We start from the raw sequence: 72089 nt of genomic DNA on the forward strand, positions 1-72089 counted from the left end.
TTCTCTCCTGCCAGTTTGTTGTTTCCAACCCCCAGCTGTCTGCTTGAGTAGCCTTCTGAAAGCTATTGTTGAGGATATCTTCATCCATCCATCTCAGCCAGCATGAGGGAGGCAGCAAAGTGGATCTACACCGCCTGTCACTATGTTATAAGATGATTCTGCATGACAACTAATTGGGTTGTCTGAGGTATCATGTCGATTTGTTGCCACCATCCCCTTTCCTGGTAGGGAGCTCGAAGGCCTGCCTGGTCTAGTGTTGTGAGGAAACACCTTTGGTCGTACAGCAAGCTCCCATCTTCAAAGAAGTGTAGCTGTTGTTTGAAAGTGACTAAAAACAAGTTATAATTATAGGATACAGAATATGAGAAAGACTGGATGATAGGTCTTGTTCTAGACTGTGAGCTGAACCCCCAGCAAGCCTGTATGATATTATCATAGTGAATGTTACTTAAATTAGATCGGATTTATTTTTGGCATACGTACAAGATACAGTGAAAAGTGTTATTTTCTGTATGCTATACAGGCAGATCGGGCCATACAAAGTGCATCAGCGTAGCAGAACAGAATGTTTTGTTTCAGTGTTACAGCTGTAAAGAAGATGCAGAGAGAGATCAGAAATAACATTTGAGAGGTTCATTCAAAAGTCTGATAGCAGTTGGGAAGAAGCTGATCTTGAATTTGTTCATACATTTATTCAAACTTCAATATTTTCTGCCCCATGGAAGAGGGTGGAAGAGCGGAAACTGTGATGGGAAGGGTCTTCGATAATGGTGTTCGCTATCCTGAGGCTGCAGGAAGTATAGACGGAGTCATTGGATGAAAGGTTGTTTTGCATGATGAACTGGGCCATGTTCACAACCTTCCGTAGATTCTTGCAGTCTTGGGAAGTGCAGTTGCCATAACAAGCTGTGATTCATCCAGATAGGATGTTTTCTATGGTGCATTTATGAAAATTGCTCAAAGTCCTCGTGGACAAGCCAAATATCTTTAGCTTCCTGAGGAAGTAGAGGCATTAATGTTCTTTCTTGACCATTGCATTGACATGGGTGGATGAGATTTTAATGGCAATCATCAGCCCCAGGAAATTGATGCTATTGATTATCTTCATCTTAAAACCTATTAAATATTAACACTTTCAGACCCAAACGCCCATGGTCAACAGACACTATTCCCTGAAAGTAGAACAGTTTACTGATAGATTGCAAAATTTGTGAAGATATAAGTCCAGGTTTTCTGCTTCAGAATAATTTCAGTTTTTTCGGCCATTGTGACATTATACTTCTTCCATCGTTCTTTTCAAACCTTACCCTGTACAAAACAAGAGGAATTATGTGTGGAAGGTGTTTTTAGCATGAAGGCTTTTTGTGTGCAGCAGTGTGGGTTAGCTAGTTTGCGAAAATGTTTGCTAATTTATAGCTACTTTCAAGTGCCAATTTAAGTGTTTCAATAAGTGGGAAGTTAATGTTTTCCTTCAGTGTTGTGATATTAAATTATATTAAGGGTTGGTTGGTGAGTTCTTCTATGCTTAACTTGCTGTGCATATGTCAACAGAAATACATAAGCTTTTATTACCTCATGACTGCATCACCTAATACACGAGTTAGTAACAGAGTTTAGAGCTGGATGAACACAGCAGGCCAAACAGCATCTTAGGAGCACCTGTTCATCCAGCTCTACACTTTATCTCGGATTCTCCAGCATCTGCAGTTCCTATTATCTCTGACACGAGTTAGTAAGACTGGTAAAAGAGCCCTCAAAAATCAAACAGTGGCCCTTAAGATCATCTCAAGCTGATTAAAATGTTAGAAATCATGAGCTACAAATTTAAGGTGATAAAAACCAAAAAACTGAGCTGATGTGAGGAAATAGTTGTTTTAAAATAGTGGTTTTAAAATGTTTATCTTTATTTTCAGTTCTATCCATTGCTTCATATCTTCCTATCTCTGTAATTCATAAGGCCCTATAAACCGTTGAAATATCTGCAATCCAATTCTGGCCTCTTACTCATTGAATTTTTAATTACTTCAACTTTGGTCTCCCTGCCTTCAACTGCAAAGGCTCTGGGTCCTGGAATTCCCTCATTAAATCACCCCACTTCTTCCTCTCTTAATTCATTTGAGAATCCTCTTACTGCCTTTGTCTTTGACCAAGCAGTTGTCCCTTCTCATATCTGCATATGTGGATTAGTGACATGTCAAATTTTGTCTAATGATGTTTCTGTGAAGCTTTGGAGCATAACACTTCAATGAATCACTTACAAATACAAATTGATGTTTTTGTTGCGGTGGTCTAGATTGCATGGCCAGGAAAGGTGGTGGACGAGCCTCAAAAGTAACATTCAAAAAGATAATGGGATAAATACTTTGAGAAATTATTTGGAGCTATGAGGAGTGGACTGGGGTTGACACTAATTGGATGGCTCTGCAAAGGATTGAAAAAGGCACAAAGGGCTACACTGTATCATTATGTGATTCTATGATTGTCTCAAATTTGTTCATGGCTAGTTTTACAGTTAATGTAGCAATGGATAAACAGAGCAAATTTGGTTTAATTCAACTGGAATTCACTTTCCTACAGCAGACATTAATACAGATCTAAGACCACTGAAAACACTCACTTCCTCCAAAGCAGACATTGAAGAATGTCAATACCGAAGGTTCTTCATTTATTTAAATGAAAAATAAGATACATCAGTGTTTCTTCTCAAACTTGGTTTCTACTTCCAATCATTTCATCTTTTCATTCCCCACCAACCCACCATCCCCTCATCCCTACTGATTCATTCACTTCCAGATCTCCTAAAATTGCAAAATCCTAAAAACAAAGTCTAACTATTTTTTAATTTCATTTGACTAACTGCCCTATTTTGTATGCTTGTTCTCTGTCCCTTATGATTATTTTTAATCTGTCACTTCTGTCTCCAATATCATGCCTATCTGTTAATTCATGATTGTTTCTTTTTCTCTGGTTCCTTTCCTTTGAGTTTTTTTAGGACTTTGGAAAAACAGCCAAGCAAACATGTTAGAGAGAGAAGATTCATCGCCCTAAAAATTGCTGGAAAACCTGGCTTTGGAAGAGACAATGGGACTCTCCATTCATGGTTGCTGAGAAAGCTTTTCTGGTTTTAGATTCTGTATCAAAAACCTAGGGAGTCAGAAGGAAGACAGCCTTAACAACTTGCTTTACATCTGCAAGCACCCCCCCCCCCCCGCCTTAACTCGCTTGGTTGAAATATTTGAAAACCACACTTTTTTATTTTAATTACCTTGTTAACCTAAGATGCTGACCTCTGACTTCCCAAAGAGTTGAAACCAAACAAATCTCAAACCTTACTTGGAAGGCCTTCCTTTAGTCTGATGTTTCAGCAATTTAATTTTATCAACCAGAAACCCAGTGAATTATGGAAATTCAGAGGATTCTATGTTTTGTTTCTTAGAGTTTGGCCAGAAAAGGTGTTTTTTCTTTTGCACATTTCAAAAGATCATCTCTGCAGAATTATTGTTGTCCTTCGCTTCCATTATGTCAGTACATTTGAGTTAGAAATGAAAAAGGAATACTGTTCTAATTTTTAATTGCAGCTTAACATTAACAATTTTTTTCTAGAAATTGGTTTGCTTTGTAATAAATGGATTATCTTTGTGTTTATTCTAGAAGTCTGGTCAAAGTCTATTTTGTTCTGGATAACGACACAAAAGGGAACAATTGATCATTTTTACGATTGAATCAAAACTTTTATGCTGTGTTGCGACTCATGGAGAAGTGAGATTCAATTACAAGTCACAGTCATAGCAATTTCTATCACATATTCCATCTTCAAGCTATTCTGCTCCTTTTATATGGCACAGAAATTTATGTTTTTCATGTCCTGTTAAACATCAGGATACTGGCATTCAATCATTCAATGTTACCTCACAACAGCATCAAATGATTTGGCCCTTAATATTTACCATATAACCATAAATGATTAAACATGAGATGAGGTAAAGGAAAAGATCCTAATATATGTAAGATAAGAAATAACTGAGTGAAATTAATCCAGTTTCATGATTGTAATAATGGCATGAACAACTTGATCTTTGCCCCAATAGTTTGTGTTGTTATCTGAAGCTTTATATGAGATAAGTATCATGTAAACTTTTGTAGGTGCCAAAACTACTTCCTAACATAAAAGCAATTCTATAAGATCAATGTTTAGATTGATAGAAGTAAATGTTTTGGATTTTTTAAAAGTGGGTGTTATATTTGATTGTGAATTTTCCTACTGACTGACGATCAGTTTTCTGCAATACAGCATTGTACACACAAGTTAGCAATAAAGTGCATAATCTTCTCCTCTTGCAAATAATATTTCAAGACTCAATAAAGCCATTGTACGTTTTATCTTTTGCTGATAGAATCATGGCAGGAGCAAGGCAATTAAGAATAGGCCATCTAGCCCCTCAAACCTATTTCACAATCTATTTTTTAATTCATTCGCAGGATGAGAGCGTCGCTGGCTAGGCAGCATTAATTGTCCATCCCTTATTGTCTACAGGGCAGTTGAGAGTCATTCACATTGCTGTAGGGCTGGAGTTACATGTAGGCCAGACCAGGTAAGGATGGCAATTTCCTTCCTTAAAGAACATTAGTGGACGAGGTGGATTTTTTCAACAATCAACAATGGATTCATAGTCATCATTAGACTCTTAATTCCAGATGTTTATTGGATTCAAATTCCACCATCTGCTACAGCGGATTCAAACCTGGGTCCCCAGAATGTGGTCTGGGTCTCTGGATTAACAGCCCAGTGATAATACCACTAGGCCATCGCCTCCCCCTGATCTATTTAATTCATAGCTGATCTGTACATCATCTTTATTCACTCACCTTTGATCAATATTATTTGATATCCTGCCTAACCAAAATTTACTGATCACAGTAGCGGAAATATCAGTTGACCCAGGATCCACAGCTTTATGAGGGAAGGAGGTCCAGATTTCCCACAATCACTGTGTGAAAAAATGTTTCCCTAATTTTATTCCAAATTAACTGGTCTCTAATTTTAGGTTTATGCTTTTCTTGTTCTCATTTCCTCTATCAGAAGAAATTATTCCTCCACTTTAAATTTAAATTACAAAAATGGTGATCATGATCAGCTGAGATATAAGAATTTTAAAATTTCAAGCACGTCCTCAGCCTGTCTCCAATTCTCCCACTTCCAGGTTTAAAAAAGAAAATAGTCAGGAAAGCTGGTCCACTGTAAAGTGAGAATAGGGAGATAAGAGTAAATAATAAGGACACAGTGGAAGAATTGAACAAATATTTTAGTTTTGTCTTCACTACCGAGAACACAAAAAAAATTACGGTAACAGCTGTAAAATAGAAATCGGAAGGGAGAGGGGAATTTAGTGAACTTTTATTCAGGAGAAAAGAACTGCGAAACAAACTGATGGAGATGCCAGCTGACAAGACTCAAGGTCCAGATGGATTTCATCTTAGGGCCTTAAAAGAGGTGGCCAATGAGGTAGTATGTGCATTAGTTTTATTTTAATTTTCCAAAATTAAATTGGCACAAGAAAAATTCCATTGGACTGGAAAGTAGCAAAAATAACTCTTCCATCCCTGAACGGAATATGTTAGGAAACTACAGGCCAGTTAGCTAGACACCTGTCATATGAAAGGTGATCATGAAGGAGCTTCAAGCTGTGAACTTAGAAAACCCTAGATAATTGGGAAGAAAGGATGTCAAAGCATTGAAATGGTTCAGAGAAGGTTTACTAGATTGGTTTACCTCAGAGCTCTGAGGATGGGTCAGTGGACCCAAAAAGTTAACTGTGTTTTTGCCTTCACAGATGCTGCCAGACCTGCTGAGCTTTTCCAGCAATTTTGTTTTTGTTCCTGATTTACAGCATCCACAGTTCTTTCAGTTTTTATTTAGAAGCAGGTGCAGCGTCATGAATATGCTAATAGAGACACCAAGGTGTAACTAAGGCACCAACACTGCGTTTAGGCAAAATTACAGACATTCCACCCAACGTGCACTCACCCCTCAGGTAAACCAAGTGGAACTATCCTCCAAGCTGCTGCAGCAACAGTATTTAAAAGGGCAACTAATCTGCAGTAACTCCATAAGAAGATCTTTCTTTCTTTTTCTTTACTCATGGGACATGAGTATTGCTGGATGACCAGAATTTATTGCCTATCCCTAGTAGTCCTTCAGAAGGCGGTGGTAACCTGCCTTCTTGAACCATTGCAATCCAATAAGTAGACTTGCAATACCATTAGGGATGGAGCTCAAGGAATTCAGCACAGAGACATTGAAAGAATGCTGATATATTTCCAAATCAAGATGGTGAGTAGCTTGAAAGTGTCAATTAGGCAAACTGTTTTGTCCAGAATTGTGTCAAGCTTGTTGAGTGTTGTTGGAGCTGCGCTCTTCCAGGCAAGTGAGGAGTATTCCATCACACTCCTGGCATGTACCTTATAGATGGTGGGGAGGCTTTGGGGAATCGGAAGGTGACTTACTCATTGCATGATTCTGAGCCACTGACCCGCTCTTGTAGCCATTATATTTGTAATGGTTTGTCCAGTTCAGCTTCTGGTCAATACTAAACCCCATGATGTTAAAAATGGGGAATTCAGCAATAGTAAAGCAACTAGATGTCAAGGGGTGATGTTTAGATTCTCTTTTGAGGGAGTTGGTTATTAACCAAAATGTGTGTGGCATGACTTTATTCGCTACTTGTCAACCAAAGCCCAGATGTTGTCCAGTCTTGCTGCATTTGGACTCAGACTGCCTCAGTACATGAAGAGTCATGAATGATGAGAAACATTTTGCAATTGTCTGTGGACATCCCACTTCTGATCTTATGATGCAGGGAAGGTCATTGATGAAGTAGTTGAAGATAGTTAGGCCTATTACAGTATCCTGAGGAACTCCTACGTAGATATTCTGGAGCTGAGATGACTGACTTCCAACAACTTTAACCAACTCAAATAAAAACAAAAAGAACTGTGGATGCTGTAAATCAGGAACAAAAACAAAGTTCCTGGAAAAGCTCAGTAGGTCTGACAGCATCTGTGAAGAAGAAAGCAAAGGTAACGTTTCGGGTCTGGTGACCCTTCCTCACAACTGATGGTGGCTGGGAAAACGTCAGTGTATATGCAGAAAATAGGGAGGTGGGTGGGGAAGGGAGTAAACAATAGGATAGAGCCTGAAGAGAGAGAAAGACAGTTGGACAGACAAAGGAGTTGCTAACGATTTGGCTGGGAGGGTGAATAGTTGTTAATGGGGACTGTTAGTGACTAACAACAGGGGGTGTGTACTGGCAGGCTATGTGGTAACAAGGCTTGGTGTGTGGGGTGGGGGGCTGGAACATGGGGGAGTTTAGGCCCTAAAATTATTGAACTCATTATTGACTCCGGAGGGCTGTAGGGTCCCCAAGTGGAAAATGAGGTGTTGTTCCTCCAGCTTGTGTTGGGGTTCACTCGAACACTGCAGCAAGCCGGAGACAGAGATGTTGGCCAGGGAGCAGAGTGGTGCATTGAAGTGGCAGGCAGCAGGTAGTTCAGGGTCTTTTTTGTGAGCAGAACGTAGATGTTCTGCAAAGCAGTTGCCAAGTGTTGCTTCACCTGGAAGGTATGTTTGGACCCTTGGATACTGGGGAGGGAGGAGGTAAATGGGCAGGTGTTATGCCTGCCATCTGGATTAGCACAACCATCTCTTTTGCAGCAGATGTCTTTTCCTGATTTACTTTAGTTGTGCTAAGACTCTCTTGTGCTACACTTGGTCAAATTCATCCTTGCCTCTGAAATTCGGAATTTTTTATACGTTTGCACAAAGGTTGTAATGAGGTCAGGAGCTGACCCTCCCTATCAGGACCCAAATTGGAACTCAGTGAGCAGGTTAAGTGTATGCTGCTTGATATCTCTGTTGATGACACAGTCAATCACCGATGATCGAGAGTAAACTGATGCGGTGTTAATTGCCCAGTTGTCCTGCTTATTTTGTACAGAACGTGCTTGGGCAATTTTTCACAGTGCTGGGCAGATGCCAGTGCTGTAGTTGTACTTTTACAGCTTGGCTAGGGGAGCGGCAAGTTCCAGAGCTCAAATCTTCAGTACTATTGAGGGATTTTTGTCAGGGAACTACACTTGCAGTATCCAGAGCCTTTAGCCATTTCTGATATCACATGGATTGAATTACATTGGCTGAAGACTGGTTTTTGTGATGCTGGGGATCTCCAGGAAAGTCTGAAAATGGGTCATTCACTGAGTACTTGTAGCTGAAGATTGTTGCAAATACATCAACCTTAACATTATCACTGTGCTGGACTCAAGAGTGATCAAGAATGGGGATATTTGTGGAGCCTCCGCTTCCAGTGAGTTAATTATCTACTATCATTCATGACTGGATATGACAGCAGTGCAGAGCTCAGATGATTTAACTCTGCCTATTGTTTCCTGCTTATGTCATGTTGTATGCAAGTAGTCCCATGTTGTAGGTTCACGAGGTCGACGTTTCATTTTTAGGTACCTGATGTTGCAACTGGCATGCCCTCCTCCATTCTTCATTTGGCCAGAGTTAGTTGCTTGATTTGATGGTAATTGCAAACTAAGGAGTATGCATGATTATGAAGATACACATTTTGTTGAAGTACAATTCTGTTGCTGCTGAGATGGTCCACTGTGGCATATGTACACAGCCTTGAGTCGGTAGATCAGTTCAAAATCTATTGCAATTGCCACCGGGGTAGAGCTGCACTGCTATTTTGATTGCCAGCAGCATTTCTGGATAATTTGTTACTCACTTTTTTGACTCATTCTCAGCAAGCTTAAGTTCCAATTCTGATTCAGAGCCCTGGCAATCATACAGAGGTCATTGGCATCAGTCTTGACTCAGTGGTAACATTCTTGCCACTAAATCAGAAAGTCATGGGTTGAAGTTCCATTGCTGAAATTTGAGCACAACATCTGAGATGACAGCTCTGTCAGTACGGGCAATGTGTTGCACTTTCAGAGACACTGTCTTCTGTGCAGGGCCTGAAACTAAGACCCACCTGCCTTCTCAGGGGAACATTAAAGATTCCGGGGCACTATTTGAAGCTGAATTCTCCCAATATCCTGCCCAATTGTGATCACTCAATCAACATATTTAAAAGATTATCTTATCCTTTACTTCATTACTGTTTTTGGGAGCTTGCTCTGTATAAATTGACAATCTAATTCACTGTACTACAAAAGTAATTACACTAAACTATAACACTGTCAAAAATTTTAGGATATACTAAAGCTGTGACAAGTTGTATAAATACACATCTATTTTCTCTTAAATATAAATCCTATTATTTGCTGTATTCTTGCCCAACATTGTGAGGTTTTTACACATTCTTTATCTCTCTCTTCATGTTGATACTCTTCCAGTCTCTTCCCTGTACTGCATATCATTTCAGTATTCCTGTCTATTTGACTTAAGCTGGCTTTGAGTGATTATAACTGACCTGAGTTTCTTACCAGACATTGAAGGTGGAGGTCCAAGTCCCACATGCCCAAAAGCTATATCATAACATATCTAACGAGTTGATTAATGATTGTATGTAGATAAGTTAAAGGAGGAAAACTGCAATAATTTTGAAATGGAAGAATGGGGAAATGACACTGATTGGCAGTTTTCTTTTTCAGGAGAGTCAGGACGGACCCAATGGGCTGAATGGCCTCCTCCTATATTGCAAGATTCTGCGAGTATTCAAGTACACTTAGTGTATAGACTTGATGCTGTACTGCTTTCATAAAATTGGCATTCTAAATAAAATGTAAAAAAAATTAGGAAAACAAATTGGTCAATGTAAATGTTATAAGGGTAAACGTTTGTTTCCAAAATAGATGATGTGCATGTTGCATTCTGCAGCGGGTAAACCTTTATGTTTCACTTTTTGAAACTGCCCGATCGCAGGCCACCGGTGCAGTGTTAGTTTATGTTTGAAGCACTGGGGATGTGCCCGGGGCGCGGTTTTGCCCAGACAGGTGAGGAGGTTTATGTTGATGGATGTCACGGATCTCCGGTTCCCTCTATGTTACAGCTGGCGGCTCTTTCTCACGTTTCAGCTGTCCTGGGGATTGCACAAGCTGCCAACCAGGTAACAGGGACAGGTGAAAGGGTGTTTGCTCCCAGCCAAAGTGTCGTTTGGAAATTTATCGGGAATTAAGTCCCTCCCAAAAAGAAAAAGGTGGTACGGTGGAGATACAGCAAAAGAAACGACGAAAGGAGAAAATCTATCACCAGCAGGGGAATAGAAAGTGAACGAGGCCATTACTAAAGACAGGGTCAGAACAGGGACTGGTGCCAAGCAGACAAGGCGCTGAGAGTCTGGGAGCGAGCCAGGGCGACTCGGTCAGAAAGAGAGGGGGGAAGAAAAGCATCAAAGAGACCACATGAGAGAGCTTCAGCCACAGGAAGAGCCTCCCCGGGAAAGAAAAACAGCAATCTGCAAACAAACTCAAATCATCTTTTCTCGAACTGAGAACGGCAGAAACACACAGACCGGCTCACAGAGTGGACAGAAGCTTTAAACCAGGGACATCCCATTGGCAGTTTGAGCCCAGGACACATCGCCAAGGTTAAAGGGGTGGGGGTGATAAAACGGGAACTGTTGCCGATCCACAGTCACCATCCAGAGAAAACAACACCAACATTCAGAGAAGCTTCAGCGCCGGGTGAAGTGCCGCCAGAAATATAGACACTGTCTGCAGGAGATTATTAATTTGTCCCCTCGAGATTCAGAAACAGCCTTGACTCCTGAGGGTGGGGGTTTTTCACGTTGCTCCCCCCAGTGTTTAGAATATATATATTTCTTTAACTAAGACAGGATGAAGCGGCTATATGATGAAAGCTCCACCGACAGTGAGCTGGAGGAGATGATCGATGTTGGCAAAGAGGAACATTACTGGTAAGTAACTTCAGTTTCTGTCTCTGCACCCAGTACTCGGGCTTTCACAATCTCTCCAGGTCAAATTCAATCTCTCTCTTTTCACCTGTTTGGTGTTCACTGATACAGAACTTTACAAATCTGCGGTTTTAAAACAGTTTGCTTTTTCCAAGGGGATACGAATGGAGCTAGCCTTTCGGAGGGTTTAAATCAGCAGGCACCCAGCAACTTTTGTTATTGTCAAGATCACGAGGAACCATAGCCTCTATAAACTGATTCTGGTAAATGGAGGAGGATGAATTGGAACTACGTGCACATCACTTTTTTTGTTTTCTTGAATTACATCCCATGCAATAATCTGTTTTGAACCAACAAAAACTCAGCAACACATTTTTTTAGAAGTAGCTATAAATGTGTTTTTCAAACCTTATGGCTATGCCCTAGGAAAGACTTTTTTGACATCTGGACTTCTGTTATTGCAAAGTATTCATTGAAATTTCCACTGTTAATAACGTGACAGATAAGTGTCTCCAGGAACAAACATTAAATGCTGTTTCTGTTTACAGTCCTGTAACTCAATCAACTTCGCCCACTACAACTTCTCACATTCTAGCACGGAAGAAGAGGCGCGGGGTAAGTGGCGAAATGATCATTTTTGACAGACAAATGAGTGACGAGATTTTATTTTAAAAGGTATTTCCACATTCTTCTTATAGATTATTGAAAAAAGAAGACGGGACAGAATTAATAACAGTTTGTCTGAGCTGCGTCGTTTGGTTCCAACAGCTTTTGAAAAACAGGTACTTAATGAATTCAAATTGGTCAGAGTTTCGGTCACAGATGAAGTTGCTTATCCCTGCACAGTGTTATATGAGTGCTGTGAAAGCTGATAGGTGCATCAAACTACTTTATTATTTCTTCCAGGACCCTTGATAATTATAACTGCTTCATATCATGTACAAGGTGCTAAACCTGGTTGTTATGGGACAGCTCTTTACCATTAAAAAAAATCATTTGTCTCTCATCACCAGAACCTGTCAGCAAAGACTAGTGACAGGTATCAAAACTAATTGAGTCATGTTCAACAATATTTGTACCAACTGACTGTACATCCGTTCACCCCTGCCCCTTCCTTCAATCATCCCACCAGGAAAGATAGTTGAAAGTAAAAACTCTCTTCACTTCAACACAATATCCAGCAGACAGCATATTGTGTTACTGGGATAAATATAACGCCGTTTCACAATTACATCAGTTCAGCTTTCGGTTTCAGTGTGAGACATATTGGGGAGATAGTTTCGTATATGCAACAATATAACTGAATCAATTCAAAGTGAACTTGCCAAACTTTTGAAGTTAAAAGGTTCTAAGCAATCTGTGTTGGTAAACAGCAGCCATATTCCAGGAAGAATGTGATTGCACTGAGATTCACCAGGATGCTGCCTGGGGATGGAAAATTAAAGTTATGAGGAAAGGATAGATAGATTTGTGGTGTTTTTAGTGGGAGTAGAGAAGATTGAAGGGCGATCTAACTGAATTGTATGAGGTTACGAGGGGCATGGACAGATTGCATAAGGAGCAGCTGTTCCCTTTAGCTGAAGGGTCAGATACAAGAGGACACGGGATCAAGTTGAGGAGCAGGAGGTTTGGGGGGTGGCGGGGGTGTGGTGCTGTAGTGAGGAAAACCTTTTTACCCGGAAAGTGCTGACAGTCAGGAATATGCTGCCAGGGAGGGTGGGAGAGGCAAGTTGCCTCACATCCTTTTAAAAGTACCTGGAACAGACTTGGCAAGTTATAACATTCAGGGCTATGGGCCAAGTGCTGGTAAATGGGATTAGGTTGAAGGTCAAGTGTTTCTCATGCATCAGTGCAGACTGGATGGGCTGAGGGGCCTTTTCTTCACTGTATGATTCTACAGCTCTATGCTAACTTGTCATTTATGGATAATAATGTTTGTTAATTTAGATTCCTGGTTATCTTTCTAGAATTAACTATGTAGCATTGTGCTCTCTCCCGGCTAGAGAATGACAGTATCGCTTGGGACTGCCATTTCACAATGTTCTAAAAGTAGTCAGACAGATCATTGCAAACTGTCAGATGGAACTTGTAAGAAAGCTGTATCTCTAAGAGTCTGACAAGTACAACTTGAGTTTTGATCTTCTAGTTTTTAGTTGACCAGACCAGCTCAAGTGTACTGAAGCCCTACAAGAACAAATGCAAGAACACAGTGTAACAGCAATGAAAGTGTCTCTGAACTGAGTTTCTTTATTCAGTCATTCAGGTCCTGTTTCTGAAAACCAATCACACCATTTTACAGTCTATTTCCTTCCACGCAGACATCCTACTGCCTACAGAATCGGGAACCACAATCAGTTACCTTTCAAATGCTTTCACTCAGTCTTTAAGGTTATTGTACAATCTATAAATCCTTAATTTAAAGCTTGAAGGTGTAAACTTTTTATGTCGAGTTCAGCCTTTGGCTCCATAGTTTGCAGCGGTCTTTGTTTCTTGTATCTTACTTTCTCCAAAAGAATTCCCCAAATCTGTCTTCAATTTTTACTATTATCTTATAAATTGGCAGTGAACATTCATTTGTTCCTCCTGAAGGACCAGGTAAAATGTTGGTTTGCAATCAATGCTGTGACAAGAAAAGTTTGAAAACACAAAAACATAGGGCCAAATCTTATTTTTCCTCGGTTGTCAGTTGCATCAAGATTTTTGGTGGGTTTCTCACCAACAAACCTAGAGATATCGTTCACCATATCCTTGTCAGTAATGACCTACCTTGCCCCCATGACACCTTCTTCTCTGGTTCTAGCTTCATCTTAACACCTCCCCAACGACCCCCCGCCCCCGCAACCGTTCCTGAAACAACTCACCATACGGCAGATTTCCATTTATCCCTGATGTCCACACCATCGTTAAAAGGCAGTTGCGCACCCAGCAATGTGTTGCACCTCAACAGCAATGTAATGGCGCAACAGCCATAAAGCCACATTGTCCATTGCACGCAGCCAGCATTGCTGACACTCCCTCACCCTTACAATTCTATTCTCTCACCCTGTTTGCTGTTTAATCAACAGGCCATACAGTTTACCTGTCGTAAGCTACATCCCATCTAAGCACCCTCACTAAGTCACTGCTACTCTATTCTCAATGCCCACTGGAGATCCACTGCTTGTCACTGTCCAGTAAGGGAATATCACCTACAGGCAAACAATCTGATAATTCAAAAGATGGAGCCAACAAAGTGAGCACAAACAAAATGAATAGAGGCTGCAGTTTCCCCCTGGTCTTGGTGTGCCATATAGCAACATGTCCCCGCACCCCTGGACAAATCCCTGCTGACAAGCAACTTTTCTGTGTGTCTGTGCTTTAAAAAGCACATCAATGTGGCAGTGACAGTAACCTTTAAGCTCTGGCTGATACACCAATATGCCAACAGGAATAGCATAGTATCGTAAGGATGCTGCAAGCACACATTCAGACACTAAGTATGCAGGCACTAATAGAGGAAATGAGCAGCCCTGAAATACAGTCTGCTCCATTCCACGAGCTGGGTGCCTGTTCCCTGCTCACAAGATATTCTTGTAGCCGCCTTTCATTGTCAGTTGTTGGTGCACCCAGCAATGCAGGTGAATTGAAGAGGTGCTGTGAGCAGTCGGCAAAAATCGGATGCCAATGTACAGGTACAATGGGTGTATGCGCTGGTGCCCATGGATCATACCCCAAGAAGATTTTCATGCTGAGCAACATGGAGGCTCTTCACAGCCGGTAGTGAGCTGAAGTTGCTCTGACTTCCATGTTTAGAAATCTCAGCAACATGTTCATTTGGTGGATTTTGTAAAATAGGATGTTGTACATTAAAAAGATGAGATGTGTTGTTGATTCAAGCAAGTATCCTCTGAATATAGGCAACTTGACACTACCCAGAGAGAATCTTGCCTTGCACCTGGCAATTGTATGAAAAATTCAGCAGGCCACGCCTTACTGTTAACAGAGACCTCACAGCACTTTCTTACACAATTTGTCCCATAGCCCATCTTATTCAGATCTTGATAAGATTCCACCCATAGTTTCGACATGTATCTCACCATTACCTTCCAATTTGTTTGGGCTTTAAACTGTCGGGCATCTAGTACTGGATAAGCAGGAATTTCCTCCAGTTTAATATTACAACACCTGAAGCCACTGCCTTCAGCTTCCATCACAAACTCCATTGCCTATCTGTTAACTCTTGTCCCTAGTCTTTGTAACAGTCTGAGACTGAACCAAACCGTTCACAATCTCAGTCACATTTGCAATGCACTAAACATTCAGTTATGTATTTGTATCTTGACTAAGACCACCATTTACACCCCATAGCATTGGCTAAATCCAAACTTGCCTCAGGTCGCCCTCTTCCTAAACCATGCAATCTGTTTGTTACCTCAGATTTGGAAGATTTCAACACCATCCTGACTGACCTCCCACTTTCTATCCTCTGTAAATATGAGGTCATCTAAAACTCTACAGCCTGTGTCCTTCTTTGGACTATTCACCCTCTGTTCTTTGATTTACACTGTCTCCCTCTTAAGCAATATCTTGATATAAAAATTCTCAACCTTGTTTTCAAAGCCTTCCATGGTCTTGGTCCTCCTTACTGATTCATGTAAATATTTAATTCAGTGATTCATTCATTTGTTCACATTTTATAGCATTGACTCATTCATTCGGTAATTCAGTGTAGTCAAACATGTTCCTCATTAATTACTTTGTGCATGCTAGTTATTATTCATTTTAAAAGAAGTTTTATTATTCTGCTTTTTAGGGATCATCCAAGCTTGAAAAGGCTGAAATCCTACAAATGACTGTGGATCATCTGAAGTTGCTGCATGCAACAGGGGGTAAAGGTAAGAACGAGATGGTTGGTGCTCTATATTCTGTTCATCTTAAATGACCATTCCTTTAATATATCAGCACTATCAAGGTGTTTGAATCAGTTTACAGCATTATGTAGAAAGTGTTTTTATGTGTTAAAGTTAACATCAAAGCTCTGAGGAACTTTCTCAACAGTTTAAGCCTTGTAAATCCATTTTTGGAGATTTTAAAATGGGTTGTAATACCTGTCCGTACTAATGTTAATTAAGAAATGGACATGAGTGAAATATTTATTTCATCACTTTGTTCTCATACCAAATTTTAATTGATATGTGCTACCAATTTGAGCAAGGAGACTCCTCAAGCTGCAGTCAGGATCCAGCCTAGTAAATAACACACTCACAGAATATAAAATCTGGTTTGAAAACTAACAATAAAGCTAACTAACATACAAGATTATTTGAAACAGTATGGCAGACTTCAGTTAATTGTTTTGTGTAACTCAGTGCTTTCAAGAGCATGAACTATGTATCCTTGATAAAGAGCTTTGAATGTAAGAAATAAATTGCACAGACTCCCTTCTCAGTCTTTCTCTGCATAATGGTTTATTGAAACCTAAATAAACATGACCACCTCAGCTGTATCTTGCACCTTCATACGAAAGAAACAAGGAACTTGCATATATCTAATATATGTCATGATCATATCTTCTTCATCTTTCTTTTCTGTGCCTAGTGGTACATAAGCAGACAAAGCAAGTGCTTTTGTCAGTTCCCATGGCTATTTTGGCACCTTCCACAGCTGTCAAGTCTGTGACTGAGACTGGAACATGGGGTTTCTGGCTCAGAAGCAGCAATATGACCCACCGCACCACAAGATCTCTATTCTTGACCATAGGACATTTCCAAACATTTCATAATCTGTGAATTACTTTTGAAGTGTACTCATTACTGTTACCCAGGCAAACACAGCAACCAATTTACATAATACAAGCTGTTGCAAAATAAATCATTCACAATGAATGAAATTAACCAATTGGAGAAACCCTCCTTACAGTGGCAGATGCATTTTGAGCATATCTTGTAGAAACCAAGGAAACAACTAATGTACCTTCAGTGTTCATTAAATTATGAGAGTCTCCTAAGAGAAGTCACTAATGGGACCATTGCTCAAGCTATAGAATTACACCCTTGGACATTGCAATGGCTTTCAAATTGATACCCATCTTTCCCTGAATTCTAAGTTCAATTCCTTTCATGCAGATTTCCATCCCCTATCAAGAGTACCAAATCCTTTAAAGTCATAAATGCTATTTATGTTGGTGTCACAAAGAGAATTTCAAATTATCCCCGTCGTCGTCTTGACAAATCTGCAGCCTTTAATGAGGTTGACCACAGCATTCTTTTCTCACGCCACTCTTCTACAAAATGCAATGGTGATTGATACCCAAGTGATTAATTATTTCTATTCACCTTGGTGAATCTTAAACCTCCCAATTCCTTTCAGCAATTCACATAGATACCTGCTACCAGCCAAGGATGCTCCCCTCTCTTGATCCCCTGACAGAAACTCCATTGCACATTTGAACCAGATTTCCACCAAACTTCTGGCAAAATAACCTGGAGTAAAGCATAAGGTGATCTGAGAATTTCGTGGCCACCATGATAAGTTAGGCTGACCTGCTGTCTTCAGTTTGGCAATGGAAGTGAGGTCCAAGATGACCAACCACCTGCATCACATCTAGAATATGTCTTTGGTCCAGTCATTTGGGTGCAGCCTGAAGTAATAAATCACTGAAGGTAAAATCGAAACATTTTTGTCCATCACTGGGAATCTAGGAGTGCAAATTCTACTCATAATTCACGTTTCATGTTCAGATGATGTTAAACAAACAGGTGAATTCTCGAAGAGCAAAAGAAACTTGTCATTAAAATCATTTTAGAGACCAAAGTAAGCTTTTAAAGGAGAACCATTTGTCAATTTATTCTGAACAGCACACAATTCATGAGAACTTTAAAGCAAGGACAATAAAGAATAATTCACAGTTCTGCGGAACACTGGGAAGGCTTTTGAAGCAGATTTGGAGTGAAGGACAGGACTAATTGTTATTCGTGTATGTCTCATTAGCAGCAGCTGCAGAGGTACAGACCAGAAGGTTGACAACCTTAGGAATAAAACACACTTAAATTGCACATTAGGAAAAAAAATACATGCAAGTTGGAGCTGTTTGCAGGAATGCGGAGGCTTTTGGCAAGAGCTGAGAATTGGTCAGAGGCGAGGCTAGTGTTACAGCACCACAAGTGGGCAAATTGTATATTGCAAGCATCACCTATTGGAGTTAGAATTGGCGATCTCGTCGTAACCCTTAAAGCTTTCTAGCCTCCTCAAGCACTCCCCACCTCCTCATAACCTAGCCACTACCTCTTGCCAAGGAAACTCAGCTATAAATATTTCATATGCGTGTCACAAAGATATTGTTGCCATGACATAATCACAATAATTTAATGTCCATTTCAGTTTTGTTATCTTGTTTCAAATCTATGTCAAGGTTCCATAATAATTTGAAAGAAATCTATAAATAAACAATCTCAAACTAAGGATTAAAATACAATGAAATGATTTAGCAAAAAGGTATTCTAATTTGATAGAATTTCTAAAGATTTCAAAATATTTTCCATGCCTTTGAATGCAGTTATAGTACTTTAAAATCCAAAATTTTGACCTAAAATTGTTAACGTTAAAAATTAAAAACATTAACTAATTAAAACTCAAAATAATAATTAATTGTCAGAAAACATACACATGATGTTGGTGATATTTTACGTAAAAATATACTTTTTCAATAAATTATTTAAAGAATCTTAAGTGTGACTGAAGTCTGAACCCCATCCTCAACTCATGCTATAAGTTAATATTGACCTTTAATCTTTCCCATTGTATCAGAGGATGAGTTCTACGTTTTTTAAAAAAATTGTTGAATTTTGATACTCTGATTATCCATAATTAAAGTGAAGTTTTGGGTATTAATTAGATTAATTGAAAAGCTTCACTGTCCAATTCTGACAAGAAAAGTCGTGTTAATGTACTTTTAAAATCCAGTTCCATTCTACTGTGCATGGCCGCATAGTGACAGAACCAGAGCAGAATTTAGAAGAATGAGGGAGGAGTCTCGCAGTAACATGTAAAATTCTAACAGCATTAGACAGGGTAGATGCAAGAAGGAAGTTCTCAATGGCAGGGGAGTTCAGAACCAAGGGTCACAGTCTAAGGATTTTGGATACACTTTTTTAGGACCGAGCTGTGGAGAAATCTCTTCACCCAGAAAATGGGGAGCCTGTGAAATTTGCTGGTACAGAAAACATTGAATGTTTTCCTGATGAAGGGTCTAGGCCCGAAACGTCAGATTTTGTGCTCCTGAGATGCTGCTTGGCCTGCTGTGTTCATCCAGCTTCACACTTTGTTATCTCGGATTCTCCAGCATCTGCAGTTCCCACTACCTCTGTTTTTAACAAGGGGTCAAGTTTCATTTTCTAACTGAAGGAACCAAAGGAGAAAGTAGGATCCACCCATGGCCATATTGAATGGCAGTGCAGGTTCAAAGAGCTAAATGGCCTAGTTTTACACACATATTCAATGTTTTAATGTTTTTAGAGCCCTAAAATTAGACCAGCTAGTAACATTTACTATTAGAATACAAAATATGTGCTCATTTTCCATTCAACTTTATAAATTCTTTCAAGTTTTGAAAGGCAATGCAGTAAATATCTTATAAAATGGTGCATCTTGTCAACAATTTGTAAACTGCTGCAGAACATACGAAGCAAGTGGGGACACTCCCTCAGTGAGCTGTCACAGTTGGAGTTCATCTCTCTACTTGAACTGCCAATGAAATAAAAACTGTTGCTATAATCAATGATTCATAGAATGCACTGAACTTGAACATTCTCAATTTCCATGTGACAATAATACCTCAAACAAATCAGATAATAAATGATTGGAAAGTAGGAGACAGAGAGTGGAGAGAGGCTATAGGGCTTATTCTCTTCTTGTCGAGTTGTGACATGTATCTTGTGGGTCAGTATTGGTTTTCTGCTTTTCAGCATGTATATTAATGATTTAGAGGAAGGTATAGAGAGTTGTAGATCCAAGTTTGTAGGTGACATAGTTATGAAGCACAAGTTGTGTAGATAAACAAGAAGTTACAAAGAAACATAGAATGAGTAGGCAAAACAAAGGCAGATGGAGTTCAAAGTGGCGATCTGAAAAAAGGTTAGTGTATTTTCCTAATGACAGATTAGAAACTGTGGAAAAGGAAAATATGTCTTCATGTATACATCTCTACATTGTTTGCAAAATGTAAGCAATATGTCAAATGGAATGCCTGTCTTTTTGTCAAGGGTGTTGATATCCAAAAGTGAATAAGTAATGCTTCAATTACACAGAATCCATCTCAGATATTGTGTTTAGCTTTGGATACCAAACCACAGCTAAAAATATTGACCTTGGAGAGGGCACACCACAGATTTACCAGATTAATATCACATTTTCAATTGTTAAGTTATGAAGAAGTGTCGTGTAAATTAACAACAAAGAATAGGTAATTGAACTCTTTTATTCAAAAAGGAAAATCTTCCACCAGTTCCTGATGATTATGTATTCAGGGCAAACCAATCTATCATTTAGCAATAAGGCTACTACTTACATTACCTCCATGATGTTCATGCAATGTTGTTTTCCTTTGCAGTAATGCAAAGCTTGCAGTGCAAATCCACACTTGAAATTTCACCTAACAGTTGAACAACCTGGCAAGATGCTCATGCTTAACTCCTCTTTTTTTGGAATCAGTTGGGTGCTGAATGGATTTGAACCAAAACTCTTAAGCTTTTACATCAGTGTTACGGCTGTAGTACAAATCCAACTTCAGTGGCAAATCTGATTTGGACAGACTGTAAAGATAGGCATTTGCTATCAGTGTTAACATATCATATTTGTGCAATAGGAAGAAGTGTTCTGCTGCAAGCCAGGTCAAAGTCAGTGGTGGGGAAAAGAGAAGTAGTTACATAGTAATTAGCCATTGATGTATCTGACCTAGAAAATTTGCTACTGTTGATGAGTATGAAGTATTGAAAAATTTTCTTTCTCCTAGTATTGACCTCACTGACCCAACGCTAATAGGAAGCAGATTTGGGATTTAAAAGGTGAAGATGCCATGGTTAATAAAGGACAGAGCAATATTAACAGACAGATGGCTCCTTGCTAGCTTTGTGTTCCAATTTGCATGACGCATTTGTAGATTTGTAGAGGAGACCATTCTGAATAATTTTCTCATGCATTGCTTGAAACTGAAGTGAAAGGTTTAATGGATTTGGACTATTTTATTTGAGATCTTAATGTCATTTAATTTATAGTGAATGGTCAACCTTAATGTAAAATTAACCTAGGCCACTGTTGTGTTGAAATATTTTATTCAAACATTCACCATTCAATGCCAGTCTTTTTTATGACTCGGGTGTGTTCGTACAGAGTACAGTCATACATTAGTAGATCAATACAAAGCTATGGAAAGTGTAGGTAGTAAATACTTTCGTAATGGTAGCCGGTCATTTGTCTTTAAAATTTGGTTGATTGATGCAAAGAAGGTTGCAAGAACATAGCAGTACTTTACTTTTAACATTCACTCCACTAGGAAATATAATAAATTAATTATGTCAGTGCTTAGTCTCTGGAACAATTATATCTTGTGTGCGAGAGGCTAGATAGTCCTTATGTCAGAACACTCTTATCACTCATATTCAGTTTAGTTTACCAGCCTGCTCATTGTAGGGCTTTGACATGGAATGACAGGTTGGAACCCAGTTTCTAGCAGCTGTCGAGCCAAGCCAGAAAATTGGATTCAAATTTGGCATTTGGCTGTAATGAATCCACAATCTCATTCAGGGGACCCATTAATATTGCAAATGTTTCAAATCAAAAAATTGTAATTGGTGGATGTTTTTCAAAGAGTAAAATTTGTCAATGCAGATTAAAGCTTAAAATAATGTCCAGCTTTGGTTGTTCTGGTTTAGGATTAGTTAAAATGCCCTCCATTGAAATATACGTTCAGTGACAAGCAAACCAAGAAGCTAAAATTATGACCTTCAAGGAAGAAGCCATTGGTTTAATCTCTCATCACAGTCTGTTGTATCATGCCTGGCACGTTGTGTCCATTTATTGTAACTAAAATAAAATAACATGATTTAACTGACTGATCACCTTATTTGGGTAGTCTTGGGCTGTGAATTTGAAGTTTAACTTCCTGAACTACAGTGGTTATACTAAGTGTATGTCACAATGGCCAAAATGTGTACTGTGACAATTGTAATGTCACATCTAAATCCAGATGTAATTGATTGATTGGCTGGTTAGAAAAATATCTCCACAGTTTAAGCAATATTTATTTCTCAGACCTAACTGGCTTATTAGCTCACTACATCATTTCAAGTTCACATGCAGCTTGTTGACTAACATGTAATTGGATTTTTAACAATGTACCAGGCCATAATCATAACTGAACAATTTATATGCACTAAAAACCTAATATTATATTTCTGGAATGTCAAATCTCTCCATGAACATCTAAAATTCCACAGATATTTAAAGTAATAGTTTAAAAAATTATTAATGAAATTTAAGCTTTAATTTCGTTTACGCATACCAATCACCATTACATTTGCTGCACACTGAGTAACAACAGAAGAATGATCAGTGCTTTTAAATTTTGTGGCTTGCTGACTGTGAGAATACTTCAATATGATTACCGGCATAGCCTGGTTTCAGGCATCGCTGGATACACTATGCTTGCTACTAGAATGAAATTAACTCTGGTAATGGCAAAATCCACACCACAATGGTTACGAGATCTTTCCAGACAGCTTCCTGCAATGTCAGCAGTGAGTGACATCACTTCACTGCTGTAGGTAAAGCTTGTTCTTAGTTTATAAGTGACTCCTAGATCACTGCCAGTTCAATACATTCAACAGTTCAGTTTAGATGTATTGATAAGTCAGAATTTTCCCTTTAAATGACTTTTGCAGTATTTAAACTTTAGTTGTAACAAATCGCCTTAGTTCAAATTTGTACCTGAGCTCCGTCATATACAATTATATTTTATGTGGCTCTCTGACTGGTGTCTGTCAATATTTATCCTGTTATCAAACTTACCTCCCTAGATTTATGTTTCAACTATTGCTAAACATGAACATTCAGAAGAAGGATTTATTTTAAAATGATTGCGTTATGGGTTTTGTAAAAGTTCATCGTCACTGAAGAGCAATTGCAATCAATGCTGTAGATGCTAACTCTACAATACTTATTAAAATGTAACAACATTAGATAATGACCAAGCCTTGCCTAGTCTGTATTTATCATTATGCTATTTTGTTGACAGGCTATTTTGATCCTCACTTGCTTGCTGTGGATTACAGAAGTATGGGATTCAGAGAATGTCTTGCTGAAGTCATAAGGTATCTCAGCTCATTTGAACGATTTCAAGGCCATGACAATACTGATCCACTAAAAGACCGTCTGGTATCTCATCTCAACAACTATGTGTCTGAAATAGAGCCTGCACCATTGGCACCGGCTTCCTTGGTCCATCGAAACTGGACTTGGCCACACCACCAATTAAGTACTTTACTCCCACAGACAACAGAAGGAGGACAATTATCATGCAGGGATACTCTGCAGAACCCAGCTTTCCTTACTGGCTCTGCATTAGCATGCTCCGCATCATCTCTGAGAGGAATTCCTCTTGATAAAATAACATCCTCAGTGTTTTCACCCACACACAACCTTCTCCCAAACATGACATCATCTAGCCTTAATTTCTTGTCTAACCTGGCATCACCTATTCATAGAGTGCTATCCAACATGACATGCACATTTCCTAGTGTTCTGTCCAATGTAAGCTCAACGAACAAAATGTTAACTGGTGTTGCTGTATCTCCACAAATTAGTTCACCCTTGTTGTCACCTGCTTCCAATACCAGCACCATTCATACAACAAACCCAAATGCATCTATCCCTTGCTCTTTAGGACTTTTTCCATCTGTATCACACTTCCGACACAATCCCTCTAGTCAAACAAGCAACCTGAGCGCTCGCAAATCCCAGAGGTCATGGACAACAGCGATTGGGGCTTTCTGAATCTATCCTAATGAGGGAAATATTTACCTACACTTTTCTATGGTGATATATTGTGATATAAAAAGTATATTGTGCCAGAAAATATCCTGATAGATTTCAGCAGTTTGTAATCATATTGAAATGAAAGAAAATATAACTGAACTTCATTTCTATGCATCTTATAAGTGCAGAAGTTTCCTCTAGCATTCTAATCTATGAAGCAATTGTTTTTAGTCTGATAAATGAAGTGTTGTGTTTCCTTTAGTTTACTCCACCCTTCCCTACAGAGGTGCTTTTGTTTCTCAAACCAGGCTTGTTCCAAGCATGGAGCTTGGGTAAAAAATGGAGAACAAGATTTGTATTCAATTTTTAATGACCTTTCAATCCTCCTTCATGTCTGGGCCTTGATTTTCATCCATGAGTTGAGTGCACAGAGTCAGTAGAATTCCTGGCTTTGCAAGCCCAACTTTTGAAATTGGTGGCCTAGATATCAGATTCTCGCTCATACGCCAGAGGATGCTGACCAGGGAGTTGGGCTGTGCAGAAGGACTGTCTCAGGGCTCTGGCATAATGTCCAAAATCATTAGAAATAAATCAATCATGCATCTTCCCTCCAGTCCTAAGCCTCACGTTACTTCATAACCCACACAACCCCCTCCCTGACCCACGCCAATCATGTCACCTCATGACCTGTGCTGACCCCATGACACCCAATCCCCATGCCAAACTATTAGCCTGCAGCCACCCTACCTTTGTGGTCCTTCATAACCGTTATGCTAACTTAGTTCCAATTCATGCCAGCCCATTCTTCCCGACTCATCACCCTTTGGCCTTGTATCTACACAAAAGACTCACACAGTATACACCTAGGACCCATGCAGATATGAGGTAATATAAAATTCTATAAAATAAATTTCTAAGTATGTATTGCAGACTTCACCACATTGAGTACATTTTTATGGATGAGTTTTGATTTCTGTTTATATTCAATTAAATAAAGCCTTGTAACAACAAGCATTTCATTTGATTTGCTCAATCCCATACAAGAGCAAATATTGCAATTTATCACCCCATTTTAAAAAGTCTCTAAACATTTATAGATATGAATCAAACTGTAAAACAGAAACACGCTGTACTTCATAATGGATGGTTGTGAAATCAGTCAAGCAGCAAGAATCTAGAAATGGAAATTCTCAGTCATTTGTCAAGACAGAATGAAATGGCAAGCATTTTTTTAACACTGTACATTTTATTTGCAAAGATTTAAAGGACAAGATTTTTAAATACCATGACAACTTGTTAGCTCCCATTGGCAGAGTCTCGTGATATTTTTGACAGATTCCTCTTGACAGGTCCCCTTGACACTTTTGACATTTGTATTTGGCAGATCTGTTGACGGTTTCAATGAGCTTGATGGTTAATGTGATTATGCAACTTGCATCATACACACAAGCCCACTTTTAACAATTCCTAAAGCCACTTTACCTCTCCCAAAGGGCACCTTACATTTCCCCGAATGGTGTTTCAGAACCATACCCAAAGGGTTACCATAGCTTTCTAAAGAGGTACCCTGGCTAATCAAAGACTTACACAAAGTCCAGATCAAATTCTACGTACCTTGGTTTTCATACTCCTAGGCTACCAAAATCTGACCTGAGTGGAGGCAGTTGCTAACTTAAATAGCCAGGAACTTCTATGTGCAAAGCTTGAGCATTTCCCATTTCCACCCCAGAAAAATAAGAAGCACTGTCTTTAGGACTGGGGCTTCCAATTTTGGGTACTTCTGCCATTTTCATCATAGTTGTGAAGAAAATCATGACATTGTCGTCACCTTTTAAGATAAAAGCTTTCAGTTTATTTCTGATACAAATCCAGTTGTGATTTGTTTTCAAGCACCTACTAAGGGAAATCAATGCAGTGGCTAAGTGTAATTCTGCCTTATATTCCCTCATCATCATTTCTCATTTGTTATCCCCAACAGCAGCTGCTTTCTTTGGGTCATGGGCATAGACTTTCTGCATTGTACACCTGTTGACCATTGTTCATATCACTCTATAATGAATAAATATACTGTTAAAGGGTAGGGTCAGTTCTTTAATAATAGTGAAGGGCAGTATTCCTCATTACTTTACAAGTTTCTATTCAAAGTTTAAATTGCATAACCTACTGAACTATAGAAATATGTTCCTTTCTTGATAAGAAATCTACATGGTGCTGACATAGTTCAGCTTTTACAGTTTTCATGATGTTAGAAATTGTTCAAGTGATTATCTTTCTAATCAGGTATGAAGTGTTTCCAATGGTAACATGACTATAGGCTTGTTAAAGCACTAAGAAAAATCCACTATTGGTACTTCTATGAACATTGCATTTGATACACCAAGCCACCGTTCAGAGAAATCAATAGCCGATGTTTGCAATATCAGTAATAATACCAATAATTGTGTCCAGTAAGCACTCGGTACAATACAATATTTGAAGTAGATTTGAAACTCATTATATTTAGTATTTCCACAAATAATCGATATTTTCTGAACAGCCTGTTTAGAGATATTGTTACACACTTCCAGAGCAGGTGAAGTATGAACCTGGACCTCCTATTCAGAGATAGGGACACTGTGTCATAAAGGCGCTTGTCCACAGGGAATTAGCCTGCACAGTCCATCTTGGACAGCCTGCTTAGGCAAGAGCATACATTTAAGAAGAAATCTAATGTTTAGACTCAACACCAAAATAGTATAAATTCAGAAAATTTAGACTCAAAGTCTCACTGACATTTGGTACAAGATAATTAAATAAGATTAATTTAGTTAAAAATAAATAGTAGCAAATCCCCTTTGGGACTATAGGGTATTAATTTGTCTTACACTCAGAGATTTACATTGACTTTCAGTTGAGCAACACCTTGATTCAAAAATTTAAATACTTCTTTTCAAATCCCTTCGTGGCCTTAATCCCATCCCTATCTCTGTAACCTCCTCCAGCCAAACAACCTCCTGAAACCTCAGGCCTCATGTTATGAGTACAATTTTAGTCAATTTGAGATTGTACCTTCAGTTCTCTCCACCGCACTCAGTAATTTCCTCCATACAACTTTCAATCTCTTTGACTCTTTTTTTGTCATTTTTTAAACGCAAGATTTTGTCTTTAAAGACAATCCTTAAATTGTACCCTTGCGACCAAGCTTTGGCTCATCTAGCTGAAAATTTCCTTAAGTGTCTCCGTGTCAAAATGTGATCCACAGTGTTCCTACATAAGGCCCTTTGAATGTTTTTAATAGAGGAAATGTGTTTTATAAACACAATTTGCTAATTTTATTTTCATGCAAATGCAAGCAATTGCAAATCTTTATACTTTACCCAATTGTTTTTTTTTCTAATTCAGTGAGCAGAATGAAAACTGGATTTCTAACTCACTATTTCCTGGATTGAGCTCTTGCTCAAAATAAATGTGCACTCCATCATTATCCCCTGGGCAAAAACCCAGATACATTCCACCAACTCCCCACTAGATCTACCCATTCCACTCTCATAGGTGCCCCAACCACTAAGTCACTCTCTGTTGCCTCCCAGACATATCCATCTGTTCTCCCTGTGTCTGCGTGGGTTTACTCCGGGTGCTCCGGTTTCCTCCCACAGTCCAAAGATGTGCAGTCTAGGGGGATTGGCCATGCTAAATTGCCCATAGTGTTCATGTGTGGGTTATAGGGGAATGGTTCTGGGTGGGATGCTTCAAGAGGCGGTGTGGACTTGTTGGGCCAATGGGCCTGTTTCCACACTGTAGGGAATATAATCTAATCTGCTTCTCCACGTTCAAAGATATGGCCTTCTCTATCAGCCCATGGATCTGTCTCTGCTCTTCTGACGCAAATTGACCTTTATCCCTGAGAACAACTCATGGATTATCCCCTCCGTGTCCCCTCCAGCCTCAAAGCCCTTAATTTCAGATCGAGTTTTATTACAAAATTGCTACTTTTGCCTAGGCCAGCATTTATTGCCCAGAGGGTAGTTAAAAGTCAATTACATTGCTGTGGATCTGGAGTCACATGTAGGAACAACCAGGCAAAGACAGCACAATTTCTTCCCTAAAGGACGTTAGTGACTCAGATGTGTCTTCTTTTTGACAATTGACAGCGTTTCATGATCGTCATTAGACACACTATTCCAAACTTTAAGTTAATTCAAATTCTGCCAGCTGCCATGCTGGGATTCAAATGCAGATCCCCAGAACATTACTTGTCTCTGTATATTAATAGTCCAGTGATAATGCCACTAGACCATCAGCTGTGTATTTTAATATCATGCTGGGACATCAGTGACTCAGTTACTTCCATTGGTTGACAATCTGTGCATGAAGACATCACTACACATTGATAACTTAGATAGCAAGAAGTGCAGATGCTGGAGTCAGAGACAACACAGTGTGGAGCTGGAGGAGCACAGCAGGCCAGGTAGCATCAGAGGAGCAGGAAGGCTGACGTTTTGGGTCGGGAGCCTTCCTCAGAAATGGGAAGGGGGAGGGGAGCTCTGAAGTAAATAGAGAGGAGGGATGGGGCTGGGGAAGGTAGGTGGGATGGTGATAGGTGAGTGCGGGTAGGCAGTAGTAGCTAACCATCAGTTCTGAGGAAGGGTGACCAGACCCGAAACATTAGCTTTGATATTTTCTTCACTGATGCTGCCAGACCTGTTGAGCTTTTACAGCAACTTATGTTTTTGTTCCTGATTTACAGCAGCTTCAGTTCTTTCAGTTATTAATGTCTTTGTTATATTACTGAATTATTCCAAAATGATTTAGGAATGATACACTTGTAGGTATCAATTTCCAGAATGCCACATCACTCAGCACTGCACAACAGACTGTGTGCTAAACTGACAATGTGTCATTCAACCACTCATGGAGACACGTAAAACTGTAAGGCAATGTGTAATATTTTTTGGCTAAGTGACAGTTATGTTGAGTTTTTTTTGGAGGGTTTTTCTCTGTGAGGTCTTGTGAGAATTCTCATCGTATTTTACCAAACTGGCTTCAGTAACTACCTACCCCACTTCCATGGTGCTTCTCACATCCAAATAACTGCACAAAGGCTCACTACATCAGTCAACGGATCATTCTTTATTTACATGTGGAGCATCCTTGACACTGATCCAGCTCCCTCAGAGCCAGCTCTCAGAGTGGACAGAGCCTCTGATACTCCTGTTCATATCTGTCAGCTTGGGCTCCCTGATTGGACCAGGTTAACAGCCTCAATCAGGGAACTCATATTCTATAAGGTCCACCTAGCTGACCTCATTACAATCACTACATTTACCATTGACTATTTGTGAAACAAATTGCCACTCAGCAGATAACTACCAAACAACTGGCCTTCCTTGTGCTTGTACTACCTTTGAAAAGCCACTCTGCACCTGGACAGGTCATGGCAACGTAGTGTCACACTAGCCATAAAGTTCCTCTGCTCTCAACATAGAACTGATGTTCCCTCATATATACAAGCACATTCACTTACCTTTGTCACTGTTTCACAAGTAGACCATACAGTATCTCTCTCATTAGCTACATCCTGTCTAAACTTCTCCTCTTGGTCATCACTACTCTGTCCCAATGCCCAATGTAGACCCACAGTTTTTGTTGCCCAGGAGGGGAACATCACATGCAGGCAAGCAGTTTGATGAGCACAGACAGGAGGATTTTATTTGCAGCCACCATTAGTGGCCATGTCAGATGTGGGTGAGGGCCAGTGCGCAGTCCTGTCAAGGGGAGATGGGAGCTGTCCATTTGGTTCAAAGCAGTATGTTTGTCACACAAGCAGCTGGCACATGCAGTAGGTTGGCATTTCAGTGTGCCATGCAACAAGACATTCCCATTTCCCCACTCTGTCCCAACCCCTCCACCATGCCCCGAGGTGCTGTTGTGTGGAGCTCAACATGGAGTCTCTCCTTAGCCAGCGATGTGCTGGAGTCGCCAGCATCCGTTCCTACCACCGTGTTGAGAGCTCTCACTGTCTAGCTTGTTTGGCACATTTGATAAGAAACTGCATATTAATGAAGCAAGCAGTGATGTTAGTGAGGTGTTTAGCAAACTACAGTTTCCTTGAAGTGACAAATCGCCGCTGCATAGTGAGAAAGTAGCCGCACTGTTTGGCAAATGCGTAAAAATGCAATGAGTTGCTCCCAACATTAAGATAGACCTTGCCAGACTTCTTGCACAATTCTGCCACAAATCTTGCCATAGCCCTTGTCCTCAGACCCCAATAAAATCCAGCCCATAAATTCAGTGAAAGATTCGTATGTAAGGCTCAACGTTCAATTGTGTCAGACATCAGGTACCCCCAACTACGTGGTGCTGCTGAAGCGCATTAAAACATCCAATTAAAAGCAAAGAAAGCTTATTTTTGTGGCATATTAAAGTTTAAAAACTGCTCCAACAGCTCAAAATTTGCATTACACGCTCGAGGAGCACTGAACATAGCAATCCTTTCCAATAGCTGAAGCTAAATTCGAGGCGAATTCAGCCATTAATTTCAGCAAGTAGTTTCCTTCTCCAGCGAAATTAGCAGGGTCTTTATGGCAAGTGCTTAGGTTGACCGTCAGGAGTTGAGAGCCACAAAGTGCAAACGGACGTGGGTTAAACCTCTGTACCTTTCCCATCTTATTTGTGTCTAGTTGGGAGTTGCTCAAATGAAACAGATAACCTCTCCCTGTCATGAGAAAGTGGAGACAGAAGGAGCTACATTTCCCTACCACCTCTGGTGTCTACTAATTGGGAATTGAGTATGAGCTGAAAGCAGGAAAAAACTTAAATGAATGGGGGGGGGGTGCGGAAATTGCATGAAAAAGAAGGATATCTTATGTGATTACATGTCACACGTTGCATTTTTATTGGGCCTCAATTTCCAGAGAGCAAGTGACTCTAACCCCCAAATGCTGCAAATTTAAGTGACAGTAATACAAACCACATTTTTAGAAAGACTTCTATGTCTCAATATTTTCTGCATCCTATTAGAGCAGGCTGGCAGGGTTTTAATTTTCTCTTGAATTAATTACACTAGTATAAAACTGAAGCAATCCGCATATTCAATTCTCGTCATTTCACGTCTGCCTTTCTTTCCATTCTTCCGTCCCAGTCCTTTATTTAAAGATCATGTATGTTTTGCAGACATGTAACGAGATTGGTCTGTTCCACGGACACCCCATCTATTAGCAGCACAAGCTTACATTTGTAACATGGTCATTTCCACACAAAAGAATATCTCAAGTTCTGTTATTTGGACATTGAATAAGGAACGAAAGCACTTGGAATGGCGCTACCAGCAACGAGATGGGTTTTGGGAGGTTTGAAAAAGAGAGTTTTCTCTGAAATTCAGAGGGAAGGGAATTATCTCTCTGAACTAATTGCCAAAGGAATGATTAAGTTAGGTAAGTCACATGATTGAGAGTATTTTCTACAATTTTGGATACCTGTTTCCTGTAGAACAATCCACCCTGCAGAGCAATTGGAAATAAACTGAACCTACGCAGTTGTTTGGTTGGTGTGAGGGCACACTGAGATTAAAGTGTATTAAAACGCCAACAGCACTTAACACTTCTTTACAGAAAAGGTATAAACAGAGCAATCTTTGGAAAAAGTTTATATAATGGAATTTTTAATATAGTAGAAGTAATGCTTTAAGAAAAGCTCTGAAAACTTATTGGAAAAGGTAGAAATGTTATTAGACTATGTATCTGATCAGTGGGTAATTTCTGAAACAAATGCACTAAATCTCTCCACTATGTGGGAAAGCCATAAGCAACTCTATTGTAATTCTAAACTATACATCGTGGTTTCTGCACCATATGTATTTTCAAAATGTATTGAATTTTTTATGATTAAAGGTTTAAGTATCTGGTGCATTAATAAATGTATATTGAATTTGAGCCACTAAAAGTGTGAAATGATATCATTTACTTCTGTCTTTTGCTCTTATCTCAACAAAAATGATAATCTTAAACTCTAGTCCAGCGTATTTTGCAACATGTTGTCCAGGCACTAAGCTAGACAAGCAACGCTGATATAGTAGCTATGGCTCAGTCTCAGCACACTTGTCTCAGAGTTGCGTGTTTAAGTTCCACTCTACGTCTTGAGCACATAAATCCAGGCTGACATTCCAGACTGGTACTGAAGAATTGGGGCACTCTTTCATGATACATTTTCTCAAATGTAAATGATCCCATGATGCTAGTTCAATGAAATTCAGGGCCGTTTCCTTGACACTCTCACCAGTTTCAATCTTTCAATCAACATCATTGAAAAATAAGACTATCTGGTCAGTATCACAGTGTGGCTGGTAGGACTTGGTTGTGTACAGATTGTTTGCCTTGTTTACTACATTGTAACATTAATCCAGCTGCAAATGTGCTTCATTAGTTGGGATGGCTTGTAATTGTGAAAGGCGCAATATAAATGCAAGTCTTTTGTTCTTTGTGATATGGGAAAACATCAGAGATCAAGGCATGGATTTGGACTCCTAGGACAGGTGTGCAGAGTCAGAACATTTTCTAGCTCTGTGACCCCAACATGGAAAGAAGTAGCTCAGAAGGTTAGATTTTGGTTTCAGGGGAATGGGTTCCCTGTGAGCCTGATTGAGTGACCACAGGATGATAATGGAGGCTATTAGGTACAGAAATGTGTTGCATGGGTGGCCTGTCTCAGTGCTGAAGTTTAATTAAGAAATGGACAAAACATAATATATCACTTCAGACTTTACACCTCAGCCATCCCTCCCCAACAGTCCCTGTGATGCACCCACATAAATCCATTCCACCTCATTTTCTCCACTGATCACCAATGCCCCCTAATGTAATCCTAGTCAAGATAGTCCACCAAAACAATCCTTATGGCTCCTCATGCACCATATGTCTTGTTAAGATGTCATGATGCTCCTGTCATCATTTCATACCCTCCAAACCAACCTATTCCCCCAAACCCACATCTCATGATTTTTATAGCCCCATGCCTCTTAGTAAAAACTCATATTAATGCATGCCTCTATCCAACTACCCTTTGTCCTACAGCTAGCATGCCAAGGACAAGCCCAAAGACGCAAGCAGAGATGAGAATGAATAAGGTTCTCTAAAATAGTTAGAAGCTTGTTTTGGAGACTTCACTATATTGGAAAACCATACACATTCATAAGAAGCATTTATTAAATTTCCATTCCCTCAATTAATAATGCCTTCTCACAAGAAACATTTCATTCAAGTGCACAATCCCCTATAACAGGAAGATTGGCATTAAACCTTAGCCTGACATCAAAGAGTCTATAACCACTTGTAGCAGTCAATCAAGTGATGAAATGAAAAGCACCCTGCGCTGATAATGGACGGTTGTGAAATCAGTCATGCAGCTGTTATTCAGTACTATAGATCCTCAGGTTTATGTCAACAGGCAGAGTAAAGTAGCAAGCAATCATTTTTAACCACTCCAATGATTTTTTCAAAGTTTGAAAGGACAACATTTCTGAAAATCTTGACAGCTTGATAAAGCCCTTCTTACACAACCCTGTGATAGGTCCCCTTAGCACTTTTGACAGCTCCTATTGACAGCTCCCTTCGACAGGTTCTATTGATAGGTATTTTTGACAATTCTGACATTAACTTTGACAGAACTGTTCACAGTTTCAATGAGCATGACAGTAATGGTTCTATGCACTTTTCACACAAAGTCAAGCCTAATTTTAACAATTATGAGGGCACTTTACCTCCTGAAATTCACACGATGTACCCCAGATGAAACCTTACCTCCCCAAAGGTGTCCTGGGCACAAATCTGAAGCAGTAACACAGCTTTTCAAATGAACCAAACAGGCTTTTACCATGTCTTGTCTGCACAGTTTGGATTTCACACTCCAAGGTTCTCAAAATTCCATTTCAGTTGAGCCATTGATGATTTAAATGGGAGAAATGCAGTCCATCCACATTCCCACCCCCATGAAAAGTAGTTCACTGTTGCGGTGAAAAGTTATTTCTACCTTGGCCAATCTCACATGATTCAAGTAGAAAACGTGCATTTTTTAAAAAAATTCTAATGTGAATCAACCAATACAGAGACATAGATGTAGATAAAGTTATGCATCAACACAAGCAAACATTTATACGTGTGTGGAGGCATAAACAAATGTGTGTAGACCTGGTTAACCCCCATCCAAAGAACCATTGAATACATCAGCAAGCAACCAAGATTTTCAAGCCTTTAAATCTGAACCCTGTTTTTCCTCTACATAAGCTATCATGTACACTCCTAAACTCTGCCTTGTCCCTTTAACCTGTTTAGATCTTTGTAACTCTGTCCCAGAAACCTTTTCGTTAAAACTGTGATCTGTGCAAACCATTGTCTTGTTTTCCCTTATGTTCATCTTAAAATCAAACTATCTGATTACTGTCATTCTAGCAAATGGACAACCTTAATAAATCCATGCAGCATCTTACCATTACTTTTATGTCTTTCCTAAAACAAGATGGCATTTTCCTTTTGTTGTATTAATTTGTAATATGTAAGTTCAGCAATCTGTAGAAATTATAATGTAAGGAAAAGAGAGTTCCAAGAAATTGCTAAATTTGATGCTTACAAAATTTTAGCAACATTCAATATTGCCTAGGAACTTGTGGCATGGTTTCCAATAGGTTACTCAAAACAGTTGAAGTGGATGACCGAAGAGTAGTTCAAAGATTACTGGCAATTATGGAGAGAGAAAATCAGGCTCCACAGTAAGCACTGATGATGTTTAACTGGACTGCTGACAAGGCAACACTAGCTCTGAATGTTGGGCTCAGGAAGAAGGCACAGGAATAGTCGAATAGTTCTTTGCCAATACAATTCAGCACAGAGTTCGAGGAGACATTTGACGCAACTCAACATGATTAGAGATTAAGGCAAAGTCTAGAGCAGTACTAGCTTGGTGAAGCTAGCAGTCTGCGGACAAGTTAAAATTGCATATGTGAATATGTGCTGCAGTGAAGGTTCCAGAATCCAGGGAAACATATCTCGTTTGAAACAGGGAATTAAAAGGATATGAGTCAGTGTTGAAGCAGTCTACAATAAAATCACTTTCCTGGGGGTTCTGAAACTAGGCCCTCAACAGTGAAGAATTTGAATTATAAATTTTTAATGAGATTGGATGATCCAACTTGTCATGAAAATCTGCAAATCTTGTTGAGAAATCCTGCTTCGATCGCATTTTCAATTTGATGTGCTCATGTGATGCCTTTTCAGGGTAGTTTACGAGGAATCAAGGCCCACTTTTCCAAGCGTCATCACAAAGTTGAAGATTTTAAAAAGCACTCAGAAATTTTCCAATTTACTGGTCATTTAGACCTTGTTGACAGAAAGCGTGGACCACGTTATTCTGCTTAACAATAATTTATTACATAGATCAATATTAAATACATTAAATTACAAATAAACAAGCTCAAACTACAGATAAACAATTCTAAACCATTGACATAAATCAACAGATCAAAGCTCTAACATGCTTATAAAACTCACCCTCTATATGCACATATAGACACAAACACAAAAAAGGTGGATTATGGCAGAGGGAAAGACTGGGAAAGTAGTTCACTGACCCCTGTCCTCAGGTATTGTTGAGATGATTCTTTCGCTGATAAGAACACTGTTTCCTGGTCTTCCTTCTCCAGATGCATTCACTTGTTTGCAAGAGGTGCAAGGTGGCTGGTTCACAGTAATGATTGTCTCTGACTTACTAATTAAAAATCACAGCTTGAAACAACTGGTGAGGGGGGCACACTTGCTATCTTTAGGCACGAAATGCCTACACATCTGCTTCCCTTCCAAAGGTCTGATAGCTTATGATCAAACGATCACATTCTCAAGCTTTTCATCAACCTGGGAATCAATTTCAGAAAACTTTCTGTTAAGTGGTATATTATGAACTGGCACTCTTGTAAAACTGACAAAAGTGATTTCCTCAAAAGTTTACTGTATTATTCTATCCAATGATTAAAGTTTTTCTTTAAGTTATTTACTTCAACCTCTGCATTATGTTTCTATTACTTAGTGTGTGTTTTTACATTGATTATGTGGATCTCAGGGCTATCCAAAATATTTGATCAACCAGCATACTCCTGGTGCCATAGGTGTCTGTTAGATAAAATGTTTGCTGTACATAATTGTCAGAAAGCAGGAGGCTTTGTCATCATTAACTGGTCACTAGTCCACAGATCAATCAGTTACTTGTTGCCAGCCAAAGCTCCATTTATATACATTGCTTGGCTCCTGCTTGACTGCAACCAGACCTTCACTATTTTTGAACAAATAGGTGTTTAAACAGCATTTACAATGAATGCTAGGTTGCTTGCTTTTAAAAAGTGCAGCAATCCTTCAACAGGCCTTGTCCTTTGAATCAGTTCTTTTCCCATTTATTCATCTGTCAAAAATATAGACAAACTGTAAAGATACAGTTGCTGTACTTTGTATAATATTCAATCACAATTCATCACCCATAATTGCCTCATGATGATTCTGGATATTAGAAAACAAGGTACATGCTGGGCCTGCTGTGTTCATCCAGCCTCACATGTCATTATCTTCTATACATGTAGTATGTTGCATTATTGTTCTGATTTTTGCATATTAAAGTTATGTTTGTTTATTCAAAGCCTTGGAATTATGTGACTTTGTTGTCTTAGTAATTACTTAGTAGTCTCATGTACTGTCAACTTTTCAAAACTGTTCGTGATCCTTTGAAAGGTCATTACATATTTTGGTAGTCTCCACTAGGATCATAACACTCCATAAATTATATGCATTTCTCACAGATATTTCTCCAAAGAGTTCATTGAGTTCATCAAATTGCTCGAAATATAAACTGACGGGCTTTAATTAACTGTTGTCTCTCAAAGTATTTTGTTATTTCATCCTAGATTATAGTGTCCTCGTGGTTTGTCAAAAACTAAAATGAAACTACTTAGCCTCTACATTCTGATTTATCCTCCCACTACTTTGAACTGTAAGGTTATATATTGTTCACCTTCCAACTCCTTGTATAGATTTCCTTGTCACAAGTTCATGGCCTAAGTGCTGAACTATCTCTTTCTAAGTTTTCCAAGGAAGCTGATGATTCATCTGTTATCAGTTTTGAATAATACCTTCAGTACCATATCACCATGAATAATGATCTTCACTGATCTACAAATTGTAGTCCTACACTCTGTGAGAATTCAGGCAGACTATCTATTGAGTATACAATGAAAGGGATTATTGCAGATGCTGGAAGTTTCAAATTAAAATGAAAAATGCTGAAAATACTCAATGCAGCATAGCATATCTCCACCTCCTCCTACTAACCAGCACAATGGTGCAGCAATGCCTTTTTGTGCATATTTAAAATGTTTAATCAATAAATATTTTCCATCTTTTATCCACGATTTTAACAATAGAATTAACATGCAGTTATCATATTCTCACACATTGCACACAGGTATATATACACAAAAACTACAAGTTTAGCCGATGTCATGAACATTGTGTCAAGTTTTTGATTGTTTCTCATGTTTTTTATTCCAAGAAGCAGTCTGACAATCTCACATTTCGAGGTGTCATTCCCTTTTGTCTAATTAAACATGAATACTCATGAATATACCACTAGCTCTTCCTGAAGTCTGAAATATTTATCAAAAGTGCCCTAAGGTGAACTTCTCCAAGCATTTGAAAGGCAGATGGAATAACTGGCCAGTTATGAATTGATAAACTACTTTATTTCACATATAGCAAGTGCACATGGAGTAACAGTCAAAGCAAATTCTTCATTTTTAGCTCAGCCTCATTTGTATTTTGAATAACTCTGAGGGAAGTTATAACAAGCACCTATTGTTATCAATTAGGATCTAGCAGGGATGTGTGAGATAAAATGGAATTAGTGAACAGGTATGGTTATATGCTAGCTAAGGGATAAGTAGGTGAGCATTTGACTGGGTGCACATACATGGGGGACAAGTAATCAGTGGTATTGGAGGTTGTGGTGTGTGAGCTAAAATCTGACTAGAAAAGTATATGACTGAACTCCGTCAAACCTACATTTAAACTCTGGTATTTAGCAGTACCCTGTCTTTAGTTTGGCCTCAGTTGTTTTTCACAATATCCTTCTCTCACATTATTTCTAAATGCAAAAATTAACCTCTTGCAATTTTAGCCTCAAATACAAGGCCCAAGACATGCTTCACCATCTTCCCTTCTGTTCAAAGCCAAACTAGCCATCCTTTTCTCCCTGTTCATTCCATACCCAGAAAGCAGAAAGATTGTGTCCCAGGTATGTTTCCAGGAAAGATCTGTCATATCAGGAATTGCACGGCAGCTCGGTGGCTCAGTGGTTAGCACTGCTGCCTCATAGCAGCAGGAGCCCGGGTTTGATTCCACTCTTGGGAGATCATATGTAAGGCATTTACACATTTCCCCTGTTTCTGCTGATGCTCCAGTATCCTCCCACGACCTAATTGCACAGATTAGGTGGATTGACCGGGCTTAAAAATTGTCCTGTAGTGCCCAGGGATCTGCAGGCTAGGCAGGTTAGCCATAGTAAATGTAGGGGTAAGGTGGGGTTTGGTTTTGGGTAGGATACTCTTCAGAAGATGGGCGCAAACTTGATGCCCAAATGGCCTCTTTCTGCACTAAAGAGGTTTTGCGATATGTACAAACGCATATACATTTACAAAATCCCAGAGACAACGCGTAAGAACAAGTGTTTTTTTATGATAATACAGTCTTTATATAGAATAATCTGCATTTCTGTAGTGTTACCACATCTTCATGAAATCTTAATTTGTTGATAAATGCCATTTAGACACTTTACTTGCATTTTCTCACAGGGAGACAATGTTATCGATGAGAGCCATTGCACATGTATCTATAACATGCAGAAGAAACCAGCGTTAGATAGCATAAACAAAATACTGTCAATGGTGTAAATCTAAAACAAATGCAGAAAGTACAGGAGAAACTCAACAGGCTATTGACCCTATCCATGCTAAACTCCCTAACTCTACAGCATTTGTGAAGAGGGTACCAGTTAACATTTCAAGTTCGGCATGATTGTTATGAAACATTGGTGAAGCCACTTTTAGAATACTACATACAATTCTCGTCACCCTTCTGTAAGAAGGATGTTGTTAAACTTGAGAGAATGCAGAAAAGGTTTACAGGAATGTTGCTGGGGCTGAACAGTTTGAGTTGTATGGCGAAGCTGAATAGGCTGGGGCTTTTCTTCCTAGAGTGTCAGAGGCTGAGGGGTGACCTTATAGTGGTTTATAAAATCATGAAGGCCTGGATAGGGTCAATAGTCTCAGGTCTTTTTCCAGGGGTGTGGAGTCCAAAACTTGAGAGGGGAGGTGGTACATATATGGAATGAGCTGCTACAGGAACAGGAGACAGGTACAATTACAAAATTTAAATGGCATCTGAGTGGTACATGAATGGTAAGGATTTAAAGGGATATGGGCCAAATGCTGGAAAATGTGACTAGGCCAGGTTGGGATGCCTGATCAACGTAGAAAAGTTGGACCGAACTGTTTGTTTCCATGCTGAATGACTCTATGATTCAAGACGTTAACTCTATTTCTGTCCACAAATGCTGCTAGGCCTGCTGTGTAAACCAGGGTAAGAGTTTTCCATCTACATGTTTCTTCTATTTCTTAAAGCTCCATGTATCTAAATTCTTTTCCCTTTTTGCATGAAAACATAAGACCCAGGTTTTGTGCTTGAGATCCCCAAAATGCATCGAGAATCATAACTGTAACCCCACTTCCTATAACCCTGTGGCTTTCCCTATGTGTGCTGTTACTGAAATAAAAACTTAACAACACTGCGCCAAATGCAAGCAACTTCTCTAAGATCTTCATATTGCTGAATATTTACACTGGAATTCTGCTTCTGGCCTGGCGCTATCCACTTCAACCATTGCTTTGATTATAGCTTATACGATATTCCCAAACTCTTGAATCTGACTTATTATGGACAACTTATTATTTCATAATCCTAAACACAAGGAACACAGTTCATCCAATGTTTGTCAGTTCAAATTTAAATGCACTTCTGAGAACCTAATTATCATGTCTGACATGGAGACTGACAATGGAGCATTCAACATAAATCCACTATCCACCCAGTGAGAGATCCAGGCGTATGCAAGAAATAGTTCGACTACCATGTGTTTCTTATTGTGATCTAGTGTGTCAGCAAAATCTGAGAGACTTTTTCTCATTCTTTAGGCTTATCTAAAGGACAAATTAAAGGGTGATTGAGCATCAGATGTCAATGACAGGATATTAATTATAGTTTAAAAATGCAAACTCAGGCTGGACTCTGATGATCAGACATACAGATTTTATAAATTTAGAATAAAACTAGAAGCTAACGAAAAAAATGCCACTACAATAACATCATTCCTACAGAGACCACTTTAAATCAAAATTTCAGCAGATCAGAATTCTGGCTCTATGTTCAAAAGTACTTGTTGACAGTTCTTGATGTTTGTGGCAACAAAAGTCCTTGATAGTTGTGGGATCGCATCTGCCAATAGGCTGAGTGAAAGCTTCGTTGAAGCGAGATTAAAAGAAACTATGTGGAGAGGCTGGTGGACCTTCCAGTTCCAAATGCAATGGGAGAATGATCAACTATTTGGAAGTGGGCATCAAGTAGCAGGTTGAGATGCCAACTTCCTGGCAGTCTAACGGGTCCTCCTTGACAGAAGGAAATTGCAAGCAAAGATTTTCCAAATGAACAACTCCTCATTTCCACAGGAAGAACCTGGATTAGCCCTACTCAACAAAATATGGGTATCCATTCTTGATCATCAGTCTCTCTTATACAAAACAACATTACTGATCCATAGTATAAATAATGACTTTGAGACGAAACTAATGTGAGCAACTAGACTGAATAATTAAGGTGAAAGAAATGACCTCTGAAATGTTGTCAGCTCAGAATACTCACTTCTTTTTGTTTAAAAGCCTCCCTTTTCCCCCCCGACAATGTTAATCTCTAGCGATTTCTATTTTTATTTCAAATCTTCACCCTGTGCAGAAGTTTTCCCCATTTTTGAATAACAGTGATTGATGTTTCATTATGTTTGATAAATAACGCAGAGGCAATTGACAAAACTTTGGATGTTTAGCAGTTTAGAAACAGCCAGCAAAGGTAGACAATAATGAACCAATGGATGAGTCAGAATGCAAAATATTATTTCCAGCATCCGCAGTTCGTTGGTTTTTCTTTGCAAAATGTTATCATCTGCCAAAGCACAGAGCAAAGCCGAACCTAAACGTGACATTGGATCTGTTAAATCCCAGACACTCACGCAAATGAGTTCATTATTAAGAGTGGGTCGTGGTTGTGTCTTTATTGTGTTTCAGTTATTACAGTTTCCAAATGTTCCCCATTAACTGTTACAGGTCTTTTTGCTCTAATTTGCAATACTTAAACACTCTGATCTGAAGCCAATCCTCTCCTCCATTTTACCACATTAATTACAGCCCCCGTCTTCAAGCACACTGCTGAAAATAAAAGGTTAAATAGCATTTGCGGAGAGCAAAAATAGGCTTACAGATCAATTAACATTTGTCAGAACTGGAAAAGTTTCAGACATGCAGGCTTTAGAACGTATGGAAACAGAAAGCAAGGAAGGCAGAGAACACAAAAGGAAAGCTCTGTCATTGAAAGGCAGGAGAAATTGACAAAAGGATAATGGGCAAGTCAAAAGTAGAAGGTAACAAAACAAGTAAATGAACATTGGGTCAGCAGCAGGTATAAATGAAGAAAGCAGAATCATTACCAACTACAGCCATCTGAAACATTGGGGACAAAAGTTATGATCTGAAGTTGTTGAATGTTTAGTGTGGAAAGCTGTTAAGTGACCAGTTAAAAGATGACATTGTCTCCCACGAATGTTCATTGAGTTTCTTTGGGAGACAAGAGGAAACTGAGTATAGAGGTTAGAATGGGCAGGGGAATTGAAACAACAGGTGACCGGAAGCTAAGACCACACTTATAGTTTGAATGGAGATTTCTGCAAAGTAGACATCGACCTGTATTTGGTCTTCCCAGTGGAGGGGGTACTGTATTGCAAACATTGAATACTGAAGTGAATGAAATCTACATAAACGGCTACTTCATGTGAAAAGATTGCTGGTGTCCTGGATAGGGAGGGGATGAGAACCATTTACACAAAAACTTCAGTCATGCGTTGAGACTGGAGCAAAGAAGACTGAGAAGAGATCTGACAGATGTTTTCAAAACCATGAGGGAGATGGTTAAAGTTGGCAGGGAGAAACTTTTCCACTCATAAAATGATCAAGAAGGGAGGGCATGGATTTAAAGAAATAAATGCAATGTAAGAAAAGTGCTTTTTCACACAATAAGCAGTTTGGGTGTGGGGTGCACTACCTACAAAAGTAAAGGCTAGTTCAATTGAGGCATTCAAAGGAGAATTGGGTGACCATCTAAATAAAAACAATGTGTAAAGGTATGGAGATAAGGCAGGAGAATGGCATCAAATCATCATGCTTATTTGGAGAACCAGTGCAGGTACTATTGGCCTCATCCTGCCCTTTGGGTGTTCTGTAATTTCGTGACACTATGAAGGAAGGAGGTATTTGATTCTCAACTCTTGCTTGAAAAGGTATCATGGAAATGGATAGTTGTTTTGGGGATGGGAAAGGAGTGGATCAGGCTAATGTACAGTGCCTTTGGAAGGCAGAAAAGTAAGGGGATGAAAAGATATGTTTGGTCTTGATGTCATGATATACACATTGAAAATGGCAGAGGATGATCCGTTGACTGTGAAGTTTGGTGAGGTGCAATATGTGGTTCTGTGCTAAAGGAGAATGAGTGATCCCAGAAATGCAGGCAATGGAGTGGATATGATCAAGAGGCCTGTCAATTTTGGCGAGGACAATCCTCGGTTAAGAGAAAGGAAAGGCAGATCAAAAGCTGTAATATGGAAAGTATTATTCTCACAATAAATGAGATAGATCCAGACTATCCAGGACCATAGGGTGCTTGAAGGCAGTGCAGTGGAAAAAGTGTACTCACGTTAGCAGTTAAAGTCAACTTGTTTAGTTTGGACATTGCCTATCCTGAGAGACAGATTAAATAAAACGGGAAGTGGTGAATTAAAATCAGAAGATTCTAGATAGAATGGAAAGATTCTTGTTAGATTACATACTCCCAAACAACATCTCTGGCACTGAAAATTAAGATTTCCAAATGTTTAATATCAATTTTTTCAGATCTTAGTAACTGAGATTCAGGAAGGATGGTTAACGTTCTCATCACTCTCATCACAGCTTAACTATTTATCCCCACGGATAGAATGACCATTGTTTTGTGTCCAACAGAAGTCCCTGCCAAAGTGGTGGATACATAAATGCCATCTGGTGACCTAGCAAGTCACATTTTATCCAATGAACGGCAGTGGTTCAATGAGGCAAATCATCACCACCTTCTCAAGGGCAATTCATAACAGGCAATAAATGCTGGCCCAGTCAGCGACACTCACGTCCCATGAGTACATTAAAAAAGCCAGTTATAAATGAAAGCTTGACTCCAGAATTTCCTGTGGCAACTAAGAATGGGCAACAAATGTCACTCTTGCCAAAAGTACTCACATCCCAAGAATTAATATTTTAAAATGCACTACTTGAGTTACTCCCGACATAACTTTATTTAGAAAATCTTTTACAAAAAAGTAATTTCCTTGTTTGAATTCAAGTTGTCTTTTGCAGTGCTGGTACCAGATGTTGTTTTGCCAAGTGTTTGATCATAATAAATAAAACATTTAGTCGTTGAAAATATGAGATCAGTCTGAGTCGAATATTTGAGAAACCCCAGCTATGCTATCACAGATTCCTACTGCCTGCAAGAGCTCGGTTGCTTAATAGAGATGTGCTGGAGATGACAGGAGATAAATGTGAGTCTTTCCCATTTACTTTCTTGCAGTATTGAAGTTCGTCTCAAAATCGTTTTCTGTGTTATTCAACTGATGGGCTTTTGTTGCAATCTCTAGAGTTTACTTTGTGAAGATTCTACCACTGAAACGAAGGGACATAATTCATCCATTTCACACCAGAAGGAAAATTCTCCCAAATAAATCTTGCTGTTTTGCTTCTCATATTGGCACTGCTGGCTTAGCTCGCCCTTTCTCACCAGTTGATTTAACTTGGTCTGGTTCAATCTCCAGGTGAACACTGAGATTCTGAAACTCAGCCAAATACATTCAGCTCAGCACATTTTACCCTGGTTCGTAGTCAGAGTAATAATTGCCTTCTCTTGGCATTGGATTTAGTTCTGACTGTGAAAAAGGATCTTCCCACCAGACTGGCATAAATGCAAAGAAGCTGCTATTTTTCAGAAGCCATAAAGTATTCAGCACAAAAGATGTATGGCATGGCATTTTAATACTGCCTGGCACACTGTCTGTGTCAGGAAAGCTTTAATAAATAAGTTCTATCAATAGCTCCTTAATATACTAAATGAAATAAAAGAATTATAATGAACCTTTTTTGTTTCCTTCAGCCTGTGTCCACTGTGCTTTATTTATTCAAGCACTGAGTGCTGATGAGTTTGACAGGAAAGTTAACTTCAAAGAATGTCTGAACCTAGTGATGAGATAGAGTAAAATTACCAGCAATAGGCTCAGTAACTAAACTGGGATGTTTCAGCTTTCATCTGTAGATATTAATTGTGGGCTGTCACACCTTTCCTTTGCTGCAATGGAATCAATGTTTAACACAACAAAACGAAATCTCTAATATTTATAATTTCAAGCCAGTACTCTTGTTCCATTCTCAATAATATTGAGATTAGTGAGTAACACCGAATAATTCTGGTGTTGTCAATTATTCATACACGCCCTAAACATGCATTGTGTCCTCTCAAAAAAACTGGGGTAAAAACAATGCAATCATTCTATGGGTGATAACGGGAACTGCAGATGCTGGAGAATCCAAGATAATGAAATGTGAGGCTGGATGAACACAGCAGGCCCAGCAGCATCTCAGGAGCACAAAAGCTGACGTTTCGGGCCTAGACCCTTCATTAGAGAGGGGGATGGGGTGAGGGTTCTGGAATAAGCCCCCCTCTCTCCCTATTTATTCCAGACCCTCACCCCATCCCACTCTCTGATGAAGGATCTAGGCCCGAAACGTCAGCTTTTGTGCTCCTGAGATGCTGCTGGGCCTGCTGTGTTCATCCAGCCTCACACTTCAATCATTCTACGGGATTGCTGCTGTAATTCCAAAGGGAATAGAATGGGGGCAGGACACTCAAGATCCAATCCCTAAGCACCAAAGGTCCACTTTTTTTATTACTCCTACCCTGTGACCTGTGGCAGAGACAGGAACAAAAGTGCATCCTGTACCTACCCCACTCACACTTTTTGTAACATTACTAAAGAAACAAACTCAAAAAGGCAAAGCTGAAAACATGCCATTAACTCAAATGAACAATACCACAGGAGATTCACTAGTATTTTACAAGAAAAGTGAATATGAAGAACTAGGCAAGTGTGTTGAAATTAATCATCATTCAATATTTGTGAACTACATTCAGTTCAGCCCTTCTTGCTCTGAGTTCAATTTGATATCAATAACATTGCAGGATTACAATGATTTGCATTTCATTGATACTAATTTTTCTTAACAGCTATATGCAAAATATTAAACAAAACCAAAACAAAACATTTAGACTCAAATTAAATAAAATAAATAAAACTTTAAAAGATGTTGCTCAGGGTGGATGAATGAACTGACTATGGAACCATGGTACAACAGCCATTCAAGCTAACTCGGGGGATATTAATAGAAATGTGGTGGTTCTATGTGTCAGTTCAGTTAGAGGGATAGACACACTTCCCTGCATCCATGAGTGAGCATGTAGAAGGCTGTGTAAGCAGGTATGATGCCCCTACCCCTCCAACAGCCTGGACACGGGTCTGCTTTGTGTTTTTTTTATTGTTAACCTATTTTCTAATCAAACTGTTTGAAGATGTTATTAAACACCCCCGGAACAGGTGGGACTTGAACTCAGATCGTCTGGTTTAAAGGTAGGGAAATGACCATTGTGCCAAAAAAGGCCCTCTTAGGTCTCCTTTTTTTAAAAAAAAATCATCTATTTTTCTAATCAACCTGTTCAGAGATGTTATTACACATCTCTGGAGCATGTAGGAATTGAACCAGGGTCTCTTGGTTCAGTGGTAGGGACACTACGTCTACATCACAAGAGGATGCTTTTTAGGTCTGATTTATGCAGGGCTCAGGTGGTGAGTTCCAGCTAAGCAGGTCATTGCCTCTGTTACCAACGGAACCCATCTGAAGGAACATCAAAGGGAGATTAATTTGTGATATCCCATGAGCCTTGGAAATGTTATCACAATAAGTAAAATTTTTACAGTGACCATGTGGTAATGATATTTAGGCTTGATGTTAAGAAGCAAATGATGAGGGTGTGAGGTCCCTATTAATGGCACACCATTGTTTAAATTCTGCAATGAAACAAAAATCCAGAAATGTTGTTGTCAAAATTGCTCATCTCATACTCAATATAGAATGTCAATCTTCTCTTCATTGTTTTGAATGGGCAGCAATCCTTTTTGTCTTAAATGGGCTAATAGAGAGAAGAATATAATGTGAAGGTGTTAGACATTTGTTCATTTACAACACTGGTGGTAATTGCTAGGTGAGTGTTTGTAATAAATCACACAACCCATGTAATACCATCACTTAGATAATAAAATGTGAGGCTGGATGAACACAGCAGGCCAAGCAGCATCTCAGGAGCACAAAAGCTGACGTTTCGGGCCTAGACCCTTCATCAGAGAGGGGGATGGGGGGAGGGAACTGGAATAAATAGGGAGAGAGGGGGAGGCGGACCGAAGATGGAGAGTAAAGAAGATAGGTGGAGAGAGTGTAGGTGGGGAGGTAGGGAGGGGATAGGTCAGTCCAGGGAAGACGGACAGGTCAAGGAGGTGGGATGAGGTTAGTAGGTAGCGGGGGGTGCGGCTTGGGGTGGGAGGAAGGGATGGGTGAGAGGAAGAACCGGTTAGGGAGGCAGAAACAGGTTGGACTGGTTTTGGGATGCAGTGGGTCGGGGGGAAGAGCTGGGCTGGTTGTGTGGTGCAGTGGGGGGAGGGGACGAACTGGGCTGGTTGAGGGATGCAGTAGGGGAAGGGGAGATTGTGAAACTGGTGAAGTCCACATTGATACCATATGGCTGCAGGGTTCCCAGGCGGAATATGAGTTGCTGTTCCTGCAACCTTCGGGTGGCATCATTGTGGCAGTGCAGGAGGCCCATGATGGACATGTCATCAAGAGAATGGGAGGGGGAGTGGAAATGGTTTGCGACTGGGAGGTGCAGTTGTTTTTTGCGAACTGAGCGGAGGCGTTCTGCAAAGCGGTCCCCAAGCCTCCGCTTGGTTTCCCCAATGTAGAGGAAGCCGCACCGGGTACAGTGGATGCAGTATCCACTGTACCCGGTGCGGCTTCCTCTACATTGGGGAAACCAAGCGGAGGCTTGGGGACCGCTTTGCAGAACACCTCTGCTCAGTTCGCAAAAAACAACTGCACCTCCCAGTCGCAAACCATTTCCACTCCCCCTCCCATTCTCTTGATGACATGTCCATCATGGGCCTCCTGCACTGCCACAATGATGCCACCCGAAGGTTGCAGGAACAGCAACTCATATTCCGCCTGGGAACCCTGCAGCCATATGGTATCAATGTGGACTTCACCAGTTTCAAAATCTCCCCTTCCCCTACTGCATCCCTCAACCAGCCCAGTTCGTCCCCTCCCCCCACTGCACCACACAACCAGCCCAGCTCTTCCCCCCGACCCACTGCATCCCAAAACCAGTCCAACCTGTCTCTGCCTCCCTAACCGGTTCTTCCTCTCACCCATCCCTTCCTCCCACCCCAAGCCGCACCCCCCGCTACCTACTAACCTCATCCCACCTCCTTGACCTGTCCGTCTTCCCTGGACTGACCTATCCCCTCCCTACCTCCCCACCTACACTCTCTCCACCTATCTTCTTTTCTCTCCATCTTCGGTCCGCCTCCCCCTCTCTCCCTATTTATTCCAGTTCCCTCCCCCCATCCCCCTCTCTGATGAAGGGTCTAGGCCCGAAACGTCAGCTTTTGTGCTCCTGAGATGCTGCTTGGCCTGCTGTGTTCATCCAGCCTCACGTTTTATTATCTTGGAATCTCCAGCATCTGCAGTTCCCATTATCTCTAATACCATCACTTGATATTTTTTGCTTTTACCAAATAGCCAAAATGAAAGGAAGGCATAGTGTCTCGTTAGTTACATGTTCACTTCAGCACGATTGTATGTTCTAGTTTCTGGGCTGTGCTCATCCCCTCGGCTGCTTTCATTTCAAACAAAATGAAATTAAAAATAACATTGTCTCCTGTCTTCAGCAGACATTGCAAGACATTTTCTGCAAAAAGAATTATTGAAGTGTTGTTTTGTTTTCCTGGAGTTTGAGGGGAGAGTGCACCATGGCAACAGTAACCTCAGTTTTTAGTGAAATTATGAAGTGTTTTATCCAGAATGTTGAGTCAATGAATCTCCTGGTTTGGGGAACAAAGTGGCAATTGTATTGTGCAAAACAAAATCAGCCCTTCTAGAGACAGGCTTAATAAAATCTATTGCACAAACAGTAATTTACTAAGTTCATTTTAAGATGACAATGGCAATGCGGTTGTGGTGTTGGGAACTGCTAACCACAGAACTCCGTAGGGCTGGTTTTCCTGTGGTTGCTCTGAAATGTTGATGTTCCGATGGTTGATACAGTGAGCATCAATGGGCATTATGGGCAGGTACCAGCATTAGCCCAGACATACATTATGTTGTTACTCTGGAGCTCAACTGTTAGTATCAATGATGACCATGTGGAATTTCTCAGATTTGCGCAAGTAAAACCGACTTTGTACTGGATTTGGAAATATCCAGTGGTAACTAAACTCTGTTTTCTTTCTCTCTCTTTGGATTGGAGGCTAGCAATATGCAACATTGCAATCAATCGCTGGGTGAAAATGAAGACAGCTAGAAGCAATCAATCAGCCAATATAAAAGAAAAATGTTGCGGGTGCAAGCGATCTGAAAAAAAACACAAACTGTTGCTAATACTCAGCTGGTTTTGCAGCACTGATGGAGAGAAAAACAGATTTAAAAGTTCAGCTCTGTGACCTTTCATCAGATTCAGACACATAGCTTTCTACCACAAATGGTCACACATTCAGTTCGGGTATAAGGTTTTAAGGCCAGTTGATGGCTTTGAAGTCCAACTGACAGGTTTTTATTTTAGTGTTTGCCATTGAAGAACTTACTAAACAAATATGCTACTAAAATACACCTCCATTTCCTTGAGAAAACCAAGGGGACATATCTCTCAGGGATGTCGGGTTTTTTTTTAAGAGTGCTTGCAAATCATTTTTGTTTCCTGCAGATCCTAGGAATGGATTTAGGGGGTGTAGGTTTGCTGAGCATCTCAACCACCTCTTGATCTCGTAGTGTGCTATCAAGAAGGAAGACAGAAATCTGTAAATCTGGGACTTAGTTGGTTGTGATAGCTGCAGTAAATGTGTTAACTTGAGGGAAGGGCCAAATCCAAAAACAACAATCCACCATGACACTCAGCAGTTTCACATACAGCACTTGTGTCAGAACCTCCCTCTCAAAGACTAGCCTCCAGCCACCAGTAACAGTGCACCAAATGAAGAGACCATTTGACCAGGGGCTCATTTGCTGTGTTTCCTTGGTTGAGCACAGTTCAAAGGATACAAATGGATATGCAACAACTTTGTTAAACAGCAGGGCATTGTCCATTGTGAACGCAAAAATTGGCTTTAGTTGAGTAGTGTCGACAATTCACTTCAGTTTAAATGTTTGCAGGGGATAATGAATTTTATTTCCTGTGCAAGAGAGTAAACCCTTTCAACAAGGTTTAAGGAGGAACATGGAGTAAAATTTGCTGTTGGTGCAAATGGTTAAGCTGTACATCTGACATTTAGATTAGATTCCCTACAGTGTGGATACAGCCCCTTGGCCCAACAAGTCCACACTGCCCCTCAGAGCATCCCACCCAGACCCATCCCCCAATAAGCCTATAACCCACACACTCCTGAACACTACAAGCAATTTAGCATGGCTGATCCACCTAGCCTGCACATCTTTGGACTGTGGGAGGAAACCGGAGCACCTGGATGAAACCCATGCAGACACAGGGAGAATGTGCAAACTCTGCACAGACAGTTACCCGAGACTAGAATCAAACCCGAGTCCCTGGTTCTGTGAGGCTGCAGTGCTAACCACTGAGCCATTGTGCTGCCCCATTAGCTTTCCATTATTTTAATAGATGACAATGACTTGTTTATTTTGGTTGAACACTATGAGGTTGTATTTGAATCTGAAGAGCCACTTGGGATGAATTTGCTCAGGGAGTTTCCTACTGTGCCAACATGACTCTATGAGAAGATTAATGGAAAAACAAAGAATGTAATTGGACATAGGCCTTTTCATTTTACCAAAACTAAATTAGTTCCTTGTACTGAAAATAATGATGGTTACTCATTGCAATCATACCCAGCAGAATGGAAGATGGTTGTGGTTGCTGGAGGCCAATCATCTCCGTTTCAGGACACGGTGCCATGTGTCCCAAAGGATAAGATTTGAGGCCAAATCTTCAGCCACTTCATCAATGACCTTCCCTCCACCCTAAGGTCAGAGGTGCAGATATTCGCCAATGATTACAGAACTCCTCAGATGTTAAAGCAGTCCATGCCCAGATGCAGCAAAACCTGATCATATCCAGTCGTTGTTGGATAAGTGACAAGTAACATTTGCACTATTCAAGTTCCAGACAATGGCCAGGTCCAACAAGAAAGAATCTACACCTTTCCTTGACATTCAATGGACATTACCATTACTAAACCGACCGCTACTAACATCCTGGGGATCATCATTGACCGGAAACTTAATTGGACAACCTACATAAATATCGTGGTCACACGAACAGTATAGAAGTTGTGGATGCTATGTCAACTGATTAAGCTCCTGATTCACCAAGGTTTTTCCTTCATCTGCAAGACTGGAGTGTGATGGGGTACTCCCCACCTGCTTGCATGGGTACAACAATGTTCAAAGAGGTCAATATCATCCAAAGCAAGCAACTCACTTGCTTGGCACCCTATCCATCACCATAAACATTCTCCTTCTCCATCCCTAACACAGTGTATCTGGAACATATGTTATCTATAGATTATACCTCTGCAAAGGTTCCCCTGAACCAGCAACCTACAACACCCAAGAGGACAAGATGGCAGCAGGTGCATGACAACGCTACCAGCTGCAAGTTCCCCTTCAAGTCACACTGTAACCTGGTTTGAAAATATGTTGCTGTTTCTTCACTGTCATTAGGTCAAGATTCTTAAACTCCCCCCTGACAGAATTGTAGCTTGATAAATAGCACACTGGCCTAGTTCAAGGAGGTAGCTCCAGACTACTGGGGCCGAGCGGCAATAGGCAATAAATGCCAGTGACATCTCTCTTACATTAACAAAAGACCACGATAAGGCCCAAAATAACTAAACATCTTTACTTCATATCGACAACTGCTTCTGGAGAATTGTTTTATTTTGAAATTTAGAGTCAAAATAGTGCCAAATGTCAAAGAAGCATGGAATAGTCTCAAAAGTCAAAACTTTATTTGGTGGCTTGGTATTGGTGATGGCCTGCCCCTGTGTTTCTACAAAGTAAATCATATTCCTATATCATTTCCTCATTTAGTTCATACTAAACACACCACAGTGCAGTAATCTGGTTTTGTGTCTTTTAGCCTTTTTTCCTCCCGTTGGCTATGTTTGTGCAGGACTCAATTGCAGATTCTTTCAGCTTAAATTATGCCCAGCCTATTTCCCACTTCCCTTTCAAACTACCTCCTTGGGAAGAATCTTTAATTATGGAATCTAAGTGTGGAGTTGGACGTGTTAGAGGCTATTATTTCTGCCCAGGGGCAGGATGAGGTTTCTCGCGCGGTCACGCGGTTTTCAGCTCATTACATATACAGGCAAGTAGTTTTGTGAGTTGAACAGTGAATCTCATGAGGTGTTCTCATCTCTGCCTAGACATCCCAAGGTCGAAGGTGTCCTGCCATATTCAGCACCCATTGGACAGTACCTCGCTCCTTACAACCTACAGCCCGGCTGGGACCTGAGCTGGACTCCCTCTCCTGCCCACCTTGGGATGGCTCAGAAACAAACAGAACAAACACCCCATTCCCAAATTCAGTTATGTCTCATGAGAGGGAACTAGCTGCAGGAATTTTGCTCCAGGCCATTTGTTCAATGAAGAAATATCCTTTTCTGGCATGTGGAGAGATCTGGACAAACTGGACTGCAGCCACAGCTGTAGGTCACCTCCTGCGACCTGCATAAAAGAACCCGATGAGTACAGGACAATGATGAACAAGTTCCTGCTGTCCATGAGGTTTAGTGGCACCATCTACTCATTGCTAACAGACAACCATAAGGACGTCTGAAAGTCTAACAAAGGCCGAAGCATGTCACAAAAGGCAATTGTCTGCTACGGCCAGCACTTCATTAGTGATGTGTTGAATGTCTGACAACTACCACTTTGTGCTGTCAATGCTCTAACGGTTCTCAAAAGCTCATTCTTTTATTTCTCCAAAGTAGGTACAAGTGCTTAGAAGAGGAGGAAGCACCAGAGCTCACAATCTTCCTCAGCAACGCCAGCTCTAAGGTTGATGTCTCTGAAAGCTCAGGGAAGGCACTGGCACAGTATTCTCCACCAGCTTAGAGACACTCACCTCAGTGGGGCACTAATTGCAGTCAGGTCAGGGTGACATCCTGGTGAGGACATTGATTGACAACCAATGGAGCAACACCTGAGCTTTCTTACAATCAGAGACTGCTGGAGAGCTGGCACCTCATGCAGAAGACCTGACTCTGCACTTGGCCATCAGGGATATATTGTATGTGCAGAGGCAGGCAGGAGACCTTCAGGCAGTGATGCCTGAGGCCCTCTCAATACTAAAGCAAATGTTGGAGGAGGCAGGCCATCCAACTGTTCGACTACTTATTTGCCTCTGTACAGAAGATAGTAGCTGCTCAGAGAGGCAGGTCCACCAGAACATTCTGAGGCTGCTGGATATACTCTTGAACCTGACATCTATTGTTGCAACTATAGATACATATTAACAATGGCATGGTGAGAGACCATTGTGCCTTACCCTCAACCCAAACACACCTTCATCACAAGAAGGCAAGGAAGTGCCAGCAAATATAAAGGGAAGAGGAATGCCAGCCAGGCACTCTGGGAGATTCATCTCAGGACATCTAGAGGTACCTTGACCCTCCAACATCTTTGTGCTGGTGATTCCATTACCTCTAGTAGTTCAGCATAAAGAGGGTCTACCTCAACCTATTCAGGACACTGTCCACAGGCCAGGGCCATATTGGGTCTCGGTCTGCAACAGATGTCCAGTAAAACTATTTGTGGCTGAGGAGTAACAGTCAGTTGGTTGCCTCCACCTTGGCTGTGGATGTTGGCCATTATCCTGACATAGAGGTAGACACAGAAAGATGGTAATATTTGTAGAGCACTTGGGGGGCACAGGAGTTCATTCAATGTATTGATTCTTCTCAAATGTAGGTGTACATTTGGTGCACTGTTGTAAATTTTGCTGTAGTTTCCCATTGTGCCACTAGGTGCTGACATGACTAACTGAAGTGAAAGAAGCACCTCCATTGAGACACCTTTTATTGCCATCAGCAATACGTGTGCCTAATGTTGTTCTTGTGAACCAGTAAAACAAAGACCTAGCATTCAGGTATGACAGTCAAGGTTTGTGAGATTGATTTCAGGAAAAGTAATCTGCTGCAAACAGGAGAGAGTGAAGATCCTGAGCCTGAAATTGTTACATTGTAGACGCTGCTGAGATAATCCATTTTGGAAATAGGACAATGTGGCTCTACAGGGTACATGGAGGAAGGATCTTTCTTTTAGCCATGGTCTTTCTAGCCAGGAAAAACATTCTCAGAATAAAAAGTAGACAATGCTCCACTGAGATGTGAAGGACTTAATCCTCCCAGTGGCATAGAGGAGAAGTGTTTGGATTTATGCAGTCCATTGCAGTGGAAAGGTAGTACTGAGAATGCTCAGGAACTGCAACACCACAGCAAGGAACTAATGTTGTCCAGGACCAAAAGGGCAGAGTCAGAATATGGTGATTAGTGGCATCAGGCAGGATATAGAAAAACTGGGAAGCAGCTACATGGCCCATTTGCCCTTTTCTTCCTCCTCTTTGCAAAAGGCTTGGGCCATAATTGTGCCTTTCTCCAGGATCCCCAGTTACAGAAGTATGCACTGTTGCACAGGTACAAAGAGTAGGTTTGCCCACATAGTTTAATATTTATGAGTGATTTATGATCAATGATTTATGTCCCAAAGACAAAGAATTGGACTCCCTGCTGGCTCATTTCCAAAACCCATAAGGTAAAAACAAGCTTGTATCAGTTATCAATCACCCTGAAATTGATCTGTAACATTGTTGCCTTTGGCCTGTGTGCCTCGATGGACGATTGCCCTTTCATCTTCCTTATCTGTCAGCAACCCCTGGCTGATGTCATGATCATTGCCTTCCACTTCCAGGTCAGTGGAGACGTCTCATTCCTGCAACTCTTTCTGACCCAAGACATTCCCCCTTTGTTGAGGTGAGGTTGTGGAGACTGCAGCACAGCATGATGATGTGGAATACTGTCTCTGGCATTTATTGCAGCGCAATACCTGAGTGGTTCAAACAGAAAATCTTATTTTCCACTGTGCTGCAATCTGCTCAGTTAGTGGCCTTCATATGCAGCATTGTACCTCTCCATTCTGCAAAGTCCTGACAGCAGTCATCAGCCTGGTATTGAGGGAAACCCCATGTCTTCCAGCTGCCAGTATCAATAAGGGGCATTAAAAAGAACCAGAATAAGGGTCAGGTTATTTATGGCTGAGATGAGGAGGACGTTCTTTACTCAGAGTGTGGTGAAACTTTGGAATTCTCTGCCACAAAGGTTTTGTGGAAGATCAATCATTAAACAAGTTCAGGAGCAAGACCCTTAGATATAGGGTAAGTGCAGTAAAACGACATTGAGATAGAGGTTTAGCCATGATCTCATTAAATGTAGAAAAGCTTCAAAGGCCTGAAGTATCCGCTTCTCCTCCTGTTTCTTATGCTGGCCATGTTAAATTGCTCACAGTATCCTGGAATGTGCAGGTTATGGGTATTAGCTGTGGAAAAATGCAGGGTTACAGGGATAGGTTAGTGGGGGGGTGGGTCTGGGTGGGATGCTTTTCGGAGAATCATTGTGGACAAATGGCCTGCTTCCATACTGTAGGGATTCTATGATTCTATGATTGGAGTTGAGGTACCAGCTTATATTCCTGTGGCACTTCATTCATTATAGCTTGCTGACCTGAAAATGGCCCATTTATACCAATGCTCTGTTTTCAGGTTAGCTAACCAATCCTCGATCAATGTTAGAATGTTACCTCCTATAGCATTAACTCTTATTTTCTCTAGTTACCTTCAATATGACACCTTGTTAAATAGCTTCTAGAGAACCAAGTTTTCTTCATCTACACATTCCCCTCTAACCATGTTACGACAACTTCTTCCAACTTTAATAAATTAGTCAAACATGAATTCCCTTTCAATTCCATATGAACTTTGCCTGATTGCATTGAAATTCTCCGAGTGTCCTGCTGCAACTTCCTCAAAAATACATTCCCGTGACAGATTTTAAACTATCTGACCTGTAGTTTCCTGTTTTCTGTCTCCCTCCTTTCTTCAACAGAGGAGTTACATTCACCATTTTCTAATTTGATTGGACCTTTCCAGAATGGAGAGAATCTTGGAAAATTGAATCCAACGTATCTGCTATCTCAGCGGCCATTTATATTAAGAACTTAGAATGGAGTCCACCAGGACCTGGGGATGCATCAGCTTTTGGTTTAAATAATTTGCTCAGTACCTTTTCCCTGATGACTATAATTGTTTTAAATCCTTTCGTTTCCTGATTTTATAACTATTTGTGGGATTTATTTGTAACCTCTACAGTGAAGACAGATGCAAAATATCTGCTTTGTTCATCTGCCATTTCATTATTTTCAACTGTTAATTGCCCAGACTCACTTTCTAATAGACCAATGCTTGATTTAGTTATTCTTTTCCCTTTTAAATACCGATAGAAACTCATAATGTTTCAGATATCTAGCTGGCTTTCTTTCATACTCTCAGTTCCTTCTTTTTAACTCATCCAATTCTTTTTAACATTCAGTCTAATGTATGAACTGACACTAATTTTTGTGAAATTCTAAATTTTCCTTTCAGGTTGACACTATCCTTAACTTCCTTAGCTAGCCATCAATGCTGTGTCATTTATCTAAAGTCTTTCTTTCTTACTAGAATATATATTCACTGAGTGTTATGAATTGTCTCCTTAAATGTCTGCCACTGCCTCCTTCCTAATCAATCCCTTAACTTAATTTCATCATATCAGCTCTGTTTCCATCCCCTCATAACTCCCCTAGTTAAGTTTAAAACTTGGTATCGACCCCCGCTTCTTTCTGAAACATTGAATATGAAATTCATCATGTTATGATCGTTGCTACCTACGGGCACTTTTACAATGAAATCATTGTTGTTTCTTATCTTGTTTCACTAAACATTGCAAAGGCCTAGAATACAATTCAGCCTGCTGTTGGTTTTTGAAAGTCTTGTCCTCAAAATACTCAACGTGCTCATTATCCAGGCTGCCTTTGCCAATCTGATTTGCCAAATCTACATGTATATGTATGCATATATATTATATATGATATATTTAAGTCACCCATGAATGACTTAATGGCACCAATGTTTGCTTTTTCTCACAAGCCCTCATTATTTCCTCCCATACATAGTATCCTATAGTGTGGTTACTGTTCGGAGGCCTATAAAGTACAAATGTTTTCTTACCTTTACTACTTGTGATCTCTGGTCAAATTGATCTTCCATTTTATCCTTTGCAACTAAAGTGAACTCTATTGAATTTATGTTATTCTTAATAAACAGAGCTATCCCTCCACCTTTCTGAGCTTCCTGTCCTTCTGCACTGACAGAATACAGTAAATCTACTGTAGTTGCTATCAGATGATTGATATTTCTTTCTATTTGAGCTTTCATTCATCCGTTTTGATACAAATACTATGTGTAATCAGAAACAGAGACTTTAGTCATGTCTTTCGGCTACTTTCACAATATCCAGTCTTATTTTCTGGCACCTTTTGAAATTTGTGCACTTTATCCCTTCCTGCCACTCTCCAAATGTAATTTCTCTTGTTGCACCCTTGTTCCCTTGTCTTTTTCTCTGTCCTTAATTTATCACATCTTTCTTTACTTGATCGCTAACTCCCATTATGTAATTTAAAGCCTTCCTGCCATCTTAGCTATATGACTGGCCACTGGATACTGATCCCAGCGCAGTTCACATGAACCCATTGGTATAGCTCTCACTTTCCCCATGACTGGTGCCAGTGTTCCAAGAATTGAAATCCATTTTTGCCTTTCATTCAACTGTCTTGTTTTATTTACTCTATGCCAACTTGCTCATGGGTCCGGTAATAATTGAGAGGTTCTGCTTTTCAGTTTAATCCCTAGCTCGGTGTTTCCTAATTTCTTTCCCAGTGGGATTTCATTTTCAGCTTTGAACGTTTTTTTGCAACATCCCAGTGAGAATGGTGAAAGTGAGCTCATGGCTGTTGTAACTTGATCAGAGTTCCATCGTGATCAATTCTTTCTCAGACCTCGTGACACCAAATTTTAGCTTGAAGTCCCTATTTCCAATTTTAGAAGCCCTGTCCCCGTTACTCCTACCCCTTAGAAATAACTTTGATTTTGGTGTGACATATGCCGCTGTTGCCTGTGTGGGCCACAGCAACTGGACCCTCACCCTCCCACTACAAATCTCTTCTGTCCAAAGCAGATACCCTGAAGCCTGCTCCAAGGACTGTCTGTCCCTCTTAAGCGATTATGCTTGGTATCTACCATTGCTGTGGATGCCGTTAGAGAGAGGTGGGCACCACGAGGGATACCATGTGTTATTTCCCCCCCAAATCCATTTTTATTTGGCTTAAGCCATTCTCCCTATTTGTCCCCGTCTTGGCTGGTGAGCTTTGCATATAAGTGAAGCACAGGTGATTTTCTAGTGGCAGTTAATATCTAAAAAAAAAGTCATGGTGATTTGATGGTGATAAAGCCATTCAGTTGAATGTAGGTGCACTTCCAGATAGAGAAAACAAAAAAAGGACAACAAAGATATAAAGCAGACTCATGCCCAGGCAGTGGGCAGTAGGAGGGGAAAGCAGAGAGTCATTTCTATTGACTGTTTGGTCCTCTTCTCTGGCTATGTTCATGTAAGTGAGGGGGGCACCCTTCACTCTGTTGATGATCAAAAGTGGACTGATGGGGCAGCAAGTGGGCTGGTTGGACTTCTTCTGTTTTTTGCATACAAGATTTTTCTGGGAAATTTTCCACATTGTCGTTGTACTCGAACAACTTGGATAGGAGTTCACTATGTTCTGGAGCCCGCATCTTCAGTCCTATTTTTGAAAGTTGTCAGGGCCATAGCCTTTACTTCATCCAGTGTCTTCAGCCTGTTTGTGGATATTATATGGAGTGAATCAAATTTGCTAAAGACTGACATCTGTAAAGAATTACGGACGTTATGGTCCCAGTTTGTAAGGGAGTATTTTGCTGTTTAAACCCTTTCTACAGTTTGTTCTGCCACAGAATAGGTGACTGTCTTTAAGAGGGTAGCACTTTGGGAGGGCACTGGGGGACAAGAAAAGCCAAATGGCTGGATACTACATTCTGACACCTCCTTTTATTTGATTGCAGAGCAGAATTGGTGAACGCATTCTGTGGGATAAGATGTATGGCCCCTTGGAGGAGAGAAGTAGACAAACTGGGAGAAATAGAACACACTATGACAATCCATTAATTCACTCAATCTGAGACACAAGATAAGATTCCATCCTAATTTAGATTTATTATTTAAAACGGTAAAAGCAAGCAATTGTCAAATTCATATGAAAAGTTTTGTCACTTTGTGTAGTCATGAACGTGTTTGTCTGCTGCCCCATTGTGGTGGTTATAAGGAACTGTTATTGCTTTTCACTCATTGGATGACATTTGGTTTAAGAGGAATTGGGAGGAATTGTCCATGCATCCGGATAAGCTGAGACTGCATTAAAATGGAATTAATAAGATGTAAGTTTTAAAATGCTAACAACTGATGCTGTAGTGCAATGAAGAGAACCATCACTTTGAGAAAAGAATGATTTAAAAGTTGAACCAGAGAAAGACCTTACATTTACATAATGCTTTTCATACTCTCATAATATTTTGTAGCAATCGAGATTCATTTTTAAAGTTTATCAATATTGTTTTGTTTGGACATGTGACCCCAATTCACATAAAACCTAAAGTCTGCCTACAAGAGTCAATAAGAACATGCAGACCAGCTCCATGTTTCAAATGTTATCTTCATCTGTACAGAGTACAGTTTGGCAAACTCTTCAAAGCCTACTTATTCCACTTTACTTGATAAGTGTATTTGGATAGTCTTCCCACATTAAGTGCAGGAGGGAAATTGCAGTCAAAATATATTTGACATTACATTGGCTCAAGTTGCAGTTTAACTTTCTGTTAACATTAATTTGCATAATCACAAACAAAGATCTTCAATGAAGCCCCACAATTAGGCAGCATATAAGAAAGAAATCATACTTTTTCCATAAGATGTATTCCTTAGGTTACTTTAGAGTGATAACCAGGTGAAGTTTAATCATTTGACTGAAAACTGGTTTAACACCAAAGTGATTATTTTAGGGTGTTCATTCCACCAGCTGTAAGTCCCCAATTTAAAATGACTGAAAATTATTTTAAAAGTATACTGAACACTTTCATTATCTGATTAGAGCACACCATTCAGTCTCTTTGTAAATTACACATTTTGTGACGAGAAAAAATATCTAAAGTAGAACTACTCATGCCTGTACACTGAAGAAATTTGATCAGATTTCAAGAACTTTCCTGAATCATCCATATTTTGAAATTTTGATCTAGCCTTTGCAATAGAGGCCTAATCCAAGCTCCTTGAATCTTGAGGCGTGGGTTACAGAAAACATTAATGTAAGTGGTTTTAAATGTAACCAACATTGAAAATTCTCTGATCTTTTGCAACTGTTTGGCCAATTCTGCTTGGATTCAACTGATTTTGCAAGAGTCTTGAGTCAGATTATTCACAGAAGACAATAAAATCTCTCAAAGCTGGAACACGCTAAAATATTGAGGAGTCCACCATCATACTATGATAATTTCCAGTCAAATCTTTATCCCTGGGCAACAATCATTGACAAGAAATGTTGTCAGCTAATGTTTTCTGCCTCAAGAAATAGGTTTCTGTATTTAAAGCAATAGGTATGTATGAAATGCGACTACAGTTGCCTTGAAAGCTTTATCTGAAACGACATGTCATTGATTTATGTGAATAGTAGACTGATGAGTATACTGCCTATATTTAGAAAGGAAATAAATCAAACCCAGGTACTTCCAACCACATTAGCCTTACATCAACAGTAAGAACAATACTGGAACTATATTCAGAAACAGACTGGACAGACGCCTCGATATTAATAGCTTTATAAGTAACAGCTGGCACAGATTTAGAAAGTTTAATCCTGCTTGACCATTTTGAGAATGTTACAAATGACATCCTTTGCACCCTTGACAAAGTTTTACACAAAAGAAACTGGATCTTGTAACCCAAGGGAGGTCAGGGTCAGGGATAATGGGAACTGCAGATGCTGGAGAATCCGAGACAACAAAGTTTAGAGCTGGATGAAAACAGCAGGCCAAGCAGCATCAGAGGAGCACAAAAGCTGACGTTTCAGGCCTAGAGGTCAGTGTCACATTTTTAAACAAAATGCAGTTATTTGTCAAGTGCAGTCGGGTGCTTTGGGAAGCATCTTGGGGGTGGCACGGTGGCTCAGTGGTTAGCACTGCAGCCTCACAGCGCCAGGGACCTGGGTTCAATTCCAGCCTCAGGCAACTGTCTGTGTGGAGTTTGCACGTTCTCCCCGTGTCTGCGTGGGTTTCCTCCCACAGTCCAAAGATGTGCAGGTTAGGTGGATTGGCCATGCAAAATTGCCCATAGTGTACAGGGGTGTGTGTGTTATGGGGGATGGGTCTGGTTAGGACGCTCCAAAGGGCGGTGTGGACTTGTTGGGCCAAAGGGCCTGTTTCCACACTGTAGGAAACCTAATCTAATGTAATCTAATCTAATCTCCACTCTGTGGTAGGGATGGATAGATCAGTCAGAATCTCTCAGCCTGGTGCGGGAGTCTCCCAGCATGGCATGACAACTTTCCAGCCTCCTTCAGTAGCCTCCTGGCATGACATGTCACCGGCGCAGTGTGGAGCCAAGCCCAGTGTGGGCTGAAAGCTCAGTGCCAACATGGTCTGTTGTCCTGAACTCCTTTCTATAATGCTGGGACATTTTACTTCTGTATTGTCTAAAATCCTGTAACTAAAGGAGCTATGCCTAGGTACTTTTGTATCTAAGTTAGCGCTGTAATTGGTGCCTTATAAACTTTTCATGATACTTATTGAGTATACATGACACTTTGGAGCACACGGCCAGCCTTCATCAGAATACTACTGCCAGGAAACTGTATGCTTGACTAGGCACCTAGTTTGTGGATTGAACAAGGCTGGCTACTAACTCATACTCTGAGTTCATATATTGTGAGGTTACATGGATGCTGACAGCATCTCTGCTTTGCATTGCCTCACCTTTTTGCACTTTGCCGCTCAGTTAGCTCCAACAGGCTCACAGGCCTTCTGTCTTGCCTTGCCTTTTAACTCAGACACAAGGCCAGGCAGTCTGCCATGGTGGTCAGCAATGATCAGTAAAGGGAGTGGAAGTGTCGAGTAGTGTTTGCACCAAACATACTGCGCGTGCCTCAAACAAATGGACATATCTTGAAGTCTAAGAGGAGTAGTTCTCATTCAAATCAAGGGAGACAACCTTCAGTCAGGAATTTCCAACACATAAGTCAAAGGCAGTCTTCAATATCAATCGCAAGGCCTTGGGCAGCGTCGATTTGTCACTTGAGTGGACATGGTCATGATCCTCCGTATTGCAGGGATGAAGAACAGAATGTCACACACCACCCAGCTATTTTGCTTCTTTCTGCCTTACCATGGGCTGTTTTCTTCTGTAATGAGAGAAAGGGAGGGATTGAGTGAGATGCAAGCTGAATGCTCCAGCTGTTGGCTACAGGTGGTAGAAAGCAGTGAGGCGTGCTGACTGAGTGGGCAGTAAGCAGTGCAGAGGCCATGTGGAGTTACTGCTGTGGGGGTTGGGCTGGGTGAGAGCTAGCGAGGAAAAATGTTGGGTGTAATGGCGAAAGAGGTAGAGCACGAACCTTGGTGGGTACAGTAGAAGAGATACAATGAGGGGTGAGGTGGCAGAGAGAAGATGGTAGCACTCAGCCTGCATGAAGACAGAAATTTACCGCCCTTTTTCACACACTGCTGGACATTTCTGAAATGGCTGAGACTGCACTGACCCAGATGGTCACCTCAACCTCAGCTGGCAGCTGTTGGTGAACCCAAACCTGGAGTATTGTGTCCAATTTTGGTCTCCTTACTTCAGGAAGGATGTCATGACGGTTCTGACGATGCTCACCAGATTGATTCCAGGGATGAAAGGGCTATTGTAAGAGGAGCAGTTGAATAGCTAGGGCTTATCTTCACTGGACTTCAGAACAATGAGGTCGTGTCTGATTGGTGTATAAAACGCTAAAGGGGATTGATAAGGTAGATATTGATCAGAAGCTCCCCCGTGTAGGACAGTCTCAAGCAAGAGGCGATAGATGTAGAGTGAGAGAAGGTTGGTTCAAAACTAAGATGGGGAGAAACTACTTCCCTGAGAGGGTTGTGGATCTGTGGAATTCACGGTCTCTAGTGCAGTGGAGGCAATATCAATCAACAGATTAATGAAAGAAATAGATATGTTTCAGATGAAAAACAGTATAAAGGGCTATGGGGAGCAGGGAGGAGAGTGGAGTTGGGACAAGGATAAGATCAGCCATGATCATGTTTACTGGTGGAGTGGGCTCAAAAAGCTGAATTGTTTACTCCAGTTCCTAATTGCTCTATTAGGCTGGGGGTGGCAGAATTAAAACAGAGATGAGGAAGAATTTCTTCTCTCAGAGGGTCGTGCATTTATAGAATTTATTACTACAGAATGTGGTAGATGCCAAGATGCAGGATTAATTTAAGGAGGAGACACAGATTTTTAGTTGTTTTTGGGTTAATAGGCTTGAGGAGCAGGGAGGAAAATGGAGTTGGGGCCAAGGGGAGATTATACTGAAATGACAGACAAGCGTGACGGGCTCAGTGACTGACTCCTACCCCTGGTTCTTACTTATGCTTCAAAATTACACCAATGGTGATGGATGTGATTCATGTTCTGACTCAGCGAGACAATAACATCCTCACCCCAAGATTAGAAGGCAATGGCAAGCCACCACTGTCAAAAACTACAATACACATCTAGCTCAGAATGCAGCATCAGCAGACAATTCAAAAACCTTTCCTTCACAGTACACACGAATGAATGAATGAACATCAAAACCACAGCATGGCTGTAAATCTAACGTTATGATCATAAAGATAATAACGACTCCACGGGACCAATTGACACCTTCTCCTTGATCCACTGACTTGCGCACTTTGGGTTCAGAGCAGTTCGCAGTGTGCGACTGCGCTCCGGCTCCAGGGGGCAGCAGAGCTCCATGCGGTGAAGGGTGAAAATGGTAAATCGCGCTCCTGTTTTACGGCAGGCCGACAAGTGGAGCTGCGTGCGCGGAAGAGCAGAGGACGTTTGGGAGGTGAGAGAGAGGCCTGGGCGGTCAGGATCGAAGGAACAGAGGGCAGGAAGGGGTGTGGGCGGTGGGGAAGGGGTAACGCAAGCAGGGTGAGGGTGGCAGGATCTGGGGGAGCCAAGGAGGTGGTGGCGGCAGTTGGAGGAGAGTTCTTGCTGAAGGTGAGAAATGTGGCAGAAAACCGCAAGAACGGCGGATGCTGGAAATCGGGAATAAAAACAGAAATTTCTGGAAAAGCCCTGCGGGTCTGGCAGTATCTGTGGAGAGAAACCAGAGTCACCTTCAGATAACAAACTGTGGAGCTGGATGAACACAGCAGGCCCAGCAGCATCTCAGGAGCACAAAAGCTGACGTTTCGGGCCTAGACCCTTCATCAGAGAGGGGGATGGGGGGAGGGAACTGGAATAAATAGGGAGAGAGGGGGAGGCAGACCGAAGATGGAGAGTAAAGAAGATAGGTGGAGAGAGTATAGGTGGGGAGGTAGGGAGGGGATAGGTCAGTCCAGGGAAGACGGACAGGTCAAGGAGGTGGGATGAGGTTAGTAGGAGATGGAGGTGCGGTTTGGGGTGGGAGGAAGGGATGGGTGAGAGGAAGAACCGGTTAGGGAGGCAGAGACAGGTTGGACTGGTTTTGGGATGCAGTGGGTGGAGGGGAAGAGCTGGGTTGGTTGTGTGGTGCAGTGGGGGGAGGGGACGAACTGGGCTGGTTTTGGGATGCGGTGGGGGAAGGGGAGATTTTGAAGCTGAAGTCCACATTGATACCATATGGCTGCAGGGTTCCCAAGCGGAATATGAGTTGCTATTCCTGCAACCTTCGGGTGGCATCATTGTGGCACTGCAGGAGGCCCATGCTGGACATGTCATCTAAAGAATGGGAGGGGGAGTTAAAATGGTTCGCGACTGGGAGGTGCAGTTGTTTGTTGCGAACTGAGCGGAGGTGTTCTGCAAAGCGGTCCCCAAGCCTCCACTTGGTTTCCCCAATGTAGAGAAAGCCACACCAGGTGCAATGGATACAATATGCCACATTGGCAGATGTACAGGTGAACCTCTGCTTAATATGGAAAGTCATCTTGGGGCCTGGGATAGGGGTGAGGGAGGAGGTGTGGGGGCAAGTGTAGCACTTCGTGCGGTTGCAGGGGAAGGTGTCGGGTGCGGTGGGGTTGGAGGGCAGTGTGGAGCGAACAAGGGAGTCACTGAGAGAGTGGTCTCTCCGGAAAGCAGACAAGGGTGGGGATGGAAAAATGTCTTGGGTAATGGGGTCGGATTGTAGACGGTGGAAGTGTCGGAGGATGAGGCGTTGTATCCAGAGGTTGGTGGGGTGGTGTGTGAGAACGAGGCGGATCCTCTTTGGGCAGTTGTGGCGGGGACAGGGTGTGAGGGATGTGTAGCGGGAAATGCGGGCGACGCGGTCAAGGGCGTCCTTGATCACTGTGGGGGGGATGTTGCGGTCCTTGAAGAACTTGGACATCTGGGATGTGCGGGAGTGGAATGTCTTATCGTGGGAGCAGATGCAGCGGAGGCGGAGGAATTGGGAATAGGGGATGGAATTTTTGCAGGAGGGTGGGTGGGAGGAGGTGTAATCTAGGTAGCTGTGGGAGTCGGTGGGCTTGAAATGGACATCAGTTACAAGCTGGTTGCCTGAGATGGAGACTGAGAGGCCCAGGAAGGTGAGGGATGTGCTGGAGATGGCCCAGGTGAACTGAAGGTTGGGGTGGAAGGTGTTGGTGAAGTAGATGAACTGTTCGAGCTCCCCTGGGGAGCAAGAGGTGGCACCGATACAGTCATCAATGTAACGGAGGAAGAGGTGGGGTTTGGGAATATCTTTCGATTCCTCCCACTTCCTACAGCTAAAGGGGGTGGCCATGGGCACCCACATGGGCCCCAGCTATGCCTGCCTCTTTATAGGATACATGGGACAGTCCCACTTCTTCTCTCTGTGACTCCCTTGTTCGCTCCACACTGCCCTCCAACCCCACTACACCCGGCACCTTCCCCTGCAACCGCACGAAGTGCTACACTTGCCCCCACACGTCCTCCCTCACCCCTATCCCAGGCCCCAAGATGACTTTCCATATTAAGCAGAGGTTCACCTGCACATCTGCCAATGTGGTATACTGTATCCACTGTACCCGGTGTGGCTTCCTCTACATTGGGGAAACCAAGCGGAGACTTGGGGACCGCTTTGCAGAACACTTCCGCTCAGTTTGCAATAAACAACTGCACCGCCCAGTCAAGAACCATTTTAACTCCCCCTCCCATTCTTGAGATAACATGTCCATCATGGGCCTCCTGCAGTGCCACAATGATGCCACCCAAAGGTTGCAGGAATAGCAACTCGTATTCCGCTTGGGAACCCTGCAGCCCAATGGTATCAATGTGGACTTCACCAGCTTCAAAATCTCCCCTTCCCCCACCGCATCCCAAAACCAGCCCAGTTCGTCCCCTCCCCCCACTGCACCACACAACCAGCCCAGCTCTTCCCTTCCCCCCCACTACATTCCAAAACCAGCCCAGCCTGTCTCTGCCTCCCTAACCTATTCTTCCTCTCACCCATCCCTTCCTCCCACTCCAAGCCGCACCTCCATTTCCTGCCTACTAACCTCATCCCACCTCCTTGACCTGTCCGTCTTCCCTGGACTGACCTATCCCCTCCCTACTTACCCACCTATACTCTCCTCTCCACCTATCTTCTTTTCTCTCCATCTTCGGTCCGCCTCCCCCTCTCTCCCTATTTATTCCAGAACCCTCACCCCCATCCCCCTCTCTCTGATGAAGGGTCCAGACCGGAAACATCAGCTTTTGTGCTCCTAAGATGCTGTTTGGCCTGCTGTGTTCATCCAGCTCCACACTGTTATCTTGGATTCTCCAGCATCTGCAGTTCCCATTATCACCTGCGGACAACTTGTCTGAGGAAGGGTCACTGGGCCCAAAACTTTAACTCTGATCTCTCTCTCCAGCAGATGTTGCCAGACCTGCTGAGTTTCTCCAGGAATTTCTGCTCTTGTGTGTTGGAATATGGCAGTTTTAAAGAGAGACAGAGTGAGAGCGCCCAGAATGTTGATTGCTGAGAGTTGGAAAGGTGAAGAGGCTGTAAGTGTAGGAGGTGGTTTAGTTAATTTTTTTTTTAAAAAATCAATTAACTGAAAGACAGTGCTGGATGGTTTCATTAAGGTAAACTTGGAAAGATAGTGGGGCCCAGTGAGCTCTGGAAACCGTAGGCCACTTTATAGATGTTGTTATAGAATCCCTACAATGTGGAAACAGACCATTCGGCCCAACAAGTCCACACTGACCCTCAGAGCATCCACCCGGACCCATCCCCCTTTCAATCTACACATCCCTGAACACAGGGCAACTTAGCATGGCTAATCCACCTCGCATGTACATTGTTAGACTGTGGGAGGAAACCCATGCAGACATGGGGAGAATGTGCAAGCTCCACACAGACAGTCACCTGAGACTGGAATCGAACCCAGGTCCCTGGAAATGTGAGGCAGCAGTGCTAACCACTTGATATCTTTAAAACTAAGAGTAACAGTAATAAGAGTAGTTCAATAATGCAGTGGATGCCACACACTTGGATTGCTAAGGTACAATGTGGTAGATGTTTGTCTGCAGTGTAAGTATATGAAGTTGGTAAGCTAATGAGAAAACAGTATGAAGGTTAAAGATATTTCTTCAGACTGGCAGAAGCTAGGCGTGATTTGGGTCTGAACTAGCCATTTCCTGTTTAAGCATGTGGACAATGGATTCTGAAATCCAATTTCAAAACTTGTAGAGGATGCCAAATTGTAGCAGTGGTTAATACAAAGAAAGAATGTGACCAAATGCAACAAGATTGTAATACCTTTACAGAATAGATGTGTAAATGACAAACAAATTACAATATGGTTACAAAGAGTTGAAGAACAACAGTATCCCTGTTGTTAAAAGGAGCCCTGGAAATTAACACGCCCAGTGATTAGGTGATACATTTTCCCAATAACACATCACATAGATATACCGCCCTTAGATGTACTGCTCAGTGACAGCAGGGAGTGCCAACTACAAGATGCACTGCAGAGTCACACTAAGGATCTTCAATGACCTAAAAAAAACCTTTACAGACCCGGAAACTAGGAATCCTGCACATTCTTGCCTGACTTGATGTTGTGTTACTCTTACGCCAGTATATCTGGTCAAAGTCCCGGAATTCATTTCCCAACAGCAGTGCAGATGCCTCCACCCCGAGGTCTGTAGTTGCTCAAGAGCGTGGCTCTAAGCCAATTAGGGATCAGCTGTATTTGTGATATGCTGCACCTTGTTCTGTAAGTTAGTCACTGTGAAAACAATTATTTACTAAAATTTAACCTATTGCTTCCTTCTGCTTGTGCGTGTATTTATTTATTCTGGTCTCCTTAATCTATGTAGATTGTTCCACATGTCCACCTAAGCCAATTCTAATCCTTTCATTATTTTAAAAATTTTAATCTATCCAGGTGTTTGTTTTTAAAAACAGTTTTTAGGCCTAGTCATAACTGAAGACCTTTGAACAAAGTATTGTTCCAGTGGCCCTCCACTGAACCTTGGCCAGGGCCTTTGTCATCATCAGCAGCTGAAGGATCTTTGTCTGGGAGCAGTAACTATAAACAGCCCTGTTTTTAGATTTAAGTCAGAAAGTGAAAGAAATTCCAGAAGAGAAACCTGCCAGGCATTAACATGAGGGGGCCCACCAGGTCTTCTGGCAGATGTGCAGCTAGTTGGCTGCCAATGGACTTGCTGCTCCAGGGTCCTAATGTCAGCAGGAAGCTGTGCCCATCTTGAGCAGGCAGCCACTCAGAGGTTGGCAACTTCAGAATCTGGCATCGTCATAGCAGGAGTCCACCTGCTCGCGGGATATCAGTCCCTGAAGGCCCAGGTAAGATGCTGCTTGGCCTGCTGTGTTCATCCAGCCGCACACTTAGTTACCATGAAAGATGTGTTGTTTCAGTGCAATTTCTGGAGTTAGCTGCGGCAGGGAGAGGCAGAGAAAGAGAACTGAGAAATATTTGTGGAAATGTTGCTGTAAGTGGTCAACTGCTCTGAACCTAGCATCTGTCCTAAGTCCAGTTACTAGGTCAGGGACAAATTAGATCAAGGAATACCAGCTGCACACACGTCCAAAAAAACTGAACAGTCTGCCCAAACCAGTTAACCTTTCACACACCGGATGTGGGTGATGCTGGCTGGTGCAACATTTTTTGCCTGTCCCTACTTGAAATTGGCAATAAATGCTGGCCCAATCGCCATCCCATAAATGAATAAATGGAACACTTTCTCATCCCACCTGGAGCTGCAGGAGTTGTAGCCTGAGCAGCATGAGGGCCTTAGAGGACCGGCAGTGCCTCAATTGGCAGTGGGGCAGTAAAGTTGAACTTTGGTTTTAATGCCTGGAATCCAATTCCTTTGGAGGTGGGAATGGGCAGTTATCTCCTTGTTGCCAAAAAAAATCATTATCCACCCCAATTTCCTTCTCTTGCCACCTTCCTTATTACTCTTGGCCATTGGTTTGGGAGGGATCCATCCAATATTCCAGTTGAGATCAAGGCATTTTACTATGACATAATAGTAGTCCTTACTTTATACATTGTCATGATAGTATCTCCTAACACTTTGATTTTATAATAGCCTCGTAGTGCTGTCTTTACTAAAATTGTAATGACTGCATTAAAATTCTAGAATTCCTTCCCAAACCGCATTGTGAGTTTCCTACACAAATGATTGTAGAGGCTCGAGGTATCTCCGCACCAGATCTTGAAGGCAGTTAGGGCTGGGTAATCAACGTTGGTCCAGCCAGTAACGTTCATGTGTCCAGAATGAAGTTTAAAAAAAAAATACCCAGATCGTTCTCCCACTCGTACATGATCCAAGCTTACTGCTTGGAAATTGCCATGTTTACTTCCATCAGTTAATTGAGTGTCTTGTGCTTCCAGGCTGTCAGCCATGCCATTCGTTAATCTTCAGGAAAAAATAGGAATCGATATCGACAAATGGTTGCTGATTCAAAGTGGCGTACAACCTAATGGACGTGCAGCTCGTTGCCATGTATTTGAGAAGGACTGGATTGAATGTGCACACGGAATTGGGAAGATCAGAGCCATGAAGGAATGTCAACTGGAATTGGAAGATTTCCGAGAATGTTTACACCATCAGAAATTGGTAAGTAGCCAGATATAGTGGGGAGGGCCATAATGTGCTGTCTTGTTACAAAGATTTTCGTAAGCTGCAGTTGGGAGTATAAAATATTCTTGTAGTTGTAGATTTAGTTCTTCAAGCTTGGGTTAGAAAACTTCTTTTAAAAGTCACATATATGAACTAAGCAGTGTTTTCTCTTATTGTAGTGGTGAAAGTAGTCTGAAATGTGAATGTTACCATAGCTTGATTCAAGTACCAATTTCCTCCCCAGTTTTCATTGATGTCATACCCACTTATTTAATGTACATGACGACAGTGTTACAATGTTGTAAGGATGTTTTCCTAACATCCTGATGTTCTTACGTAAGATATGATTCGCCTGGATAGCACACGAGGCTGTAATTTTCACTATCTCAGTACATGTGACAATAAATCAAATCATCTCCATAAACTACCAAATGTATTGCTTACATTGCTTCTTCATGTTGCCTTTTTCCCAGAACAAGAGGCTGCATGATATCAGAATGCAAAAGGAAAAGCTAATAAAGGAAGGAAAATATACTCCTCCAGACCACCACACTGGCAACAATGAACAACGACCATAGGTGCTGCCCTCACTTCTTCACACTGGCAAGAGCAACCATCATCCCAGCACTCAGACTGAAGCATTGCACTTGGTCTGCTAGAGATTATTGTGCAAGCATTCATGCCATAAGTACCAAAATTCTTGTGCGTATGGTCACTCGTTAATAATAAATCTGTATGATTTACTATTGAATAATTAAATTCAAATTCAGGATGACACTACTTGCTGCCTGTGTTTTTGATTTGTTTAAAGATGCTGCATCCTCAATATTGTTTTGTTGGTACTGTTTCACATTGTGCAGTCTAGAAAACTCACATGTTAAACTTTACAGGCTAGAATGTGTGCATTAGAATTGCAACCACCTAACTATCTTTTTTCCTAATTATGGTCTTAGAACTGCACTGCTACCACCTTGATATCTAAGTCACCCTGAGCTGAGTCCCTGTTCCTTATCCAAGACCACTTACATACGCCTTGCTAACATCACCCATCTCTGCCGCTGGCTCAGCTCATCTACTGCTGAAACCTTCATCCCTATTTTTGTTACCAAGGGAGTCAACAATTGCCTGATCCTAGCTCTTGACTACACTCCCATCTTGCATTCTCTGTAATCTTAAACTAGTTTAACACTTAACTCATTCCAAGCCTTTCACCCAGCGCTGATATGCTTGCTGACGTGTAATTGCCCCTCATCCAGCATAATTTCAATTTATATATTCATTAAATTCTCTGTTTTAAAAGTCTTCTGTGATATCACCCCTCCCTATCTCAATAGCTTCCTCCAGCCCTATATCCCTCAGATATCTGCACTCCTCCAATTCTGAATTCTCGTGCATCCTAATTTCAGTTGTTTTATCATCAATGGTTCTGTCTATAGCTCAGTCAGCCCACAGCTCTGGAATTCTGACCCCCTGCCAAAAAAATCTCGCGCCTTATTATCCATTTTAATTTGATGCTGTGTAAAATATACCTCTTTCACTGTGTTTTTGATTGATACACATGAGGAAATGGGGCAGACAATGTCAACGTTTCTAGATGCTTCCAAAAGTTAGCTTTTTTTTAAACTACATTAACCTCTATATAAAAGCAAATTATTAGTGCATGTGAAAATTGTGGTAATAATGAAGTTGTATCTCAACACGTAATGTGCGGTTCTCAGGATCATCTGGTTCCCCCTTATTCATTGCACATATTGTTGTTCAACTCTTGCTGTTCACACTTGAAGAACTCGAGTTATTCTACCACTCCTTGCTGAGAATTACTGGTAAACTGTTCCCATTTCTTTAGTGACCACATTTGGGACCTGAACATTGATAATGGTAAAATCAATACTGTTTTCAACCCATTTCCACAAAACAGTTGGTGTCCCCACATTTAAGCCTGCTACTGTC

The 72089-nt window shown here is 41.1% G+C and overlaps 2 protein-coding genes across 4 annotated transcripts; both read left to right on the forward strand.

Annotated features, from left to right (window-relative positions):
- Positions 1 to 10156: 10156 nt before the first annotated feature.
- On the forward strand, positions 10157 to 31840 carry LOC125464861 (hairy/enhancer-of-split related with YRPW motif-like protein). Of its 2 annotated transcripts, XM_048557719.2 has the most exons (6): positions 10157 to 10925; positions 11471 to 11537; positions 11621 to 11704; positions 15715 to 15796; positions 23191 to 23266; positions 31083 to 31840. In XM_048557719.2, exons 1-6 carry the CDS (start codon positions 10846 to 10848, stop codon positions 31147 to 31149), a joined length of 456 nt encoding a protein of 151 aa, XP_048413676.1. In that variant the 5' UTR covers positions 10157 to 10845; the 3' UTR covers positions 31150 to 31840. The 2 variants fall into 2 exon arrangements, with proteins under 2 accessions (XP_048413676.1, XP_048413675.2); XM_048557718.2 differs by having other exon boundaries at positions 23191 to 31840.
- Positions 31841 to 63856: 32016 nt separating this feature from the next.
- On the forward strand, positions 63857 to 70919 carry ndufs5 (NADH:ubiquinone oxidoreductase subunit S5). Of its 2 annotated transcripts, none has more exons than XM_048558077.1 (3): positions 63857 to 63966; positions 69911 to 70136; positions 70613 to 70919. In XM_048558077.1, the coding sequence occupies exons 2-3, from the start codon at positions 69921 to 69923 to the stop codon at positions 70715 to 70717; spliced, it is 321 nt and encodes a 106-aa protein (XP_048414034.1). In that variant the 5' UTR covers positions 63857 to 63966; positions 69911 to 69920; the 3' UTR covers positions 70718 to 70919. The 2 variants fall into 2 exon arrangements, with proteins under 2 accessions (XP_048414034.1, XP_048414033.1); XM_048558076.1 differs by lacking the exon at positions 63857 to 63966 and adding an exon at positions 63990 to 64121.
- The last annotated feature ends 1170 nt before the right edge of the window (positions 70920 to 72089 follow it).

The sequence above is a fragment of the Stegostoma tigrinum genome, chromosome 24 (assembly GCF_030684315.1).
Source record: "Stegostoma tigrinum isolate sSteTig4 chromosome 24, sSteTig4.hap1, whole genome shotgun sequence".
NCBI lineage: Eukaryota > Metazoa > Chordata > Chondrichthyes > Orectolobiformes > Stegostomatidae > Stegostoma > Stegostoma tigrinum.

Bases quoted from the DNA above. Each gene is read 5' to 3' on its own strand.
- LOC125464861 (XM_048557718.2), top strand. From the start codon at position 10,846: ATGAAGCGGCTATATGATGAAAGCTCCACCGACAGTGAGCTGGAGGAG. The intron at 11,538-11,620 runs GTAAGTGGCGAA...TTCTTCTTATAG, and splicing joins CACGGAAGAAGAGGCGCGGG to ATTATTGAAAAAAGAAGACG. The intron at 15,797-23,190 runs GTAAGAACGAGA...TTTTGTTGACAG, and splicing joins GCATGCAACAGGGGGTAAAG to GCTATTTTGATCCTCACTTG.
- ndufs5 (XM_048558077.1), top strand. From the start codon at position 69,921: ATGCCATTCGTTAATCTTCAGGAAAAAATAGGAATCGATATCGACAAA. The intron at 70,137-70,612 runs GTAAGTAGCCAG...CCTTTTTCCCAG, and splicing joins GTTTACACCATCAGAAATTG to AACAAGAGGCTGCATGATAT.